Here is a 63,827-nt window from a genome sequence, read left to right as displayed (position 1 = left end):
CAGTCGTCTGGGCAGGACCCGGAGACTGAGGGTGGGGTGGAGGGGGGCACCCCAGCGCCTGTGGGGTCTGAGCAGGTGGGCCCACCCCAGCCTGGCTCGCAGGAGCAGGCACAGCGGCTCAGGTCAAACACGCCGTGGAGACTGCAGAGGCTGCGGACATCTGTCTGGCCTGGAGTAAGAGGGAGAAGCAGGACTCAGTCTCTCTGGGGAGGGGGAAGAAGCCCATGCGGTACTCCCCTGTGTGAGCCCCTCCAGCAAGGCTGGGCTCATTTCATAAGGTCATCTTTGTTTCTAGGTACTTCTAGTCAATATGTGTGGCCTCCCAAGGCCCTAGCATATGCTTGGGGACAGGGGAGGGAAGTGCTGACACAGAGCCTAGTGACTTCTCTCTCTGAGTTTGGGGGCTGCACTCTCCACCCCCAAAGGGAAAGAAGAGATGCTTTTTCTAATTCATACCAAGGTCCTTTATGGACTAGTGATGCCCACCTAAACCTGAACCACTTCTCCACCTTCCTCTTTTTTGGTGCCCTCTCCCCTCATCTACCCACCTGTGCCAGCCTGGGCTGCAGCGGGACAACATCCCCCAGCGCACTGTTCCTTGAGCCCCTTCACCAGCTCCTCCAGGATCTCTAGCCGGACCTTCAAGGCCTGTACCTCTGAAGCAGGAACAGGGGGCTCCGTGCCCGGGGGACAACCACAGCCGGCTGAAGGTGGCAGGTTGATTCGGTGGGTAAAAACCACCTGCTTCTCCCCTCCTTCCACGGTGTGTTCATAAAGCCGAGAAGAGGGGCTTCCGCCAACGGGCTCCACTGTGCGGCCCCCTGGCTGGGGAGGAGGCCGAGGGGCTGGGAGTGTCACATTGGACCGTGGAGAGAAAGGGCCTGCTCTGACTGTGCCCAGCAGTACCAACAGGGCCAGTCTGGAGATTAGGAACCATTGGGCTGGCATCACTCAGGAGGCTGCAGGGAGAGAGGGCACATGTGAGCAGCTTCATGGAGAAGGAGACAAGATAGCTCCCCACGTCCCCTAATATACATACCCACAGTTCCACCATACATAACTAATCTACCAACTCCAATGCATGGGAAACTCCACATTCAGCCCAAACTTAAGGGATAGCCTCCTTGGGCCAATTTGGTCTCTCCTTGCTTTCTGATGTCATTTGATTACCCAGCTCCCTGCCCCCTCCCACTTTTTTGTCTCTATTTTTCCATCCACACTGGTCTTTTGTTTGTTCTACAGATATTACAAGCTTACATTAGTCTAAGGGCCTTTTAGCTGTATGTTCTGTCTGGGATGCTCTTCATGACTGGCTCCGTCTTGGTTTAAATGCGACCTCACATGTCTTACATCCCAAGACCTTCCCTGGTGCCCACTGGGAATGGGCTTCCATTACTCTGTGGCAGTATCCTGCCCATGTTCTTCATGGCATTTACTGTTGCGTGAATCACCTGTTCCTGTGGGTCCTTGTCTATTCTCTTTCTCCCGCTACCAATGTGAGAACAGGGACCTCGTTTGTCCTGGCACTGCTGTATGCCCGTGTCTGACACACAGGGGCTGCCCAACACCTTCTTGTTGAACGGATTAGCAGATGAGTGTACAAGGCCAATCCTTCCGCAAGCACCTGCCATCTAGCTCCTACTGGCTTCTTAGGTGAAGACTATCCTCTCTCTCTCTTTTATTCAATCCCTTACTCTCCACTAAATCCTTCTGTCAGCTTTTATAGGAGCTCAAGTGTCTCCTGTTGTTTGGGAAAATCCTTCTTCCTCAGTGCTTACATTACCAAATATCGAAACTGATAAAGGTGCAAGGATAGATAAATAGAATAGAATAGTGTCCAGATATAGACCCACACATGTGTGGTCACCTGATAAAATGACAAAGGTGGCACTGCAACTAAAAAGAGAATGGATGCTTGCAACAACGTGGATGGAATAGAGGGTATTATGCTAAGCGAAATAAGTCAATCAGAGAAAGACAATTATCATATGATCTCTCTGATATGAAAAATTTGAGAGGCAGGACAGGGTGTTGTGGGGGGTAGGGAGGGAAAAAATGAAACAAGATGGGACCAGGGAGGGAGACAAACCATGAGAGACTCTTAATCTCAGGAAACAAACTGAGGGTTGCTGGAGGGGTGGGGGATGGGAGGGGTAGGGTGGCTGGGTTATGGACATTGGGGAGGGTATGTGCTATGGTGAGTGATGTGAATTATGTAAGACTGATGATTCGCAGACCTGTACCCCTGAAGCAAATAATACATTATCTGTTAATGAAATTACAAAAAAAACAACTTACTATAAAACTAAAAAAAAAAAAAGAAAGAAAAGAAAACGGATGCTCTTTTTGATAAATGAGGAAAGATCCAAATGAAAAAAAAAATTATTCCTGCCTTATGTCCACATATAGAAATTGATTTGAAGTGAATCTAATGGACCTAGTTATGAAAGGCCAAGCAATACCTTTCAGAAAAATATCATATAGAAGAAAAATAGGAGATATTTTTACAACCTTAGAGTAAGCAAATATTTCTTAAAACATAACCACATAAAATTTAACCATGAAAGATTTTACACAAAACTTAACCATAAAAAAGAGATGGATACATTAGGATTCATTAAATTGATCACTTCTGGTCATCTAGAGACACCACTTAGAGAATAAGAATACAAGTCATACCTGGGATAAGATGTATGAGAAATGCCGGGAGGTAGGGAGAGAGAGATAGAGATAGATATTGACTGAGAGTGAGAGAGAGGATCAAAATCTAAAATAAGTAACCCCTGCAAAACAAAACAACAAACAAAAACAAGACAGGCAAGAGGAGAAGGGAGTTGGGAGAAATTGGAGGGGGAGACGAACCATGAGAGACCATGGACTCTGAAAAACAATCTGAGGGTTTTGGGGGATGGGGGTGGGAGGTTGGGTAAGCCTGGTGGTGGGTATTATGGAGGGCACGTATTGCAAGGAGCTCTGGGTGTGGTGCATAAACAATGAACTCTGGAACACTGAAAAGAAATTTTAAAAATAAATAAAATTAAAAAACAACAACAACAACAAAAACAAGACAGGCAGCTCAGGGGTGCCTGGGTGGCTCAGTCATTAAGCATCTGACCTGAGCTCAGGTCATGATCCCAGCGTTCTGCCATCTAGCCCTGGCGCCCTGCTCCATGCTCAGCCGGAAGCCTTCTTCTCCCTCTCCTTGTGCCCCTACTTGTGTTCCCTCTTTCACTGTCTCTCTCTCTGTCAAATAAATAAAATCTTAAAAAAAAAAAAAAAAGACAGGCAACCCAGTGTTTTAAATTGACAAAAGTCTTAAACAGTTACTCTAGGAAAGAATATATTCAAAGGACCAATAAACATACGGAAAACAAACATATATAGGTGTATGACAAAACTAGTAACCAGGGAAATGCAAATTAAAACCATAACAAGATGCCATTATATCGTCATTAGAATGGCTAAAATTAAAGATGGTATTGCTTGATATTGGCAAGAATGTGAAGCAACTGGAACTCTCCTAAATTGCAAGCAGGAACATAAATTAGTGTAACCTCTTTGGAAAACTGTTAGGCAGTATCTACAAAGCAATTCCATAACCCAGCAATTCCACTTCTTGGTAATTATCCAACAGAAATGACTGCATATATTCTCCAAAGATATGTACAAGAATGTTCATGAGATTTTTTTTTTCATATTAGCCAAGTGAAACAAGTTTTATGAATAGTAGAACAGATAAATTGTGGCATGATCACACAATGAAACACAGTAATGAAAACAACCTCTTGCTACATGTAATAACAGACGATTTCATATACGCAATGCTAGCAAACGAAACCAGATGCAAAAAGAGAACTTTGTGAATGATGGTATTTACATGAAGTGCAAAAACAGGCAGTTAATCTTTACTATTCGAAGACAGGATCACTAGAAATATTTTGCACTTTGATCTGGGTGGTGGTTAAACAGATGTATACATATTTAAAGATTAATTGAGCTATATACTTTAGATTTGTGTATTTCATAATATGAAAGTATTATCTTAAAAAAACAACAACAGGGCACCTGGCGGCTCAGTCAGTTAGGCACCCAACTCCTGATTTCAGTTCAGGTCATGATCTCAGGGTTATGAGATCGAAACCCGCTTCGGGTCTGCTGGAGATTCTCTCTCTCCCTCTGCCCCTCCCCCCTCCCTCATGCACACACATGTGCTCATGCTCTCTCTCTTGCTTTCTCCCTGAACAGCAACAACCAAAACCTTCCCCAATCTCATACTCCCTCCAGCCAGCACATATTTCCCTCCTCTACTTCATGGCTTCAGTTGTCAAAGATTTATCTGTACTCACTGTTTCAATTCCCCATATCCCATCCCATGCATACCTCAGTGCTCTCTCATCTGGCTTCCCCAACTCCTTTCAACCTATCAGACAGCTCTCCCTAAGCTTGCCCAAAGATTTCAGTGTCAGAAAATCTGAGAGACATTTGTCTTCATCTTCCTTAACCTGACTCAAAAATCGCTGGATACCGCTGACTACATCTTCCATTTCACAGCCTTTTCTATTCGGCTGTCAGTGCAGTAGCCAGGAGGAGGGCTATGTGGATCTCAAACACCTGAAATGTGCCTAGAGTAACGGAAGCACTGAATTGTACCCAGTATTTTTTAAAAGCACCCCAGGAGATTGTAAAGTGCAGCTAAAGTCGAGACCTACTTTTCTAGTCACTCACCTAGGTGCTTTCACCCAGACCCAGGATTTTAATTTCCAAACTATATCCCAATTTATAAACTAGCCTGGTCATCTCCTCTTAACTCCAAGTGATGTATACAACTACCTACTTGGCAACTCTTCTTGGGCACCTCAAATTCAACATGCCTGAAAATGAACTCATGGTCACCCTTCCTGTACCCCTTCCCTCCTCCACTGTGTTCTCCACTGCAGCTCACGGCCCCACCATTCATCCAGCATTACAACCTAGGAACCTAACCCCCATCAATGCCACCATATTTTGTGATATTTCCCTTACTTTCTCATAAACATCTCTTTAATTTCCCTATTTCTCTTTCTCTCTTTGAGTTAGAATTCAAGCCATCACCTAGCTTTTGCTTCACAACTGCATTTGCCTCCTAGCTTGTCCCTCTGCTTCTACTCTTGCCCCTGACATTCTCATAAAGGCAACTAGGATGTCCCACTCCCCCTAAAAACTCTCCAGTGTCTCCCTTCTAAATCCCCTTCAAACACTGACAAACAGTCCTACATCATCTGGCCCCTGCTGACCTCTCCCACCTCATCTCCCACAATACTTCCTTCCCTCTCTCCACTCCAGTCCCATGGACCTTACATCTCTCACGCCCTTCCCAATCCTAGGCTTTTGTATATAGTGCTCCCTCTGTGTGAAACGCTCTTCCCTTTCCTCATGGCCTCCTCTTCTCTTCTATCTCAGCCTCACATTGCTTCTTCAGGGAATCTTTCCTGCCCAGGTCCCCCAACATGTTATATCAAAGAGCCCTGTAACAGGACTGATTTTTTAAAAAGAGTCATGTAACTCCCACTTGTAGCATTATAACAATTTATACTTATATATTTATTGGTGGGATTATTTTAATGCTTTCTTGCCCATACTCAATCTTATGCACTAGACTGTAAGGTCCATGAGGGCAGGCATGGCACTCGATTTTTTTCTTGGCTGTCATATCCTTGCATCTAGCATGCATTAGGTGCTTGATAAATACTGACCATATAAGTGAATGAAAAGTTTAATTTAAGCTGAGGACTAGCAACAGGGCCGGAAATAAGAACAGGACCAAGGTCAGGGCTAGGACCACGGACAGTGTCTGGGACAGGAAGCTAGACAGAAAGAGCAGCTCAGGCAGCAGCAGCTCAGGCAGAAGCCAGGCTAGTGAGAAAGCTGGGTGTGGATTCTGGCAGGGCCAGATAGAACAAGCACTTTGGGAAAGTGTTGAGCATGATCCCCCCAAATCTACCAGAGCTATATGCTAACACTCGGATCCACCAATCCCACCCTCAGCAATACACCCACCATAGCAGTACTACTCTTAATAGCCCCAGTCTGGGAACCACCCAAATATCTCACATCAGTGTAATAGATGAAATGAAGTGTGGCTTATTCATACAGCAAAATAAAATAAGGCAATGGGAACAAACCCAACAAACTAAGCAGGGGGGTCTGGTTCTTCCTCTCCCCCTCCCCCACTCATGCTTGCTCTCTCTCTCTCCCTCCCTGAAATAAACAAATACAATCTTTTAAAAAATTCTATGCATATGAAATCTGAGGAGAAATGACGTTAATCTGTACTGTCACAGGTCAGAAGTGTGGTGCTCTTGGAGGAGTAGTGACAGCAGGGGCAGAGCGGGGCAGGGAAATTCTGAGGTACTAAATATCCTATTTCTTGATCTGGGGGCTGGTGCCCAGCTGTGTTTGTTCGTGGGACCCCTTGGGGCAAGGATTGGAGAGCATAGGGAGACGAGGGTTAGAAACATGTTCAGGGTGAGCCAGGACAGGGGGCTGTGGTGAGCAGTGGAATGTGGAGGGTTCAGTTGGGGTGAAGGGCTAAGCAGAGGTGTGGGTGGTTGCCCAGTTCTTTGGGACCAGAGAGGCAGAGAGAGGAAGGCAGGGCAAGTGTGGAAACACTGACTGGTGAGGAGGGAAGGGACGATACCCAACACACACACACACACACACACACACACACACACACACACTTCCTGGCTTGCTACTCTGAAACTTCTCCTCTGAGTCTGAGAAAAAAGAGTTTCAGGGCGACCAGCCATCCATCACACAGCCACCAGCCCAGGAGAGACGGAAGGAAAGCTGGATGCCAGGGAAAGAGCATTTCCGCACTAAGAGGCCGGAGAAGCCCAGGGAGAAAGGTCTGGCAGGCAGGCAGTACTCTATCCCTGGGCCCCTCAGCCCGTCAGCTTGGAGTGTAGCCTTGGGTACAAGGTGAGCTCTGAGGTACCCTCAAAAACTTTCACGCTGTGTCTAAGGCCATGCAAACCAAGGGGTGTGTGCACACACAAATACATGGACATATACAAGTACACCCAAGTGTGCGCTCATCCACAAATACAAATATGAACACACTGGTACACAGATACACACATCCATCCAAATTAGCCTGCAATTTGCAGGCACACGTGTGTGTGGAGGTGCGCACTCATGCACACACACACACACACACACACACACAATCTCCTCTTCGTGTTTCCTCCACATGCATTCATAGGGTGATGCCTAAGAAAGTCAATTTCTCATGGTTCTCAGAGGGCAGTGTGTGAGTCAGAGAACATAGGTGGAGTGAGGAGAACCAAACAGGAAGCCCTTCCCCCGGGGGAAGCAGAAGATTCCTGGAGCCCCACAGCCCCGGGGGTCTTTGCGAGTTGTCTGGAACCCACCCTGGCCATTGGATCCTGCATCTTACCCGAGGTTGGGGCAGAGGGGAAGAGAGTCTTTGTAACAGGACGGAGAGAATTGCAAAAGTAGTGAGGCAGTTCTGAGAGGAGAGGAGTAGCCTCCATAGTTCATGACCCAGAGTCTCCCTCCCCATCCCCCCTCCTGCCCTGTCACAGCCACCCCTCCAGCTTCGCACTTCCAACTCTTGGAAGAATTCCCCTCTTCTCTCAGCACTAGGAAAGGAAAGAACTTGGATGTCTCTTGTATCTCCCCCTTATCACCTCCCTACAGCTGTCTGGGGCTCCTTTCTGCGGTGGGGAGGGGGGATGTGGCCTCACACCCTTGGCATTGTCCCCACACTTGGAGGGCTGGCAGAGGTGGGGGCATCATCCCAGCTGTGACTCAGCTTGCCTGGTATTCATGTGGTGGCCAACTTTGACACTTCGCTCATCAGGGACTGTTGGTCCCAAGAGGTGTGGAGAAGGGCTGGCTTCCATGAGGGATGTTCCAGAGCTGGGGGATTTGGGCCCCACCCCTCTGCCTCCCTCTGCCCCTCCTGCCACATAAGGTTTGAAATTAGAAGGATTCCAGGACCATGAGAGGAAGGAGGGAGATGAGGGAGGGTTCCACATATTGGGCTGGAACCAGGAGGTAAGGAGGTGCCAAGGAGAGATTTGGGGGATCCAGATGTCCCTTATTCTGGGGAGCTAATGGGCCAGAGGAATGGAAAAAGTAAAAGGATTTCTGGGCCCCCAGTGGAAGAGTTAAGGGGGCAATGAGGGACAGCAAGGCAGGTTCTGGTGCTGCACTGGGTGATCAGGACTCAAAGGAAAGGGAGTTTGAGGAACTGAGGTGCCAGGTCCCCAAGGGAGCGGAGGCAGGGAGAGAGAGAGAGGAGGGGGGAGGAGGGAGCCAGGGATGTGGGGAAGCGGGCGGGGTCTGGAAGCGGACAGCGGACAGCCGGCAGCTGCGGTGTTTCCGATTTGCTTCCCAGTAGTTCCTCTCAGTTCCATTTCCAGTTCTTTCCAAGTCATTAAATTCTTTCCAGGCGAGATAAGGGGCCCGCCCACCCCACCCAGGGCGTGTCACGTGTAGTGGCGGGGGGTGGGTTTAGACGGACAGAAGCAGGGAGAGCCTGGAACGGGGACGGGGACGGAAGGAAGACGGAGCCCCTGTGCCCCTGGAGGCATCTCTCAGTCAGCCCAACCTCGCTGAACCGTGAGTCATGGGTGCAGAGCTCTCAGCCAAGAACAAGTTTTAGGATCTTCCCCGCAGGCTCTGTGCCCTTCCCAGACCTGGGAATCCTGACTCTGCTCCATTTCAACATTTCCTAAAGGCTTAAGACCCCCAGTCCTCCCTCCCAGACCTTGCAACCCACATGCTGAGAGGCTCCCTCTGGCACCTTCCTGGAGCTCTAGCTCAGCCGCTCCAACCAGAGCACTTGGGGTTCCACCAGCACTTTCCTCCTGAGCTTCAGCTGTCCCCTAGCTCAGCCTCTAGCCCGGGGTTTTCCCCCCATCTGACCACGGCTGAGTCCTACCTCCTGATAACAACCTCCACCCTGCTGCCACCCACTGATCCTGTCCAAACCCTGGCACCCACAGCCCCCACTCCATGTGCGCACACCCGTCTCCCCCACACACACCACATGCTGACCCATCCCTCCAGACACACCCTCCGGAGAGAGTCTAGTCCCCAGTGCAAGGTCCCATTTCCTCTGTCCTAACAGAAAGTCTGCTCTGTGAGGCTCTCCTGCGAGCTCGCCCGCTACACCTCTGCTGGGGTAGGGATAGGATAGAGCCCCCGTTGCTCCCAGATCTTTCCTTGTTCTTCCCAGAGCTCTGTTCCTTACCTGGGCAACAGGCGACTGCAGTGCCTCTGCACCTGCTCTGTTCCTGAACTTGGGAAGGGAGTTTTCAAGATAGAGCAGGGCTATCGTGCCTCGGCAGCCTGAGCTCCCTGGAGGTCCCCTTGCTTGTTTCCTGCAGCAGGGGCTCACTGAGCTGCGACCCAACCGTCGATCTCAGCAGCGACAGCAAGAAGGAGGGAGCCTGCAGCGAGCAGGGGGAGGAGAAGGGGAGGACCAGCATGAGGTCAGGGAGGGGAGCGGAGATAGGGCAGGTCCTCCCACCCCTCTAGTCCCTGCCAGGCCCTCCCAACGTCATCGCATGCCACCCCTCCTCTCCTCCCTGTCTGGGATCACTGAGTCCCACAATACCTTCGTCTTGCCCCCCAATCCCTGGTCCTACCTCCCACATCCTTTCCCTGTCCCATTTGTACTCTTCCTCCCATCCCAATGTTTGCCCAACTTGACATCCCCCATCCTTATGCCATTTCTCCTTTCCCCTCACCGTTTCCCTACCTGATGCTCCTGCTCTCTCACCAAATTCTCCTCTCGAACAACACCCTTGCCCATGGCCAGCCCCTCTCCCTCCTCCTTCCCTGGCACCTCCTCTCCCACCACTTCGCTCCAGCTTGGATCTTGCCCCACCTGCCTGTTGCCCAGCACCCGCTCTTTCTCTTCCTGCCATTCTCTCCTAGCAATGCGGAGCAGAGAGTGGGGGATGGGGTGGGGAAGGAAACCTCCTTCCCAAGCCCAAATCCCTCCCCAACGTCGGCCTTCTCTGGAACTCCTTGTCCCCACCTATCCCTGCCTGGTCCCATTGTTCCCACCTGAGCCTTCTCTCTTCTATTTCTATTTGCCCTGTCCCCATTGAGAGGCATTGCCTCTCCCCATCTGTTCTGCTCAGTCCACTGCCGGTTCTCAGCTTGGGATCACTGCCCCCTTTTCATTCTCACACCTCAGCAAATTCCAGAGAAATGGCAGATGAGGCTTGGGTACTGGCTAGGCAAGGGCTTTGCTGAATACCAGGATATACAAGACTTGGGAAGGAAGTTGGGGTTCAGGGGAGACAGGGAAGGGAAGCCGGAAAGTTAGGAAGGAGGTTTAGGAGAGAGGCTTAGGGATGGAGAGAGCTAGAAGTGAGAGGCAGATATGGGGATGGGGATATGAATGGCAGGGTGAAGTCAGAGGAATGGGGTCAATGTCTGGGTCCTGCAGGGGAGCAGCAGTGGGAAGGAGAATTAGGGGCTGGAGGAAGAAAGCACTTTGACCTCAGGCAGAGATAAGAAGACTGACACCAGAGGACAGGGCAGCAGGCACACCAACATGTAAGGACGCTGGCTGTTTCTCTGGCCCCATTTCCCTTGGTTGCTCACTACCCTGACCAGGGGCTGAAGAGACTTTTGCCACAGAAGGGAAATACCCAGGTTGAGGAATCCCCACCCAAGGTTTCACGAGGAGAGTCCTTGCTACCCCGCTACAAACCTTACCATTGGGGAAGGGCTTGGCCCTGTCATAGGTGATGGGGAAAGGGACGTGAAGGAAACTGTGTCTGAGTCTGCCACGAGAGTTGGATACAGGTGTCTGTGCCCTAGACTGGATCCCCCTGGTTGCGGGGCCATGTTGTTCCAGGGTCAGGGCACACTGGCACAGCGTGTGGCGGCCATGCGCTCAGTTAGCAACCTGAGGCGGAGGGCAAAGGCTTACATACACCCTCGCATGGGTGTCCCCGTGTGTCTGGGTGTGTGTGTGGCTGTTTTTTTCCTGGCTTTGATGGGGAGGATGAAGTCAGCATCTTGGACGGAACTGGGCTCAGCTTCCTTCCTCTGCCTTGGCCCAAAGCCCCCAGGGCCTGGAGTAGGTAACAACTTCCCTCTGATCCTGGGGGTGGGGTGGGGTGGGGAGGGGAAAGCACATGAAAGGGTGACAGAGGGTCTGAAACAGCATCTCTTAGGGAGAGCAGACTGCACATAGGATGTATTTCATCTTAAATCCCTAGATTTCAGTAATTATGTCCCACAGTCCTATCTGTTGTTTGCCCCATGCCTTAATCTTGGTTTTATTATTTACTAAGTATGGCCACCATAAATACACTTGGCCCGCAGAGTGGCCAGGGGACCCTGGAGATGTGAGAGCTCTAAGGATGGCCATGGGGTGTTTTGGAAGTCCACGGCAAGGGACAGAAGGGATAACAGACTCTCAGAGAAGAGAGTGGGATTGCAAACATTTACAAGGTTACAAGGCACTTGAGGAAGCCACTGGAAGCTTAACAGACATAATTTGAGGTTCCGAGGTCATCATTGTCTAAAATTTGATTCAGACCCTTGATTTAGGCTCTTGGAGAAGCTCCCATCTTACATATGTTTGCATCTTGTCAGGAAATCACCAGATCTAGCACAGATGCCTAATAAACGCTTATCACTATCGAACTGTGAGAGGACTGGGTGAGGAGGATGCAGAAAGGGAGTCTGGAAGGAGCCCCAGGCGTGGAGGCAGGGAGGCCTAGTGGGCAGAGCCGGTGGCCTTCACTCAGGTGTTTCAGGTGATGGGTAGATAGGTCAGGGTTGCTGACAGCTGTCCACGTGCTCTGGCTGGTCTCAGAATCCTCAGTCCAGCTGTCTTCGGTTCTGGGCTTCCATCCTCGAATGAACCTCCTTGTTCCTTTCCTCACCTCAGGAGGATCCAGGATAAAAGGTATAGATGGGAAGGAAAGGGAAAGACAAGGAGAAGGGAAGGAACAGAAAGAAGAATGAGGGCAATTAAGGGCAAGGACCTGAAGGAAAAGAGAAGGAACAAGGAGAGGCCAGGGGCTGTGATCCAAGGGAGCAGTCCCAGAGCGGAGAAGAGAGAAAACAGTTGTACTGGGCTTCCGTTGACAAAACACTTTCCAACAGAGAGCAGGCATGTGATTAATCCCACTTTGTGGCTGAGGAAATGGGGGATCACAGGCATCAGGTGACCTGTCCAAGGGACTTTTCTAGTGGTGGTGAGAAGGTGGGCCTCTACTCAGGCTTTCTGATTCCAAAGCCTATACTCTCTCCTCCCCCAGGAACAGCCTTGGAAAGATGGAAGACTTAGGGCAGAAACGAATGAAAGGGCTCCTTGGAGAACTTGTTTGAGAAGGAAGGGTAGAAGATCTGGCTCTTTCAAACATTTTTCTGTATCCAGTTATTATGCAGATTAAGTAAGAAGAAATCACCAAGTCTAAGCTGGGGGACTCAACATTCCACTACCAAGGAGATGGTGGGGAGGGGGGACTCGGAGAGAAGAGACAGCCTGAGATGAGAGATGGAAGAGAACCAAGAGGCTAGGACTGGAAAGGGGGCAACAGAGCCACATAAGGAAGGGTTTGGACCCCTCAGACTTCCATTGCCTGGAGACACGGGTGTGGGGAGAAGGGAGGAGGGAGGACATTGCTATCTCGTGACAAAGAAAGTCACACAATTGTTTTGTTCTCTGTTCTGGGGCGGGTGGGCGCCTATATTTACCAGAGGGACGGAGGTCGCTGTGGCAACCACACATCTGGGCCCCGGAATCCAGATGTGCTGTATCCAGAAGCCATAGCAGAACGATGAGGCAAACATTAGGCTCTCCAGTCCTGGCCCCCACAGCTGGGAAGAGGACAGGCGATTGGAGTGGGGAAGAGGGAGGGAGAGGGAGAGGGCCAAAGCGGGGGAGAAGAGAGGAAGTCCTGGACCAGGAATGTGGACAAAGGAGTGCAAAGGGAACTGGGGAGGGGGTGGCATGAAGTGGGAGGAGTTGAGCACAGGGTCAACAGCAGGAGATGAGAAGAACAAGAAAAAATAAACGGAAAAGAGAGTGAAGCAGTGGGGAGGAAGGGCAAAACACAAAAGGAGCGAGGAACAGACTAGAGTCCAAAAGACAAGGTGAGGACTCCTGGCCAGAAGGAGGGCAAAGAGAAGTGGGAGAGGAATCTAGAGCAAAGTGGGAGAGGTGATAGGTCTATGGGTTAGGAGTGATAAGAGGAACAAAAGGCCAGATCCTGAGGCAGGAAAGCAGCTCAACAGAAAGAGTGGGCCTGGGACAGGAGGGGACAACAGGAGGTGCAGGAGTGACCATGGCCACAAACTGATGAGGGCTGGTGGCCTTGGATAGGGCTGTGGCCTGGGATCTGCGTGGGCTGAATGCAGCGGCCAGACACTGACCTGCTTTCACCCTCCCACCTCGCACCCCCTGGCTCCATGCCCCTCCCACGCCTTTCCCCATTCCACTAACTCAGCCAACAGTCGACTGCCAGTTCACATCAGTGCCAGTGGTCCCTTGTCATTTGGTGTGGGGGTACAGCAGGCCCCACCCCAGGGCCCCCAGCCAGAGACAGCCCTCAGGCACTTCCCTGCACTGCCATCGAGACAGGGGGAGTGATGGCAAGGCGGGGCAGTGATGAAGCCAGCTGGGTAAGAGTGGAGTAAGAGGAGAAAAGGGCAATGTAGACAGGTGGAAGGGACAAGGGACAGGTGTGCCTTTCATGAACCAGGCACTGTGGACCTCTTTCACCCCCACACACACCCTGAGAAGAATGCAGGAGTATTTGATGCTACTGGTGAGGAATCTCAGACCCAGAGTGTATGAGTTACACATCAAGGACATCCACTAATGAAAGGTAAAGCAGAGAATCCAGCTCAGGTGATTTGCCTCCCCAGTCCTCGGCCTTGCGCTCACTGCCTCGGTGAGGCTCGAGGGACGTGGAGACAGGAAGGCCCAGAAGCCAGGGCTGAGCTCCGGAGGGAGGAGAGGCCTAGTTCCTGGGAGCCCTAGTTCCAGGTTGCCATAGTTACTCAGTCTGTTTTCACCCCAAACAGAGTAATGGGGAGTGGGGGAGCCTGGCTGGACACGTGAGGTTCTCCCCTCCTCCTTCAGGCCTGGGCTTGTGGCCCGGGCGGCCCCTGTCCAGTCATCTGGGCACTGAGCCCAGGCCCAGCCCACACCCTCTAGCTGACCCAGGACACTCCTGCAGAGCCAGGCCTGAGGCACTGCTGGACAGGAGCCACTGACGGGATCCCCCCAAGGTAGAGTAAGGTTTGGCCCCTCACCCTCTGTCCTGTCCCCCTTCCTCCTAATCAGAAACACAGCCTTTCCTGCCGGATCTGTTCTCATCCTTTTCTTTCAACGGGACTCTCAAGTCTCAGTGTCCTCCAGTTTAGGGCCGAGAAGATGCTCTTCAACATGCCCGCTTCCCTCCAAACACCACCCCCTTCTCCACTGTGGCCCCTCCTTTCTGGCTTATAGCCCTCTGGCCCCAGCTCTGCTGTTTGTTCAAGCTGCTTGTCCTGGAAATCAAGGGGAGGGAGGGAGAACCTGCTAGAATGCAGGGGACCCAGGGAGGCTGCTCACCCCAAAGGGCGTAGGGCCCTCTGTCCTTCCTGTTTACTCAGACACATTCCAGGGATCTGTATCCTCGGGGCTGTCATGCCATGAGACATCCCACCCTCATCCCCCCATTAGACACAGACATACCCCAGAGTTGTAGGGGCGGGGACAAGGGGATGACATGAGGTCTGGGATCCCATCCCCGCCCCCACCCCAGAGCCAGCTATGTCTTCAGTGCTTGGTTCTCTGATACACTGGCCCTACGGAAGCCAATTTCCCCAAATTCTCTGTCATGAGCCAGAAAGGCAGCCACCAATCCTTCAACTCCCTCCAAGTTGTTTATTTAATAATAAAAAGAAGATAGTACATATTCATAAACTTGATCTCCCACCACCACCCCTCCTTTACTCCCAGTGACTAGCTCCAAAATGTAAAAATGTCCCTCGTCCCTCCTGGGGACTTAATTCCCACCTCTACCACCCTCCCCAAAATAGAGAAACAAAAGAATAAAGAGTGTGTAGGCGGCCACCCACCCCCAAACTTCACCTTACTCAATACCCTCAAACAGAGAAGCAGGAATTAGGGGTTCTGAGAAATGAGAGGAGCCCTATATTCCTAAAAGGGGGTAAGAGGAGAGGTGAACCCACTCATCTCCAAATAAGTGCTTAACCCCACACCCTGTCTTTCCTTTACCAATTGCCCCAAGCCCAGATCAGAGAACTTGGAAAACCCCACTTGGTTGCCCCCACCTCCCACCACCCCCCAGCTCTAAGTCAGTGTGAGTTGCAGAGGTCAGGGGTGATTGAGGTAGAGAGGCTGGTGGGAGGCCTGACGGGCCTGGCCGGCTGCAGAAGCTGGCAAGGGGCCACCTGTGGAATTGCCCGGGGTGGAGGCTGGCTGTTTTCGGAGTGAGGGGGGCACCGTGGAGGTCTTGATGTGAATCACCCTGGTGTCCATGACCTCACACTCGATCTGCATCATCTCCTCATAGTCCCCTGGGGACCCCCGGCCTGAGAGGGTCTCTGTGAGAAGGAGGGAGGGTAGGCAAACAGAGGAGAAAAGTAGAGGGGGACAGGGAGGGAGGGGCAATGGTGAGGAGGCAGATCCACAGCAGGAGGTCAATGAGAGGTAGGGATAGAGTTGGCACAGGGAGAGGAGAGGGGCAGGAAAAGAAAACGACATTGACAGAGAGTGACAGAGAACACATATGATGGAGGTCATAGGGGAGAGGACATCAAGAGAAAACAGGAGGTGAGAATCTGGCAGTTCCCAGCCTATCCCCTCTGCCCACACCTACTCGAGGGCCCTCACCAGGGGACAGCCAGCACCCTTGTCTTCCTCCCATGTCTCCCGAGCTCTGTTTTTCTCTCCACCCATTTCCTGCTTCTTCTCATCCAGGAGTCTAGCCTCTTTAAGGAACAGCCCACTCCCTCCATTTCCCCCTTAACTCCTCATTGTTGGGTCTATGAGAACCTCCCCCTTCTTCAGTTTTAGGGCCCCTCTCCAGACCCAGCAGGGAGAGAATTACCATTGGGAGCCATGGCAGGCATCACCAGGGACATCTTGGGCCGAGAGGTCTTGTTATGGCTGATGGCAGGGAGCAGCAAGTGGTCCTGGGAAACAAAGGGGTCAGGCTGGGAGGCTGGAGGAAGAGAGGTGGACAGGCTCCCCAGCCCTACTCTAGAGCCTCCGCCTGAAGACAGACTGCTAGAGAAGGGAGGGGGCAAGGAGTCACTCACTCTTCGGAAGGACACAACATAAAATGTGTCTTCTCGTCGGTCAATGGCGTCCAGGAACTCTGGCTGCGAACGGTCTGGGTGGCGATACAGCTGCAGCTGGCCCACAGAATCCCTAGCCAGGTGGGGAACAAGCATTTGGGAGGAGCCCAGCCCAATGCCCAGGTCCCGCTGGGGAAGGCGGGAGAGGAAGAGAAAAAAAGACAGGAGACCCCAGGGGATGAGGAAGGCATAACGCCACTGGTGGCAATGATGATGCACACAGGACAGATTCTGGGAGTTTAGATCTCTCGAGTGAAACCTCCCTTAGTGACAGACAAGCACCCCCAGTGACTCACCTCTCTGGGGGCCCGGGAGGTTGGGTGGGGACTGCCTTAACTGGAGGTGACTTCCGCAGCTGAGACTTCTGGAAGGAGAAGTATCTAAGGATGTGAAGAGGGTGAAGGCAAAAGGGAAAGAGAGACGGCCCCTGGAAGCTGATGCCACCTTGCACCCACCCCTCGACTTACCCAGATGATCCCTCAAACCTCCACAAAAATCCCTAGGATATTTAGTCTTCCAGTAGGCCTTCCTTGAGCCAGCCCTAGTCCATCCTACCTGTCTCTCCTGGGCTCTCTGGGGAATCTTTCGCCGGCCTCTCTGGTGGCGCTGGACCCAGCCGCTCAGCTCATCAGCAAGCCTAGGGAAGCAGAGGAGGGACAAGGCTCCCACTGTCCCTGCCTGCACACAGCAGAGGGAAGAGAGGGCAGGGAGGGCTGGTGCTTCAGCACACAAACCAGTCAGGCCACCCGCAGAGGGGTCCCTGCCAGGAATCCCCCGCACCTCAGGGACTCAGTCCGGTTGAAATGCCGGCAATCAGAGGAGAGGAAGAGCTGGTCCAGGTCTCTCAGCAGTAGCTCCTCGGCACCCCCGGGGAAGGCTGTCAGGTTTCTGGAGTGAGGGAGGAAGGGGGCGATGACTGGAGGATGCACCCTTCCACCAGCAGAATCGGCCATGATGGTAAGAGAACTCTGGCTCCCCTCAAAAAGAAAGTGACTTTTGGGGAAAAGATACCCTCAGCACTGCCCAAAGACAGGGCCCTCTCGTCACCTGAAACTTGGCCGGCCTGGAGCGCTGGGCTGGGGCTCCTCAGGACCCAGGGAGGAACCCTGGAGGGGTTCAACTCCCTGAACTGACTCTTGCATTGAGAACTCCAGCAAGTGTCTCCGGGGCTGAGGCTCCTCTCTGCTCATCCGAGGAGAGACAGGAGCCGGAGGCGGCTCACTGATGCTGGGGATAAGGAAGGACAGACATGGTGTGAGGAGTTCCGGCTTGATGGAGGGGCTGCTTAAGATCCTGGGCTCTGCAGACAGCCTGTCTGGGCTCTGGTCTATTCTACAAGAGTGAATCCCCTCATGCGTGAGATGGGAATGAGAACCATCACTACCTCAGAAAGCCAGGAAGCCTGAGGAACTCGGTAAGCACTTAAAAGGGACAATTTTTGTCAATCTTATTAGCACCATTGGCTCCAGGTGAGGACACATGATTTGAGAGAAATGATGGGAGTGAGAAGGGACTGGCCTGACGCACCTGAAGCTTCTTGGGGGCAAGGAAGGTCTCACCTGACAGGTCCAAAGTTGAAGGCAATGAAGAGAAGGAAGACCATGATGCAGACCACCTTCCTGTTTCCAGACCCCAACTTGAGCTCGCTGTTCTAAGGTGCAGAGAAAGGGCCGAGAGAGAGAGAGAGAGAGAGAGAGAGAGAGAAGGTCTTCCCAGAGGAGCGGGTATTCCCATTGGCCTCCTGGGACAGAGCAGCTCACCTCAGCCAGCAGGGCCTCCAGCCGCCGCCGGAGGGCAGCGTTCTCCCGGCGTAGCTGCTGGTTGTCAGCCAGCACCGCCTGCAGCCGAGCCTCCAACCCCTGCAGATACTCTTTCTTCTTCCTCCTGGACTGGCAGGCCGACTCCCGGTTCTTGATCATTCGCTGCTGCCGCTTCAGCAGCTTTGCCTAGGGTACCCAGAGGGCCAGATGGGCGGGAGAGGGGAACTATGCTTCCCGACTCCAGCGACTGATCACCCCACTGCTCACGCTGGCCACTCTCCTGCTTCCGGTCCTCTACCTACACAGCCAGACAGGGGTTGTTCCTCTCTGCTAAAACATTTCCATAAAGAGCCCTTTTCTCAACCGCTCCATGCTCCTGGTCCTCAAGAGCTGAGAGAAGTCAGACTGCAGGAAGAACTTCCTCCATCCTGGTTCCTGGTGGAAATTCAGTTCCTTTCCTTGGATGGGGAGAATCTTCCTTTCTCTTAGTTCTCCTTTTTAAAGGCCCACAGCTTAACTTTGCTATAATTAAAGAACACTTTACCTGGTTTTTCCCTAGGAAACAGCCTCCCTCTACCAACTACTGCCATAATCATAACACAGTATGACTCCCCTGCCTTAGATTTACAGACACCGTTCCCATTTCTCCATCTACAGTGACAGCAAAACTAAGGATCCTAAAACGACATAGAGTTGATGCTGACACTCATGTATAAACCGGGATCCACTTGACCTTCAGGATCATTTTATGAGTTTGCTTCCTCGCTCTTTCTGTTCCCTCCTCATTCCACAATTTTCTCGCCCACAATAGACTTCCCTCCTCCCTTCCCATTAGCTAGCCTTACCCGTCTCCTCCCCAGTACTTACATCCACTTCTGGTGGGCAGGAGTTCCCAGGCATAGGAGCTGGAACAATGCTCTTCCTCTCAGGCCTTGGAGCAGGGGGGGCCGGCCCCTCAGGCTGGACCCGAAGAGCACCTTGGATGAGGACAACTGGGGAGACTGGGGCAAGTGAACAGGAGGAGGTGAGAGCTGTAAGCGAGGTGGAGTTCTTGTGCTCACACCCACACCTGAGCACCCACGGGTTGGGAGACTCAGTGGCTGCAAGCTCCCCAAGAAATTCAGCCCAGCTCCTCCTTGCCTTCTTTAGTACCTGGGGGCGGCTGGACAAGGGGCTGCAAAAGGATGGTGGTGCTGGGAGGCACAGCTCTGGGTGGCATCGGGACGGTGGTTATCACCACAGGTTTGGGCTGCAGGGGTGGCTTCCGGGTGGGCAGGGCTTTGCCTGAAGGAAGGGGAAGGAAAGAAGGAATGTCAGGACGTGAAGCCTCTTGCCAGGGATCCCAAGGTGTCAGGAGGCCCCATTACCTAAGGAGCCATCGGAGGGTGGGCCCATGCTGATCTGGACTCCTCCAAGTGGGGGGCCCAGGACATCCTGCAGGAGACAGCCTTGAGGGGACGGTGACTCTGTCTTCACTTCCAGTACCTCTTCTCCTATAAAAGCCTGTGTTGGGCATTCCAGAAGATATGTGAGTCAGGAGGAGTGTCAAGGAGAAGGAGCTGAAAAAGAGAATGCTTTCATACTTCTGAGAGTCGGAAGGAACTCACTGAAGTGTGTGGAAGGAGAAAGAAAAGCTGATGCTCACCTGGTTGGGGGACTCTGCTGAGAGCAGGGAAGCCTCAGAGTTGATGGAGGAGGATGGAGAGACAGGTTCTACCTTGGTCTGGACATCTGTGGGGGGTCGGGATGAGACAAAATTTTGGATATCAGATAAACGCTGAAGGAGAAGAGGATTAAGAGATGGGAAAGAAGACATGATCCTTTCTCCTTGTACCAGAAAATAAAGCTGCCCTAGGCATGCAATCCCTAAGGAGGAAGAATCATGGGCTGCTGATCTGCTGGCTCCCTTCCTATCTCTACCCAGAACCCTGCCTTCTCCTTCCTGGGCTCCAGAAACCATCACGTGTCCCTGTGCTGACAACAGCCAAGTCCGCATTTCTACCCCACAAATACTATGCAGGAAGTCACTGCAATTCATCCATTCTACCTCATTCTTTCTGCCTCCTTTTGGCGTCCAAATTGCCTCAAATAACTGCATCGGGTCCTGCCTCTCCGCAATCCACTCTCTCTACTCTGCCACCAGAGTCATCCTAATCACATCGCTCTCTGGATTGACTCTTCAGAGGTTCCCACATGCCCACAGGATAAAAGCTAAGAGTCCCTTAGCAGGGTGCCCCCCTCTGCAACTTCTTGCCATTTCCCATTCCGTCCTCACATCCGGTCTGAAGAGATGTAAGTTCCCTAGACACACCCACACCCACCTCCACATTCATCCATTCATCTTCTGGCAAATCTCTATATGTCCTTCAAAACTTGGCTCAGGAAACCCTTCCTCCAGGAGCACATCCCTGATCCAGCCTCCATCAGGTGAGCTGCCCCTCTTCTGAGCTTTTGTGGCACCCCATGATGTCTATCCTGGAATTCCCACACCTTCAGTAACTGGTGCCCATCTTTCCCCTCCCATCAGACTCCAGGATTCTCGGGTCATCGTGGCGCTCACATCTTTTTCATCTTTGCATCCCTGGCACCCTGTCTAGTATGCGGTATGGAGTAGGTGCTCAGTAAAGGCTTACTGTGTAAATATGTAAGAGGAAATAAACTTGGCACCACTTAAAAATAGCACAAAGATTATTAATTATAGAATCTAGGAGTCGGGTATATGGTATTTCAGTTCTTCTATATGTTTGAAAATTTTTCTAATAAAACATTGGGGGAAAAATAATAAATATGCCCTAAACTCCATTACTTTCGTTGTTGTTGTTTTTAAATGCAAGGCAATAGGAAGTTAAGCCATACAACAGGATACTAGGGATGAGAAAAAGAAAGAAAAAACATCCCCATCTCTTCAGGGTTGCCTTTCCTGTGGTTTCCTAAAATTCTCCCTCCCCTTCCTGGCCTCTTTCCTGGTCATCTGCCATTTCCCCTCCCTACCTTTTCTTCCCTGTCTTATTGTCTGCATTCCTTCCCCCATCTGTACACACACATACTCTGCCTTAGTAAAGCCTGAGGGTGGTGGCAGACTCTTATTACCTGAGGGGTCATCAGAGGTGGGACCCACATTGATTTGGACGGTTTCAAATGGGGATGTTGGATCATCTCCTAGGAGGCAGAGTGGGGGCGCCAAGGACTCTGTCTTCACAACCAGCACCTCCCCTACACCAGAGGCCTAGGTGAGAGTGGGAGGTGAATGGGGGGAGGGCGGGGGCGGCAGCACAAAAAAGAAAAAAAAAACAAGGGAAGGTGTTGAGAGCAAGAGTAAGAACAAAAGCTTTAGAGCTTACTAATTATTTGACATTCGGGTTTGAATGGTACTAAGTATCTCCCAAAGCTGTCTCAGGCCCCTCGTTTTCTCTTTCTACTTTATTCCTGGGAGGGTTGATGAAGTCCCATGATTTTAAATATTGCCTTTAGATGGACAACTTGGGCAAGAACAATTCTAGAATTCTCAGCAGTCAACAGCTCTCTTCTTCCCAGCCCTACCATGGCTGCCACCTATCTCTGTATATTAAAAGACTCCTTGTTTTTTTAGACAACCACAGCAGAGACACGTAAAAGGAGGATACTAAAGAAATTCAAAGGCACCACAACTACTCCATGACCTATAGCACACAAAAAATTTCTCAGCATCTATGTGTGAAGGGAATGGAACACAGTCCCTGTCACAAACAGTAGAAGGAAGGAGATGGCTCTCACCTGGCTGGAGGGCTCTGTGGAAAGATGGGATGATTCGGAACTGAGGGAGGAAGAGGAGCAGGGGGAAGATGGCTCAGACTTCACCTGAAGATCTGGAAGAAAAGGGTTAGGGAATCATCAGGAAGCAGAGCCTGAGTAGTCCAAAAAGTATCCAAAGACACAGAGGTGGGGATCCCCTCACCTGTGGCAAAGGGGAAAGAACACATAAAGGACTGAAGGAGAGACGAGTGCACAGGCACTTATGAAGAGAAGGTATGAGGATACAGGGAGTTCTGTAGTTCCTGCGGAACAGTGGAAAGAGAAGGTTTTGGAAGGATGAGGGCATCACAAAGGAGATAGATATAGATATAGATATAGATACAGATATAGATATAGATTCCACTTGTTTATTTGAGAGAGAGAATGGGGGTGGGGCAGAGGAAGACGTGGTTTCCCCGCTGAGCAGGGAGCCTGATGCAGGCTGGATCCCAGGACCCGAACGATCACGACCTGAGCCGAAGGCAGACATTCAACCAATTGAGCCACCCAGGCGCCCCTCAGAAAGGATATCTTACCTGGGAAGATAGGCAGGGGGTCCCAAGGTGGCTCAGGGGGGCTGACATCCATCCCCACATCCAGGGAGCTGCTGCCAAACTGAATAAAGGAGGGCATTAGACAGCAAGAATGTGAAGAATTTAACAGCTCCATAAGCTCTGGTCTGGGGCTGAGTTCTGGCTCCAGGGCAACTACCACCCGCCAAAGGTTTAAGACAAGACTGGGATAGCAATACCGGGACATCCTGCTCTGGGCAGCGGAAGAGCTGCGTCTGCTCCTCGGCCAGATCATCCAAGCCAGTGTACAAGGTGCTGTCTGCAATGCAAAGCATCAAGGGGGTCGTCTGTCGGCCCAGCCTACAGATCCACACACAGCCCTGGGCCCATCCCTCATTGGCTCGGCTCAGCCAGACCTACCGCCCGCCCACTTGAAACATGATACAGTCAGAGAACTTCAGCCCCACCTTCCCCCACCCCGGAACAACTCGACGTTTCCGCTGGGAGTAGAGGTCTTTCCCAACTCCCGCATCCCCCGAAAGCACAACGAGCCCCCCTGCTCCGCCCTCCTTCGGGTGATGGATTCCGTATTTCCCCAGTCTTCTTCCGTGGACCTCCTCTTCCTCCCTGCGTGCCTCAGGAGCACAGCATGCCACAGCCCTCCTCCCTCCCCGAGGCCTCACTCCGCAGACCCCAGTCCTCGGGGCTCAGCAAGTTGTCCGTGAAAAAACGTGTTGGGTCCGCAATCTCGCTGAGGAGCATCAGTTCCGCCATCTTTCCCGCCCGCCCCCCACCATGAGACCGTTCCCAAGGCCCGCCTCTCCCCATCATCAACTAATCAGTTGATCTTAAAAAAAAGGGGGGACGTCCCGGAAGCTCTATCGACCAGTAAGAGGCCTGCGTGCTGAGTACATGAGGAGGCTGGACAGGCCCGGCCAATGGGAGCGCGGCAGGAGGGGCGCTGTCACACTCAACCGGGCCGTAGAGTTTGCGCATGCGCCGAACGGAAGCCAGTCAAAAAGCCTGGGAGGTGTAGTTCCCAGGATTTAAAGGCCCGCCATCTCCCTAGTCAGTCCTAAATTTAGTCGTTTATGTATCTTGCATTCATCTTCGGATATGGATAAGGCCCCCCCGCCAAAGTAGCACACGTGATCATATGGTTTTTTTATTGGTGAAGAAGTGAAAGAGGTGCACTGAAACCACTGCTACCTGCTTAGGAAGGCAAAAGCTGGGAATGGGACATGGGCTGAAACCCTCCATCTGGGTCTCCTCAAAATCTCACAGCATAAACCACAATTCACAGGTTCCTGTCTCTTTTAAAATTTAACTTTTAATCAGCCAAACATCTTGCGCAGACCCTGAGCCAGACCTGCATCTTGTTTTTTCCCCTGAATGATCACCTTTCCCAGCTCTTCCTGGGCTGCCCGGTTTTTTGGGTCTACCTCCAGCACCTTCCTGAAGTCAGCAGTTGCTTTTTCAAGGTTCCCAAGGGCAGCCTGGGCAACCCCTCTTCGGTACAAGGCCTTTAAATGGTCAGGCTCCCGCTCCAGTGCTCGGTCACAGCTCTGGGCTGCCAGCTGGGGCTGCCCTAGCAACAACTGACAGGCGGCTAGGTTGGCATGAAGAACAGTTCGTTCTGGAGGGCCAGGTGGAGGTAAAGTCAGCAGCAGCCGAAGAGCCCGTCCGTAGCATCTGGCAGCCCCTTCAGGATTTCCAGCTCGAAATAATTCTGTGCCCCTTGCACGTTCTTCCCTGGCCAGGGCTTCCTTCTCACTGGCATCCAGCTCCCAGGAGTCCCTGCCCTGAGTGAAGGAGGCCAGTGTGAGCCTGAAAAGAGATTCAGAGTGCTCAGAGAGCTGAAGCTCTGCCTCCTCACCTTGACACATGGACTCCAAGCATTTCTCTATGAGCTCCCCCCAAGTCCCCTCCCTCCACAGGCCCAACCCCATAGTTATTTCTGTCCAGCCCTCTGGCAGGCCTGACCCAAAAGGAAACCCAAAAGCCAGTACCCGGCAGCAGGAGCCTAGCTTGGGTTTGTCCAAGCCATGGCCACGGATTATGATCTTCTTAACAAAGCTCCCATCGGGGCAGTACCAGAGATCGGAAGCTTGAAGGGGCTCTGGTATCTCACTGGTTGATCCATAAGTCTTAGCAGAGTCTCCTTCAAGTCCAGCTGCCAGTTTTTCAGTCCCTTGAGGTTTCTTTAGAATTTGGCTAGCTGGATTTGGGCTCACTCTCAGCTCAAGAATTTCAGTAGGAGGGTCTTGGGGCTGCTGGCTAATCTGAGTAGTTGAATCAAGGTTCTCCTGGGGTTTCTTTTCCCATTGTTGTTGGGGTTGCGAGGTGTCCTTCTCTCCCATTGGATTGACGGGTGGCGTCTCCATTTGGCTGCCTGGTCCCTTCCAACCGGGGGTGAACAGTTTTGGACTAATGGGATGATCAGTTTCAGATCAGCACCTGAAAAGAAAACCAAAACAATGCTAATGGCCGCATTCTTATTTAGATTCCCTCTTCTTCCTCTCCTGTCCTTCTGGGACCCATGCCCCCCAGTCCTCAGTCTTTTTTTTTTTTTTTTTTTTTTTTTTTTTGTCTTTTTTTTCCTCCAAAGATCTCTGTCGGGCTCGAGCCTTCTCCGGTCCACCCACGAACTAATCCAGACCTAATCCAGAACTATAAATTCCACAAATCCCTGCGGCTCAGGTAGCCGCCCCAACTACGGGCACCCGATCGAGTCAAAAAATACCTGGGCAGCCAAAACGCCTAGCCTGGTGGCAATAGACGGACCATTCGAATCACCTCTCCTTCCGAAGCTAAGTGCTTCCTGAGTACAGTCCTCAGAGTCTTGCTCCAGGGAGAGAGGATGGCCGAGGGCCAGGGGCATCTGGGGACAATGACAGCTAACGCTGGAGCCCGCCAGGCTGCGAATCTAATCACATTCCTGTCAGCCAATCCGGAGGAGGGAGAGGGCTGGTTGGCCCGCCTTCTGGACTTGACATCACTTCCCCCCCCCCCCCCCCCGCAACCGGGAAGCTCTAGGCCTTAGCAACCGATCCTGGCCGAATCAAACCGAGCTAGGCGGGGTCCGACAGGCCCTGTTACTGAGACTAAAAGTCTGGAGAAGTCCTGGAATGGGATTGCGGTTCATGAGGGCGAGTGAGGGGATGGCGGAGCTGGTGGCGAATGACAGCGGTAGCAGTCTTTATTTCTGAAGACCCACAGGCCCACCTGTGCTATGCTCCTTATCCCTGTGTTCCGGTCTCCCTGCCAGAGCCATCCAGCCTGCTCCTTCGCCGGTTCAGTCCCGGGTGCTGCAAGAGAAAACCTCAAGCCTCTTTCTCCCCAGCTGCCTCTGCTCCTGGGATCCCTGAAGCTTCTCCTTACCTGTTCCCTCATATTCATCACTGGCTCTCAAGTCTTTTTCCTCAGGAAGTCTTAGTGCTTTTCAAACTTTGATGTGCATGCATATCACCTGGGGAAATTTAAATCTCAGGTTCTGATTTAGGAAGTCTGGAGTGGGGTCTATAATTTTGCATTCCCTCCCTCCCTGCCTCCCTGCCTCCTTCCCTTCCTTCCTCCCTCCCTTCTTTCTCTAAAGTCTACTTTATTCAGATTTTTTACTTTGTGCCTAATGACCTTTTTATGTCCCAGGATCCCACCCAGGATACCACATGCCATTTAATCATGTTTCCTTAGCTCTTCTTGACTTTGAGTTTTGTCTGCCCTATTTTTCCAACCTGTTTTGTACTTCTTCTCAAGAGATGCTCTTTTACTCAAAACCTTTTTAAATTCTTTATTTAAATTCAATTTAGCCAACATTTATTGTATTATCAGTTTCAAGGGTAGAACTTAGTGATCCATCAGTTGCATATAACACCCAGTGCTCATTACATCACCTGTCCTCCTTAATGCCCATCACCCAATTACCCCCTCCTCCCACTCCCTCTCCTCCAGCTCTCCTCCTCAGTTTGTTTCCTACAGTTAAGAGTCTCTCATGATTGCCTCCCTCTCTGTTTTCATCTTATTTTATTTTTCATTCCCTTTCCCTATATTAGTCTGTTCTGTTTTTTAAGTTCCACATGAGTGAATTCATATGATAATTGTCTTTTTCTAACTGACTTATTTGGCTTAACACAATAACCTCTAGTTTGACCCACATTGTTGCAAATGACAAGATTTCGTTCCTTTTGATGTCTGAGTAGTATTCCATTGTGTGTGTGTGTATAAAATTTCTTTATACATTCATTTGTCAATACACATCTGGGATCTTTCCATAGTTTGGCCATTGTGGACATTGCTGATATAAACATTGGGGTGCGAGTGCCCCTTTGAATCACTATGTTTGTGTCCTTTAGATAAATACTTAGTAGTGCAATTGCTGGTTGTAGGGTAGATCTGTTTTCAACTTTTTAAGGAATCTCCATACTGTTTTCCAGAGTGGGTGCACTAGTTTGCATTCCTACCAACAGTGTAAGAGGGTTTCCCTTTCTCCACAACCTTGCCAACCTGAGTTATTAACTTTAGCCATTCTGACTGGTGTGATATGGCATGTCATTTGAGTTGTACTTCCCTGATGCCAAGAGATGTTGAGCATTTTTTTCATGTGTCTGTGAGCCATTTGTTTGTTTCCTTTAGAGAAATGTCTGGTCATGTCCTCTGCCCATTTCTTGACTGATTGTTTTCTGGTTGTAGAGTTTGGTAAGTTCTTTATGGATTTTGGATATGAGCCCTTTATCCAATAGGACATTTGCAAATATCTTCTCCCATTCTGTAGGTTGCCTCTTAGTTTTGTTGACTGTTTCCTTTGCTGTGCACAACCTTTTTACCTTGATGAAGTCCCAATAGTTCATTTGTGCTGATTCTGCATTTCTAACAAGCTCTTGGATGGTGGTGCTGCTGATCCACGGACGACACTTTGAATAGTATGATTCTAGAATAACTCATCCCATTCTTGTCACCTTTGCTCTGTGCCCCTTCAGTTTGTACTATATTTTGCATATAAAACTGGTAAAACCTGCCCCATTAGGTGTGTCAGTGGAAAACTGGTCCTTCTACTCCTCTAAAAGATGTAGGTCCCTTTTGTGATTCAGCCTTGCTTGACCAGCTTCCCAGCACAGGCTGAGCTCTTCAGGGAATGAGAATACTGTTCTTAGTACATCACTTTGGCTCCTTCTTCAGTTGGCTCTCTAATAACCTGCCATTGTGCCCCAGACTACAAGGACCATGTCAGGACAGCTGGAAGGGGAGGTAGTTTCATCAGTACAAACAGGATTATGTCAAAATAGCCCTCTTCCTGTTTTGTACTGAGACTCAAGTCACTAACCTAGACTTTTTCTCAAGTTTTATTTCTAGTTTCTGTGTCAGAATAACCTTAGTCCACACTGCTACCTCTTCCCTTATGGCTAAATACTGTGATTCTTATAATCCCTGGTCTCCTACGGAAAATTAACCTACCTTTTCTCTCTCCCCTTTCCCCTTTCCATTTCAAGGATTTTTTGAAAAGGTAGGATGTGTAGAATGAGTCACAAAATGTTGGATTGGGCCCTAATCCCTGGACAAAGTTTGCTAATTTGTATTGTGTGCCTTAACTGAGAGGGCCACTCTGATGACCCTTCAAAGATCAGCTTCTCTCAATGAGAAGAATCTGTACTCTGTTAACTCTGTTACTGTACTCTGTGCTTTGTAATGTTCTCTTATTTTTTGTGTGTAGGCTTCAGTTCCAACAGACTCTGCAGGGCAGAGGCCTTTTCTCAGTTTCATTTGTGTCATCTCATTCATTCTTTCATTCATTCATTCATTCATTCATTCAACAAATACTTATTGAGGAACTGCTATGTTCCAGGCAGCATGCTAGGAAGTGGGAATACATAGAGGAATGAGACTGACACAGTCCCTGTTCTCAGGAAACTTCAAGTCTGGTCAAGGAAATACTAATTACGGTGGCATGAAGAAGCCTGAGATGCTATGAGAGGGGATGAAGGATTAAAGGATATTCCTTGGGGGTGATACATTTTTGCTACGATTCAAAGAATGAGTTAGAATTGAATCTCAGTTCTATATAGACCCCGTACTGAAAACCACTGAAATAAGTGGTTGACTGTGTCTCTTCAGGTGATCCCTTGTCACCTGACTATAAAAACACACAAACTCCTAAAAAAAGTAATCCAAACCATCCAAAATGAAAATGTTTTTATCTTTTAAATAAATAAAATTTGAATTTTGTCACAATGAAAACACAGAATTTAGGTTTTAGGTTTTATGAAAGAGGACTCAGACTCATCAGAGGAGAAATCCATGGATCTTTAGATTCCCCCAGGTTTCAAATTGAGGAACAGGAAGGGACCAAGATATGGAGACTCAGAAATAGGGCAGGGAATTGGTTCTTCCACAAAGTGTTGCTGCATACAATGTCCACAATAGCCAAACTATGGAAAGAACCTAGATGTCCATCAACAGATGAATGGATAAAGAAGATGTGGTATATATATACAATGGAATACTATGCAGCCATCAAAAGAAATGGAATCCTGCCATTTGTGACGACGTGGATGGAACTAGAGGGTATTATGCTTAGCGAAATAAATCAATCGGAGAAAGACAACTATCGTATGATCTCCCTGATATGAGGAAGTGGAGATGCAACATGGGGGGGTTGGGGGTTAGGAAAAGAATAAATGAAACAAGATGGGATCGGGAGGGAGACAAAACATAAGAGACTCTTAATCTCACAAAACAAACTGAGGATTGCTGGGAGGAGGGGGGTCGGGAGAGGGGGTTGGGGTTATGGACATTGGGGAGGGTATGTGCTATGGTGAGTGCTGTGAAGTGTGTAAACCTGGCGATTCACAGACCTGTACCCCTGGGGCTAATAATACATTGTATGTTTATAAAAAATTTAAAAAACAAAACAAACAAAACAAAACAAAAGTGTTGCTGCATAAATATTAACTGACTCACTGCCTGCTCTCTTCTGGTTCTCTGCCCCTTGAGCCTCATTCTGCTGGGGCTCAGCTCTTTAGGGATAGTCACCGAGGAATCAGGAAGAAGCATGGAAATAAGCTAGGAGGATTATATCCCCAGGCCTGAGTAGGAAACATGGGATCTGAGGAGGACATAAAAAGAGGATGACAAGTGAAAATTTGCTTACCTGTTGGGGTAGAACCTTGGATGGGGGAGTGAGGAAGGAGCAATATTTCCTTTCTCTTTCCCCTAAAGATTTGAGAATGAAGTGGAAGAAGAGCAGCCTTGAGGAAAGGAGATTAGGGTTAGGGTTAGGGTTAGGGTTAGGGTTAGGGTTAGAGTTAGGGAACCTTCTTATCCAAGTGACTAGATTCAATCCCAACCTCCTAATACTAGTGACCTCTGTTCTCTCTCTTCTTTTGGTGTTGCAAGGACAAAGCCTCACCAACACCTAATTCTATGGATGCTTTGGGACATGACTTAACCCTGTGCCTGTCTAAGACATTTCCCCTGCCTCAGGTGAGAGGGATGAGGGGTGGGGAGCAACACACAGGAACCTCTGGAAGGGGAATGTGATTAAGGAAGATGCTGTGTTAAGAAAGTCAAAGTCAAAGGGACATTTGGGATAATGCAAGGACTTGGGGGTGGGGTGTCACTGACTCTGCTATGTGATTATGGACAATAAACCCTATGTGAAAATGGACAGTAAACCCTATGCAGGAACAATTCTCCCTTCATCCAAGTCATTGTAGGGGGCATTTAATGCTGTTGAAGATCATTCTGAGGGAAATCCCCATATTTGACAAGTTTCTAAGGATTTACCTATAAATGTTTTTAAATCTCACCTGGAGTCATTTCCATCGATCAGTCCTTCTTTCTGAGTCACCTCCTTCCAAGATGGCTCAGAGGATCTAGCCATATTCTGCTACTCTCCTTGCCCTATCCAATAAGGGCATTTTGTGTGTGGGTTTTTTAATTGAAATATAGTTGACACACAATGTTACATTAGTTTCAGGTGTATGATGTAATGGTTGGACAGGTCTACATGCTATGCCATGCTCACCACAAGTGTAGAGACCATCTGTCTCGCATACAACTATTAAAATAAGACTGACCATATCCCCTACAGTGTACCTTTTATCCCTGTGACTTATTCATTCCATAACCGGATGCCTGTATCCCCCGCTGTCCTTCATGCTTTGCCGATCTCCTGGCCACCTCCCCTCTAGCAACCATCAGTTTGTTATGGGTCTGTTTCTGCTCTATGGGGGCATTGTTTTGTCTTTATCAAAGATCTAACCTGATGGCAGGAGTTGAGAAGAGGTTTAGGAGCTGGTGCAAGATAATTTGTGAGCTGGTGGTTGTTATTGTTGTCTCTACACACACAAAGCATGTGACACCTGTCCTTTAAATGGGTAAAGTAAGATTCTTATTCATTCACTAATCTTTACTGAGTACTCAGAATTTATCAGTGAAACATGGAGACACAAAAAAATTGAAAATAGAGCTACCCAATGACCCAGCAATTGCACTACTGGATATTTACAAGACACAAATGAAGGGGCGCCTGGCTGGCTCAGTCAATTAAGTGACTGCCTTCAGTTCAGGTCATGGTCCTGGGGTTCTGGGATTGAGCCCCATATCTGGCTCCCCATTCAGCGGGGAGTCTCCATCTCCCTCTTCTCCCTGCTCAGGCTCTGTCAGTATCCTGCCTCTCTCTCTCAAATAAAATCTTTAAAAAAAATTTTTTTTAAACACACAAATGTAATGATCCGAAGGGGCACCTGCACCCCAGTGTTCATAGCAGCAATGCCCACAATAGCCAAACTACAGAAAGAGCCCAGATGTCCATCAACAGATGAATGGATAAGGATGATGTGGTACACACACACACACACACACACACACACACACACAGGAATATTATGTAGCCATCAAAAATTGAAATCTTGCCATTTGCAAATGATGTGGATGGAACTAGAGGGTATTATGTTAAACAAAATAGGTCAATCAGAGAGAGACAATTATATGATCTCACCGATATGTGGAATTTAAGAAAGAAAATAGAGGATCAACCAGAGAGAGAGGAAAAAAATAAAACAAGATGAAACCAGAGAAGGAAATAAACCATAAAAGACTCTTAATCATGGGAAACCAACTGAGAGTTGCTGAAGAGGAGGGGGTAGAGGGATGGGGTAACAGGGTGATGGAAGTTAAGGAGGGCATGCGTTGTAACGACCACTTGGTATTATATAAGGCTGATGAATCACAGACCTGTACCTTTGAAACCAATTATAAATTATATGTTAATTAAAATAATAATAAATAAATAAGGAAAATGGAGATAAATACAGAGATCCCCGCCAGCAGTCTAATAAAGAGTAAGGTGTCATAGTTAACAAAAGCTCCAGATGCAAGGGTGAAAGTGATAAGTGTCGGGGAAGTTATTCCCAACTGGGGTGTGATCTGAAAAGGAGTCCAGAGGGTTGAGCTTTGGAGGATGGCCATAGTTTTGATCTGCAGAGATTGAAAGGATTTATTGCAGGTGAGGGAAGCAATACAAAGCAGGAGGGATACGGAAGTGAAAGCCACTTTGCATTCAGTAATATTCATCTCTGGCTTGTCAATCTCAGCTTTCCCAGACTATTTCAATACTCCATGCAGGCTGTCCTGTCACCAGGCATCAAGCTGGTTGGAATTTTTTATACCCACACATTCCCCTGCATTCCATACTCACCACATGGAGCCATATGCTGCACTTACTCTCTGCCTTTTATCATCAGCATGAGAGACAAAAACTCTAGCTTTCCAAAGGCTAAATAAATTTCCCCTTCTGTATAGCTTTGGTGGTTTCTGTGGTTTTAGTTCTTCTGGGATTGATATCAAAATTGTTCCTCCCTCCTCTTTGCTCCCAAAGCATTTTGTTTGCATATCCCTTATGGGCAGGGTTTTGATGCAGGATGAAGCTGTGAAAGGCAGGCTTTTCCACAGTGAAACATTTAATGATGAGAGCTGCTCTTTACTGAGTCGTTACCATACATTATGACCACAATATTGGGCACTGTGCTGTTTTTAATCAAGTGATGAGGGGAAAGCCTCCTTGTGGTGGTGATATTTGTGCAAAGACACAAATGATGTAAAGGAACAGGCATGCAGACAACTGGAGGAAGAGTGTCCAGGAAGAGAAAAACAGGAGAGCAAAGGCCCTGAGGTAGGAGGGAATAGGATTTTTATGTTAAATTCATAGCATCTAAGAAAACAGCAAGGAGGCCAGAGTGGATGGAGCAAGGGAAAAGGTGGGAGGAGATGAAGTCAAAGAGGTAGGGAAGAACATGGTCAGGTAGGCTTCATAGGTCAATGTAAGTATTTTTAAATTTTGTTCTAAGTGTATATATGGTAGCCATCAGAAGGTTTGAGAAAGATGAGTGATATCATCTGGTAATTTAAAAGATCATTCTGATTTCTGCATGGAGGAAGGACTGTATCAGTCAAAAATGGAAGGAGAAAATCCAATTAAGGGGCTAGTCAAGGGACAATGGTAGCATAGGAGCTTGGGTTAGGGAGAAGATCAAGGGAAGAGTCCCTAGGCCATCTAATATGTGGGAGTCTGGAAGAGAAGTAGGAGCTGTCAATGAAGACAGAAGGAGTAGCAAATAAGGAACTAGGGAATATAATACTTTCTTTAGTTGGATCCAGAAAGAGTAGTGAAGCATTTCAAGGAATGAAGAAAGCATTTCAAGGAGGAAGGAGCATTCAACTGTGTCAAAAGTTGTGGATGGTCTAGCCCAAGTTTCTCAATCTTGGTGCATATATATTACAAAGTAATTTAAGGAACACCATGCAGCTTAAGAAATAAAGTCTTCCTGGGGTGCCTGAGTGGCTGACTCAGTTAAGCACCTGACTCTTGATTTCTGCTCAGGTCATGATTTCAGGGTCCTAGGAGCAACCCTTGTGTCATGCTCTTTGCTCAGCAGGAAGTCTGCTGGAGATTCTCTCTGTAGAATAAATAAATAAATCTTAAAAAAAAAAAAAGAAAAGAAAGAAAAGAAAAGAGGGGTGCCTGGGTGGCTTAGTGGGTTAAAGCCTCTGCCTTTGGTTCGGGTCATGGTCTCAGGGTCCTGGGATCAAGCCCCACATCGGGCTCTCTGCTCAGCAGGGAGCCTCCTTCCCTCCTCTCTCTCTGCCTGCTTCTCTGCTTACTTGTATTCTCTGCCTGTCAAATAAATAAAATCTTAACAGAAAAGAAAAGAAATAAAATTTTCCTGTTATTGCTAAAGTTTCCTGTGTATATTCCCCTTTGATTGGAATTCCTCTCCTGCCAAGGGGTATCCACTCTTTTTTTTTTTTTTAAGATTTTATTTATTTATTTGACAGAGAGAGACACAGTGAGAGAGGGAACACAAGCAGGGGAACAGCAGAGGGAGAGGGAGAAGCATGCCTCTTGTCGAGCAGGGAGCCCAATGTGGGGCTGGATCTCAGCTCCCTGGAATCATGACCTGAGCTGAAGGCAGATGCTTAACAACTGAGCCACCCAGGCGCCCCAGTATCCACTCTTCTGAATGTTGTGCTTTCACTGCACAGGTGAATAGAAAATAAGGTTTTTTTTTTTTTCTTCTCAAAGAGGAACTATATTTTCATACCTCTTTGTATGATGGTGGAGATGTTTCATTAAAGGCGAAAACTGTGCAGGAGAGATAGGAGTTAATTTCAAAAGTTCTGTTTCTGAGAGGTAAGAAGGGACAGGATCCCATTACACAGATGAGATGGGGTCTGGGGGCAGGTCAGCTTCTCTTGCAGTAACAAGGAGAAGGCAATAAATACAGCTGAGACGCAGGTGGTCTAGTAGATTTGGGAGTGAAACCAGGAGGAAGTTCTCTTCTGAAAATCTCTATTTTCTCACTGAATAAGAAGAAAGGTCATCATTTTGTGAAACTGTGGCCTCAGATTTAGGGAATGTGAACTGCCTAGGGTAACGTGAGCAGGCCATACTGAGGGCTGAAAGGAAGTGAGACCAGACAATATGACTGTGTTTTTCCTCAGACACATTTAGTTGTTGGGTGCAGGTGTGGAACAGACAGAGTTGGGTTGAAACAGGACTCAAATGTGTCTGAAGGAGAGAGGCCAAGAATATAAGGACAAGGGCTGAGACGTAATGATAGTTTTGAACCTTGGGATTTACACTGGGTACTGAGGGGAATGAAGAATTGAGGGGATCAAATATCAATGAGGAATGAGAGAGTTGATGGATGGAAGATCTGGGTGGGATTGAGGAATTTTTGGAATAGGGTGTTGAATGGAGGAGATTCGGATGGGCTAGCCCGGAAAGGTGACATGCAAAGACTGAACAGATTTGGGAGAGGTGGCAGTTATTGGTGGTAACCAAGTTGAAGGTATGACAGTGGGGAGTGGGGAAAACCCAGTGGAAGTGAGGAAGGCCAGGAACTGACCAGTATGCTAGATGGTGATCTACAGGGATATCAAAGCCACCAAAAATAATGAATAGAGAGGAAGGCAGTAACCTAGGCACAAAATTTTCAATGAATGAGGGGGAATGATGACCCAGAATCAAATCATAGGGGAATTAAATCTCCTGAGTAGATGTTAGAAGGGGTCAGAGCCTCTCCCAGAGGATGGAATCTCTGTCCATTGTGGTGCAAGAGCCAAGGGCACCATGCAGGGAGGGAATTGAGGTAAAGTGAGTGGAGAATCAAATTAGAATATGCCTTCACTTCACTCCAGAATCAAAGGAATATACCTTCACTTCACTCCAGGAGGCTGGGAGAAATGATCTGGAAGAAGCCATTGTGATTCATTTCTTTCTCTGCCTAATTCTTTTCCATTCAATTGAGTTCAAAGATGGGTACAAGATGTTTTACCTGAGGAGGAACTAAAAACCAGAGATAAGCCAAATTTGGCTCCTGCCTTCAAGCAGCTCTCAAAGTAAAACATGTACATCAAGATCTCAGGTGGGAAGAGATGGGAAAATGCAGATAAAGTGAACAATGTACGGGTGTTAGACCTGCATACCTTTCTATTAAAGAAAGTTGCTCTAGTTGAAGCCATACCTTTTGGGCTTCCCCCTTCTCCCTTTGTGGTCCCTCAACTGTCTCTACGCCTGTAATTCCCAACCTTAGCTGTCTTTTAGAATTACCTGGGGATGGCTAAAAAAATACTAATGCCTGAGAGATTGTGATTTAATTGATTCGGGATGTGTCCTGGGCTTTGGGATTTTTAAATGCTCCCAGATGACTCTAATGTAGAACCAGGGGGTGAGAATCAGTGCTCCAAGGAATGCCTGGAGCTCTGTTTAGAAACCACTGCTTTAGTCCAACCCATAGGAGAGAAATCCCTTCTGGCTTGAATCAGGGGGTGAATTAATCTGAGCCCTGAAGGATAGGTAAAATTTGGCCAAGTGGAGATGCAGATGTGAAGGAGGAGAACATCATGAGCACAAGCTCAGATATGGTCTGAAACACATGACAAGCAGCAAACAATTTGGTTTTTAAGAGAGAGAGTTTAGAGAAAGAGGTCTAAGATTTGAGAACAGCTGGGCAAGGACCTGGGGGTGGGAATGATGAGTAACTCAGTTTGGTTAGAGATTAGGTTGAAGGGAGAAAGCTGGATGTTTTTAAATTATGGAAGTGGTTGAAGGCCAGATTACAGTTTTATAAATAATTGAGTAAGCAATAGGGAATCTTGAAGGGCTTTTGAGCAGCAGAGTTATAAAAGAAATGTGTTTAGGGATAGCAGTGTTTAAGGAGACTGGGAGCTGCGAGAGGTAAGAAATAGGGAGATTTTTTTAGAGGCGCTGTTGCAGCAATCCTAGATGAGGTCATTTTTTCCGACAAGGGCTGGGGAAAAGTTACAGATTCAAAAGATATTACGATGATGGAATTGATTTGGCTTGACAGTGCACCGAAAGTAAAGGCAGGAGGGAGACGGAGAAAGCATCAAGTTTTCAGATAAGGGGATAGGCAAATGGTGCCGTTAAAAGGAACAGGAAAATGGGTTTTCCGTGGCGTTTCATCATTTTGTTTGAAGCAATTTGAATTTAGAGGATCAGCAAGCAGCATGGTCCCTGTGGCCGTATTCCCCTGGCACTGAAAGAGTGCCTGCATGAATATAAATTGGAGAATGTCTCAGTCAACACAGACGACTGTAACAAATACCATAAACTGCGTGACTTATAAATAGAAATTTCTCACAGTTCTGGAGAATGGGAAGTCCAAGATCCAGGTGCTGGCAGATTTGGTATAAGATGAGAGCCCCTTCTGGTACACAGAAGGTTGTCTTCTCACTGTGTCTTTATGTGGTGGAAGGGGGAAGAGAACTCTCTGGGGTCTCTTTTATAAGGACACTAATCCCATTTGTGAGGGTTTGTCCTCATGACCTAATCACCTCTCAAAGTCCCCACCATCACACAAGGATTGGATTTCAACATATGAATTTGGGGGGAGAATACAACTGTACTGTCTATAGCAGAGAAACATTTAGTTAGAAATGATATCTGAATTTGGAGCAGATGGGATTTTCAGGGGAAGGTTTCAGAAAAAGAAAAAATCTGGAGATGGACATTTAGGGGAAGGGAAGAGAAAAAAAGAGAGGAGAGGTGAAGGGATGATTAGAAATATATGTGGAAGTTGGGGTGGGGGGATTACATGTCCCTAAATCAGGAGAGTGGAGAATCTAGGGTCAAGTGACAGACATAGGTGGGTTCAGAGAGGCAGTGTGCATATACTAGGCAAATACTGCTGATTTGGGTTCCTGATAACTTCTGGTTTGAGTAGAGTAGGGAATGGGAGCATATTTTAAAGCTTTAAAATTTTTTTTAAAAAGGGTTAAGAAATAGTGGGTATGAAAGAGAGACAGAGACACATCCCTGACAATACTTATTTAAGGGGGGGTAGTGAGTAGGTGATGAGGAAGTGGAAACAATGTGCAAATGAGAATTCTTTTTTCAAGCTGTTTGGTGAGCAAAACACATAAAATCTAACAAGTCCAAAGGAGAGCCCACGACTTCCATACTCCATCCCATCCTCCTCCCATGTCTCCTGTCTCAACACATGGCTTTCCTTCTAGATCATAAACCCGGTGAGGTCAGTGTTCACATCCGTTGTTTTAGCAGATGTCTTGTGGCATCCTGCAAACGCACGTTGTATGAATGCACGAATTCAGCATAGAACTCTGGCCTGCAGGTGTACAGCTGAAGATATCATGTCCACTGTTTATGTACTGCCCCACCTCCACCAGAGGCCTCCTGGTCGACCTCAGGGTGGGAGAGGGCAACTAGGTCCAGCTGGACTTTGAGAGCCTAGTGACCTCCTCCCTGGGGCTCTGCTCTGATCTGAATGTTTATGGTCCCTCCAAAACTTGCATGTTGAAATCATACTGCACAAGTTGATGGTACTAGGAGGTGGAGTCTTTGGGAGGTGCTTGGATCAAGAGGGTGGCGCTTTCATGAATGCCGTTATAAGAACGGATTAGTGTTCTTATAAAAGAAACCCTATAGCGCTCCCTTGCCCCTTCCAACAAGTAAGGATACAATAAGTCTCTGCTCAGACTTGCAGCCTCCAGAACTGTGAGAAATAAATTTCTGTTGCTTTTAAGCCACCCAGTCAATAATATTGGATAACCTCCCATAGCACTCTTCTCCCTTCGCCTATACAGGTACAACAAACCATGCAGGGTTCCAATCCAGGCTGTTTGCCACCCTCTGGCCTGAAGGCAGGAACAGCTGTAGGCAGTTGGCATGTTTTCCCTGTCAACCGATCCCTGACCAACTTCTTCAGAATAGTCTGTCCTGTTCTTCTGATTTCTTGGAGTTGTGGGGATAGATAGTTGGGTCTACTTGTAAATCCTCTCTCTTCAAAGCCCTAAGCCCAGTCTAGTAGGAAGTGGAAAATATATGCTAGGGAAAGAAATCCCCACCAAGAATGGACCTCATACCAGATCACCCTGGTGGGATTCCTAAGGAGACGTCCCCCTGCCCCCAGCCCCCACATTTATGCCTTTCCGGTGTCTTGGAGACCCGTTCCACTTTTGTCTCTGTCAGTTTTCTTTTATCTTTCTTTCCCTTGGAAGGGAAGCTAAGGAGAGGTAAAAGGGGCAAACAAAAGAGGAGGGCCTTTGCAAGTCTGCAGTCTTCGGAAGTACGGTGATAAATCCACTTAGTCTCTTTAATATTCTTTCAGAAATTCACACACACACTCACACACAAATCAGAACAACGTGGGGACTGCCAAGGGGAGCGGGGAGCAGACTGGCTCCTCCGGACGTTGGGAAGTACGTACCCTGGGTTACCTTCTGCCCAGCTGCCCACTGGTTGGGATAGGTGGAAGGGAATATTTACAGAGAACGGGGACTTTCGTCATCCCGAGGTGAAAGGTCCTACTAAACTGGGAACCTCCCAAATCTCATTCCCAAAATACTAAAAGTAGAGGTGCTGGGATTAGCAAGAAAATAGCAAGATACCGGGGTGGAGGAGACAAAACTGTACTACGAGAAGATGAGAGAGCGTGGGGGCGTGGCTACCCCGGGCTAGGCCCCTGCGCTTGGAGAAGGGGAAGAGTCTGTCAGTCTGTGGGGGAGACCTAGCGCCACAACCCAATCACTGGATTGAATCACACCGCGGGGACGGAAAAGAAGGCGGAGCCTGCCGACCTGGAGGCGGGGTTTTGTCAGAGCCGGGGCGGAGCCTATAGAGGAGGCGGGGCTTCGGGGACCTGTCTCCGGCTGGGGATCGGAGACCGAGGGAGCTCGGCTGGGGGCGCTGCATTTAGAGGCGGGGGACTGGAGTGACTGAGGGCCGGGCATCTGGCGGGGATCCCGGGAAGTGGCATTTCTGGGGGTGGGTTTTTTTCCGGGGTTCCTGAGGAACTGGATTCGGAGCGTGCCCTCAAGGCGAGAAGTTCCGTGGAGGCCGAGTTTAGGTTGTATCGAAATTTGGTGGCCCCAGAGGCAGGTGTGCGGGGCACCCACTGGATCCGCGTCGTGGCTGCAGAACGCGCTTGGGAAGTTGAGGGGCGCGGGGTGGGGCCGGGCCGGGTGGGCCCTTACGGATCCCAGTAGTTCTCGTGGTGCTGCGCGGCGATGATGATGACTACAGTGAGGATAGTACAGAGCACCATGGCTGCAATGCCCACCGCCAGGGAGATGAAGGAGAAGTTCCGGGCCTCGCGTGAAGCGATCTCGGCAGACACCATGTCTCCGCGAGCCAAGGCTGTGCGTACCTGCGGGGGAAGGGCAGAAGGAAGAGGATCAGAGCCGCTGTTCCTTCTGAGATGCTCCCCTGAACATCCCGCACTCCGTTAGAATAGGAAAACCCGAGTGAGGCCGCCTTTCCCAGACGCCGCCCTCGACTCCCCTTCCACCTGCACTGCCTTGAAGATGGCGATGATGCCCGTAGGCCAGAAGCAGCAGATGGTGGTCAGCACCGCGATGGGCATGTAGTCGTGCGGCGGGCGCCTCGGCTCCAGCAGGGCCAACCCTGGGCCCTGGGGCGGCGGGGGGAGCGTGGAGGTTACTCCTGTTCCCCCCGGGGTCCCGCCTGCATAGGGCTGTGGAAGGAAGGATGCAGGGAGAGGACAGGACGTCATTCTCATCCTCTCCCAGCCTACCAACATTCTGCGTCTGGCAGAGTGGTTTTTAAAGCACCATTCTTGGACGTTGATTCTCAAAAGAACTTATCATCCATTACCCTTCCATGACACCCATAAATTCCCTGTAGGTTCCTCTCTTTTCGTCATTGCTGTGATTGCCCTATGTTCTTAGTGATCTCCACATTCCCTCCCCGTAAGGTATGGCCATACCAGCGCTGTCTTGGCTCACTCCAGGCCTTGTTTCTTCTCCCCAAATATCTGCCTGGCCTTCCCTAATCAGTCAGTTCCAGGTTTCTTTTCCTTTCTCCTCCTTGGTCCCGGGATTCCATTTCTTCTCCCCCTCTCTCCTTTCCCTCTTTCGAAACTCCTCTGGACTTCTGTGCTCCGTTCCCCTTCCCAGACCCTGATCTCTGACCCCAACAGACTGCCAGACACCCCCCCCCCCGCCCCCAGCTGCAACCCACATACACCACACACACACACACACACACACACACACACACACACATTCCCAAGGCTTTCCTCAGTCCCTCCTCTCTCTAGGCCTTGTCTTAGGAACCTGCCCCGTCCCCTGGCCCTGTTTCTCTATCCCACCAGCCCCACCCTCACCCCCGCAATGTGTCCTCACCCCTTCCTCCCGGGCCCCTGTCCACCCTGTACTCACCGTGCCCACCGGGTAGACCGGCACATAGGCAGTGCAAGGCTGCAGCTGTAAGGGGTAGCCAGGGGCTACGTAGCCCCCCAGTGGCAGCGTGCCTACCGCCCCCGTGTGCGTGGGCACCACGAAGCCGGGAGCCTGGGCAGTATGAGAGGGCGCCGGCGGGGGCGGAGCGGCGGCGGCTGGCGGCGGCGGGGGCAGTGGGCCCTCGAAGCGAGTCTCCTGCAGGTAAGGGTCGGGTGGCATGCGGGGCAAGGTAGCGCAGCCGGGTGGGGGCGCCCCGGCGGCCGGGCCGGGCGGGGCGTGGTGTGGTGGCCGCGGCAGAGTGGCGGAAGATGAGGGACCGCGCTGACCAGTGGCCGCGGAAGAAGCCAGGCCGCCTGCCCCTAAGCGCGGGAGGGTGGCAGTCCCGGACTGGTGGTAGTGGTGGTGGTGGTGGTGGTGAGAGGAGGGGGCTGCCTGTGGGGGTGGGGCGGGGGGTTCGGCTGGGGGCTGGGGGGCATTATAGGGTGGCGGAGAGGTGTGAGGGACTGAGTCTGAGAGGCCTGGGGGTGGTGAGCGGAGGAGAGGGTATGGGACAGAGGCAAGACAGGCAAAGAAGAGATAAGGAAGGAGATAAGGGGGAGACACAGAGGGCCAGGGATGGGGAAAGATAATGGGAGAGACAGAGGAGATGGATGAGAAGGCATCTCTTGGTCTTGGGGCAGGAAAGGGATTGGATCTAGGCCATCTGCCCCCACCCCCCACTTTTTTTTCAATCTGATTTTGAGGTCGCAACTCTCCTCCACTCTTCTCTGTCTTCAGTAATGTGCCCAGAGCTTTCACCTGCCACCAAAGCTATGGCTGCCTGGGACTTGCCCATCTGAGCTAGTCCTGAGTGTGCACATGTGTAGACATGCAACACAGTGTTAACATGTGCTTAATTCAACAGTTGTATAAACACATGGAGGACGACATATTCCACTCTGCCTTCTTGCCCTGGGGAGGGGTGCCCTAGCCTCTCTGAGAATTCCAGTACCTCTTTTAGGGCAGATAAAGAAGGGTTTTACTCCCCTAACAACCTCCATTTGATCATATCTTTATATGTCTCCACTGGATGTCCCCATGCAAGCCAATGTCATCGGTCCATCTGTCACTCCCAATGCTGCTGTCCCTGCAGTACCTGGCTGATGCTAGGCCACTCTTCTACTTCCCTCACCCTTTCAACCTGTCCCCTTTCCATGTTGTTGGCAAGGGGACAAGGCTGAGATTGGAGGGAGGAAAGGAAGAGAAGGGAGGGATATAGAAGGAGAAGGGGGATGGGGGGGTTGAGAGCTGGACAGAAGGGGAATGAAACAGAATCACCCCCACCCCCCCAGGGAGGGGTAAGGGAGGTAGAGGGTTGGGGCCAAGGATGGTGGAGGGGGGAAGAGTCTGAAGATGGTGGAAAGGGTAGGTTTTGTTGTTTTTTACCTGACTTTTCCGATGACATGCCTGTGGTTTCACTGGGACAGGGTCCCTGTAGCGGGAGTGGGGTCCCTGGCTGGCGTCGGAGTCTCGGTGAGCAGATTGCGCAGCCGGTAGCGGCACAGAGATGGAGAGATGAAGACAGCGGCGGGGGGCGGAGGGAGAGCAGGGAGGGGGGGGAGCTTAAAGGGACCGAAAAGAGGGAGGGGGACAGTTTCCGAGGTACCCTCACTCCGTCTCTCCTCCTCTCACCCTGGCATTCAAGCCCTCAGTTTGGGCTCCCTTGGAGTTGTCATGGAAACAGGGAGGCAAGCAAGACCGGGCGAGGCGGGTGGGACTAAGGGAAGGAAGGAGGGAGGGAGAACTCTCTAGAGTCTTCCCCTTGAAGACTGGCTGTAGTGATTATATTGTGGGAGGAAGTGAGCAGGTGCTCAGTGGATTTAGTACCCCAGTCCCCACCGGATCTCATTCACCCTAGTCAGGGGCCCCCCTCCTCAGCTTCCCTCAGAGTCCCTACAAGTTCTCAGGATCTTCCTCCAAATCCTTAGCTCTACTTTCCCCCACTTTAGGAAGGGTAACTGTATATGAGAGACAACTGCAGAGTTGAGACCTGCGATGGCTTGAAGAGTTCCCAGGGTTATGGCCTGGGGTGAACTGCAGGTAAAGTGCCGGGGGCTTGGGTCTACAGTGGTTCAGCAGCCGCTGGGCCTGTGGCTGGGGGAGTGAGGGTTGGCAGACTGAGAGGAAGCTGGAGGGATGCAGAGACACCTTTTTCTCCGGAGTGAAGGAGCTCAGCACTTTGGGAGGAGGGGATGGATCAGTTCATTTCTGGCAACTCCATTTTGGGAGTATGTGCTTGGTCTCCCTTTCCCCCTTCGATAATTGGGCTTCTTAGAGTTTCTGGGCACATCAGTGTTCAGATCCCACCCACCCACCACCCCTGCCAAGACGCAAAGCCACCTCCTGAATCGACAGGAGAGTATGTGGTGGGGGGCGGGGGGAGGTTGGAGCACAGCTGTAATTGCGGGCTTTTATTTCTTCATTGTATCTTGTGAGCGCTTACAAGGGGAAGGAAGGTGAAGGTAGGCAGTCTACCGGGATTTACAAGACTTGGGCTTTTCGCAAAAGCACAGTCGGGGTATCATTAACCCTCTCCTGCCTCCACCTTCAGATTAGTATTCCCCATCCCCCCACTGAGGCAGTCGCCTTCTCCAGCTGTGTCCTTCCCCTTCGCGTCCAAGCCGAGGCTACAGAGCTGAAGCCCTCGCTTGGACCAGTCCCAGGCTCCTGACATTTAGGTCAGGGCCCCGAACTGGTCGTTCTGGTTTCGCGTTCGTGTTCCCGTGAGCTCCGGACCCCCTACCGCCACCCCGTCCTCACATCACACACCTCTCGGCACACGTCAGTTTTATTGAGAAACTTTAGACTTGCAAAGACCTTGTGACTAGAGGGAGGGACTCAGACAAGCTTCGAAATCCTTTTTCCTCAAGGGGAACGCTTTTAAATGCTAAGTAAAAGCCCACCTAGGTATCGGGAAAGGGGTCGCGGCCGGAGGTGCAGGACACCTGGAGCGCGGAAGTCCGGATGCGGTGCGAGGGTCTGCGTCGCAAGCCGCCCACAAGAGCTCCCAGCCGAGGGCAGATTGTGGGGGGGTCCCTCAAGTTGAAAGACTGGTGGAAACCACGCGAGCGTGAGTCAGCGCTGCCCCAGGGGCCCTCCACCCCTTGGAGGTGGGTCGTATACCGGGAGCGGAGTAGAGTAGGCCGGGAGAAACTGGGCCAGGCAGCACTTTTAGCTCGAGGGGCCTCAAGGACTCTTCGCGTCCCTGGAGACAAGGGCACTACACGCACTTCATAATGAACAGTTGTAAGGCGCTGACCTGGGGCCGGCGGCTGGCCGGTAGGGGTGGGGAGGGGTCAGCCTGGGCTGGCTTCAGCCCGGATCCGGCGTAGGTCGAAATGCGGAGGACTGCCTTTCCCCAGTCTGTTCCCCAGCGCCCTCTCCCTCACCCCCACCCTGGGGGAGGGAGAACTTCATGTTCCGCAGCCGAGCAGGACGCCTGAATTGGGAAGTGGGGCGAATCAAGGCCAGGAAATCGGATCCTCGGCTCGCTGGTGCAGCAGGGCCTGGACCGGCCTTCTCCAGATTCCCAGGATATGTTTGCCACTTCTTCCTCTCCCCACCGGCCTAAATGGATCGGTCTGCCTACTTCCTCCCCCGCTCCCGGAATGCAGTGGAATGTTCCATTGCCCCTCCGGTCCCGGCTGCGTTTCAGGGGACGCCGGCACGGTTGCCAGGGAAAGCCCCGGATGTGACGGCGAAGCGCGACCCCTAGCAGCCTCCCCTCTCCCGTCCGTCATTCCCCTGCGCGCGCTGTCCTTACACCCTTCCCCTCCCCCCCACCCGCGGGTTCGAGTCTAGGGAGAAGTAAACAGCGGGCGGAGCCAGGCTCACGGACCTAGGCCAGGTGGGAGCTTGCATTCTCCAGGAGCCTGCGCTGCTGCTCAGGGGTCTTTCTTGCAAAAGCCAGGGTCGTGCATGGCTGGCATGATGCATTAGGAAGATCCTGGGCCTAGGGACTGAGTCCCGGCTGAGTTGGGGGCGGGGTTTCGGGTGTGCGTCGGTGCGTGTAGGGGGGTGTGTTTCCCTACAGTCCTGAAGTAAGTTCAAAGTAGTCTATTTTGTGACCTGGACCTAGTTTGAGCACGGTCGGGGGCGGATCTTGATTGCCGGGCGTCTGCTCCGAGGGGAGAGCGTGTTGTCATCTCTCTCACAGGCCCTCATCGCCCCCTTCTCAGGCGGGAGCATGCTGGTCCTCAGAGAGCTGCGGCTCCCCCCGGCGGGGATTCTGCTCCTGTTGCCGTTCCTGCCGCCGCTGCTGCTGCCAGCAGCCCCTGCGCCCCATCGCGCTTCCTACAAACCGGTCATCGTGGTGCACGGGCTCTTTGACAGCTCATACAGCTTCCGCCACCTGCTGGAATACATCAACGAGGTCTGGCAGGGGACACTCGGTTGTGGGGCGCGCGACTGTAGTGACGGGGGAAGGAGAATGGGGAACTGAAAACTGCGCTTCCGGGTCTGCCCAGTTCCTAGAGGAGCTGGTGCTGGCGTTGGGAGAGTCGGAGGATGAGATCCCTGGTTCTCATTGCAGGGCGCCATAGGCATGAGGACGCTGGCCAGGGGGCGGTGTGGAGGGGCTTCATAGTCCATCCCCTGTTGCAGCATTGCCCCCTTCCCACAGACACACCCTGGGACTGTGGTGACAGTGCTCGATCTCTTCGATGGAAGAGAGAGCTTGCGACCCTTGTGGGAACAGGTGCAAGGGTTCGGAGAGGCTGTGGCCCCCATCATGGCAGAGGCCCCTGAAGGGGTGCATCTCATCTGCTACTCGCAGGGTAGGCGCCCTCCCCCTCCCAACTTCTAAGCCCTATCTGAGGCTTGATCCTTACCTGAGGGACACTTCCTGGTGTCCCCTTTTCTGAACCTGGTTGTTCCTAGCCAGAGCCCTAGTACCTGAGCCCTACTTTTCTGACTTCCCTCAGCACCTGGGTCTTATCTCTGTGTCCTCAGTGGGAGGGAGGCTCCCCATGCTGCTGCCCCCTTTTGCCATTACCCATGGTTCTTGGACATAAGGGATAATGGGAGAGTAAAAAGCACCCTACAGGTAGAGTGGGGAGACCCAGAATCTAATTCTGGCTCTGTTACTTTCACGACATATAACTTTTTGCCACAAGGTGTGCCTGCTTTCTCTGGGCTTCAGTCCTCTTACGGGGACACGCTGGGGGTGGGGAGCATGTTGGGAGGCTGTTGGCCTGGCTGTCCCTAAGTCCCAGCCTCATGTGGCATTCTGCCTCCAGGGGGCCTGGTGTGCCGGGCACTGCTGTCCGTCATGGAGGAGCACAACGTGGATTCTTTCATCTCTCTCTCCTCTCCACAAATGGGACAGTATGGAGGTGAGTGGGGATGGTGGGCTCCAGAGAGGGCCCTGAGTTTTGGGGACACAGAAGTTTGGGGCCACTGGACTCTGCTGTTCTCTTGCCAGATACAGACTATTTGAAGTGGCTCTTCCCTACCTCCATGAGGTCTAACCTCTACCGGATCTGCTACAGCCCCTGGGGCCAAGAATTCTCCATCTGCAACTACTGGCACGGTGAATAGGGGATACCAAACTGGGGTCTGCATGGAGGGGGCACCCTGGGGGGGTAGGGTCTGCTGCTCCCCCTTGTACCATAACCAGCAGTGATGCTGAAGATAACTTCAGCGATGCTGAAGATAACTGTGTGACTAGGCACTATTGAGAACACTTTCTGTGTATTACCTTACTGCTTCAGAGTTAGTCTGGGGCAGGGGTCAGTAAACTTTTTCTCTAAAGGGGCAGATAGTAAATATTTGGTTGTGATTGTTTTCTGTATCTGTAAAATAATAATATAGTATCTACCCTATAGAGCGTTGTAAAGATTAAAGAAATTAACATGTAATATACGTAATATACTTTGAACAGTACCTGGCATCCTAGGTGCTGGATAAAGGTGTTTGCTCTCTTGTTCACAATTCCTGTTATTGCTTCTCTTAGTAGTCACCTTGTCTATCACTGTAGTCCCTGATTGGCCTTTCAGCCTCTGGTCTTACCTCTTTTCCCTGCTTCTCTGACTGTCTTTCTAACTGCTCTTTGTACCTAGACCCTCACCATGATGACTTGTACCTCAATGCCAGCAGCTTCCTGGCCCTGATTAATGGGGAAAGAGATCATCCCAATGCCACCGGTGAGACCCTAGGCTCCTACCTGGGTCCCGTTTTCTGCCTCTCTGACCCCCTATGTTTGCCTCTCCAACAGGGCCTGACCCCTGTGACTGACGCAAGGTCTTTTCTTCCCACTCTTCAGCATGGAGGAAGAACTTTCTTCGTGTGGGCCGCCTGGTGCTGATTGGGGGCCCTGATGATGGTGTTATTACCCCCTGGCAGTCTAGGTAATAAGGGACTGTGTGGCCTGAAGATTGGCTAAGGACTTCCCCCAACTCCCAGTAATATTTATCTCAGGCCTGCATGCCCCACCCTCCACATATCCTGTCACTGGAGACCAAAACGTGGGAATCATCATCCCTCAACTCCTTGTATCCAGCCAGTCGCTACGTCCTCCAGACTCTGCTTCCTCTCCATCCCTAAACCCCTGCCTTGTAAAAACTTTTAGCTTTCAGATAATTGCAGATTCATAGAAAGCTGCAAAGATAGTGTAGAGAGGTCCTGGGTATGTATTCTTCGCCCGGTTCCCCCCACAATTGCATCCTATGTAACTCTAGCGCAGTATCAAAACCAGGAAGTTGTCATTGGTAGGATGTGTATAGTTCCATGCCATTTTATGTTTCCTCCCACCTGTTTTACATACCTAGACTTCCGTAATGACCTCCAGCCCCGTCCCCTCCATCCTGTACCTCAGGAAAATCTGTGGCTCCATTATGCTATGTATGGGCCTCTGTTGCAGACCATCATGAGTGATCTAAAATGTCACCTAAGCTACTTTAGTCCTTAATGAATATTTATGGAGCACTGTATGTATGCCCAGGCACTGTTCTGGGCCACTGGGATGCAGGGGTAAATGAGAGAGAAGTCCCTGCTATTACGTAGCTTACGATCTGGTAGTGTAGGAGACATAATAAATGTAAATACATATATCAGGTGGTAATAAGACAAGGCAGGGGAAGGGATTAGAAGATAACTGGAGCCTATGTCAGATGATGGCCAGACAGGTCCTGGAAGAGTTGCCATTTGAGTAGAAACTTGAAGTGAAGGAAGGAGCTGTGGAACAATCTAGTGGGGCGGGGGGATGACTCCGGGAAAGGAGTAGCATCTACAGATGTCCTGGGGCAGGTGTGAGGAATAAGGAGGCCAGTGGTTAGAGTGCAGGGAGCTGGGAAGGGCGGGAGAGGAGATGAAAGGGGTAGTAGGGATCCAGTGATGTTTAGCCTTTGTAGGGCAGTCAGGCCTTGATTTTTTTTCCCCCCTAAAATATAACATAAAAGTTACCGTTTTAAGTGTACACTTCAGTGGCATTAAGCACATTGACATTCTTGTGTAACCATCACCACCATCCATCTCTTAAAACTTTTTTTTTCCCCAAACTGTAACTCCATAGCCATTAAACATGAACTCCCCATCCCTGCTTTCCCCCACTCCCTTCCCCAGCTCTTGGCAACCATGGCCCTTGACTTTTTATTTTGAGATGGGAAGGCCTTGGAGGATTTTAAGTGAAGGAGTCACGGGACTCCCATGGGATGGGATTTGTTTTTTCTCATTTTACCTCCACAACCCTGTGAAGATAGTAATAGCTCACAATTACATGGCATGTTTTACATGTCAAGGCATGATTCCAAGTACTTCTCAAATAAACCTTATTCAATCCTCATAGAGTCAGTAACTTGTGAAGTCAGGCTATCTGACTTAACCATGCGGTTTCACTTCCTCTCTGCAAAGGAGGTATTCTTATATGGGACAAAGAGAATAATACGCTCAGCCACACATGTTTGGGAGTGTGCAGCAGAGCCGGAGTTCAAACCCAGGTCTGTGTGCCCCTGCTACTCTCCTACACCTGGTGAAACGTATGGCCTCCCGGCCTCCAGCCCAACTCAGCATGGCCTCTGGGCCTTCAGCCCAGCTCCCCCCCAGCACCCAGCTGGGCCTCACTTCTGTACCTTGGCTCCTGCTCTTCATTTGCCTGGGGAACAGCCTTCCCTAGGGGAGAGTCCTCACTGGGAAGCCTTTGTTGGTGCTTTAGAACCAGGCGAGTGGCCTCTCTTTGTTCCCGTAGCCTATTGGACTTAATACTATTAGCCTTTGTTTGTCATGGACAGTGCCCTCTCACGGCCCATGCCAGTTAAATACTGCTTTTGAGAATCTTAAGACCTGTTTATCCTTTATATTTGGGAATAATTTCATACTTAATAAGTTACCAAAGTATTACAAAAGCAGTCTTAATGTATTCTTCATTTAGATTTTCTAAATGTTAACATTTTACCATGTTTCTGCCCTCCTCTGTTCTCTATTCAGATACAGGGTATAGGTGTGTTTGTGAACTGTTTGAGAATAGGTTGTAGACATGAGGTCTCTTTATCCCTAACACTGCAGTATGTCTGTCTGTCTGCTGTGCACAGGACATTCCTTATGTAGCCCCAATACCATGATCAAAGTCAGGAACTTAACATGGCTAGGCTACTCTATAGACCTGATTCAGGTATTTTCCAGTTGTCCTTAATGAAGGACATCTTAATGAAGGGGGGAAAAAAATTCATTGCAAGATCCATCCTGGGATCATGAGTCGCATTTACTTGCTCTTTAGTCTCTCTTTTTTTTCTGGACTACTTGTCTCTGACATCGAAATTTTTGAGGAGTGTGGTCCAGACATTTTGTAGAATGTCCCTCAGGGTTTGTCAGCTGTTTCCTCAGGAGTAGGTTCAGGTCACGCATTTTTGATGGGACTCTGCAGAAGCCTTGCTATAGTTTCAGTGAGGCACATGATACCTAATTAAGTATTTTGAGTGTCTTGCGGCCATGAGTTCCCAAAGTCCCCTAGCCTACCTTGATTTTCTCCAGCTCTCCTGATAACCTCCTCTGCCCACCCTCAATCTCTTTGTAGCTTCTTTGGTTTCTATGACGCCAATGAGACGGTCTTGGAGATGGAGGAGCAACCGGTGAGCCCCCTGGGATTGTGTCCCCTTTCTTCATGCTCTGTCCCACCTCAGTCTGTAGCCCTCCCTGCCACCGACCCCTGAGCGCGGAAGGGTTCACCCTGTGGGGAGAGGGGACTCAGGACACCAGCAGGAACTCATTTTGTTTCTTCATCTGTCTGTCTGCTGTGACCCTTTGCCCACCTTGAAGGTTTATCTGCGGGATTCTTTTGGGTTGAAGACACTCTTGGCCCGGGGAGCCATAGTGAGGTGTCCGATGGCTGGGATCGCCCACACGGCCTGGCACTCCAACCGTACCCTTTATGAGACCTGCATTGAACCCTGGCTCTCCTGAGGATGTCCTCAGAGATCCCCCGGGAACTCCCCAGCCCAGAAACCAAGCGGTGGCCTTGGAAGGCAAATGTCAGGCTCTGATGTGCCTGGGACCACCCCATTGTTCCCACACTGCCCGCACCAACTAGGGCTCCCACGACCCCTTCCTCCTCTTCTCTGTACATGACAAATCCTGGTGTTCCCCCAGCTCATGTCTGGGGTTTGCTCCGTGCTCTCTCAGCCTCCCAAGCCCAAGGTTGGGAAGAGAGAAACCAGGTTTTTAACTTGTGGCTGCTCCTGCTGTTGCTGCTGCTGCCGCCGACCCTCCGTCTCTGGCTGTTACGGAAGGAGAACCCAGCCCCTGCCCGCTACAGGGGTCTCCTTCTAGGCCACTCAGGTCATTTTTAGCTTCTCTTCTCCCCATGTTCCCTTTTCCTCAGCTTTCCCAACTCCCAGGAAGGACTACCCATGAGAGTGGGGTTCTGAGGCTCCCCTATGGGGACAGTTCTGTTCTTGAAATGTCAGTGTTGGGGAATATCTATGGCCTGTGAGGCCCATCTCAGGTTTGGGGATCCCCCAGTCCCTACGTTCAGTGTTGGGGTACCCCCTGGGAGCCTAGTTTCTTTGAGGCCCCAGCCCCTCTTTTAGCTATCATTGAATGGGTGTTAACCCTGTATTAATGGAAATAAAGTTCCATTTCCTCAGTGTGGCTTGGCTCATTTCCAGGTAAGGGGGACCTGGCTCCCCAAGGAAGGTGGGGATGGAGAGCCTGAGGTCTGGGTGCCCGGATGCCTGGTCTGGGGTGGGACCCCCTTGGTGTTTCCGCTCTCTAAATGCCCATTCTGTGTGGGTTCCTGATTCTCTGTGGGTTCTTTCCTGCAGAGGACAATTCTCTTCCTGTCCCAGCCTAAGCTTGGGGGGCTGAGCCCAGAGCTCCAGTGGTTTGTGCCCCAGCCTCATGGGTGGAATGCGCCTGCCACCCCCAGGCTAGACAAGGGGGCTAAGGGTCAGGGTGGGCATTTGTTGCGCCCCTTTTCGACCTTTGTAGGCCACAGTTGGGTGAGAGGCTGGACAATGAGCCTCCTCTTCCTTGAAAGAAGGAATTTTGGTGGAGACAATAGGGCCCTGTCTAGTCTTGCATGGGGGGTGGTGGCTGACTCAACTCTGCCCCCCTCAAGGCCCTAACAAATGTCATCAAGAAATGGGGGGCAATTTCCCCTTAGTGCCCTGGGCTGTCCACCCCCCCTTGGCCTTTTGTAATGACTTGCCCTCCTTTCTTTCTTCAGCTGTTCTTGCCTCTTCTCCCATGACCTGACCGTGCTTTTCTCTGCCAGTTCTCTCTCTCTGCCCCCCCCCCCAGTTGTCCCCAAGTCTGTGTTGGGTTGAAGGATGTGGCAAGGACCAGAGGTACTGGTGGTGGTACAGAGCCAGTACCCTCTGCTGATTTGGGAAGTCCAGAAATAACGTCTCAGAGGGTTGGAAATTTACTTCTAGGGGGCCCTTTGCTGGGGTGGTGGTGAGGGTAGTGGGACTTGGACACCACCGAGCAGATGAAGCAGGAACTGTGAAGGCTTGTGGGATGGGGCAAGAATGGGAGGATTCTGTCTGGCCTGGCCCCTCCTCTCCTTCCCAGCCTGCCTAACCCGCCCACCAGTCTGAGCTGCTGCTGCTGAGGCTGGTCTGCTTCAAGTCTCCGGGAGAGTGGGAAAGACAGGTGGGGAGACTGTAATGGGGAATAGCCTTAGAATGAGTGTGAGTTGGGGAGTGTTGTATGAGGGGTGTTGGTGTGGGAGGGAGTAGGGATGTATTTAAGGTGCAATTTCTAGGTGCATGGTTTTGGGTACAGTGTGAGAGTATGTAATGTTGCCTCTCTGAGGCTTCAAAGATAGAAAAGTGTACAAGAGGGCCTGTTACAGATAGGAGGGTCCTGGGGAGAGTTAACTGTAGTGTAGAGGGGGGTGGAGGGAGTGTGTCGGGGTGTGCCCTTGCATGATGCTGCGGGGACCAGGTGTACTGAACAAAGGGGTCATGTTAAAAGTGACAATCCTGATGGCTAGTGCAAGTACGTACAGATGACCGTGCTGACTCCCTTAGAGGGCACCCGCAGTCTGCAGTCTGCAGTCTGCTCTCGGAGGGGCCGGAGCTGGAGTGCTTTATAGGAGAGGGAAAGTGCCTCCATTAACCTCTTCTTGCCTGCAGCCTGCAGAGTTTGGAGTCAAGGAGAACCATGGGGTCCAGGAATGAGCTGTATGCGGTCTTCGGCGGACTGTCATTCCTCCTGCTACTGATGTCAGCCCAGGGGGCCAAGGGAGGATCCCTCAAAGAGAGGTGATGATAGAGGGCACAGGGCAGGTGTGAGGTCTTCAGGAAACCTGCTGCGAGTGGCACTTCAACGGGGGGTGGGGGGTGGGGTGGCACTTCAACAGGGGGCAAAACAATTAAGTTTAGAACGGGGGGGGGGGGCTGTCCTCTAGAGGGAGGGCGGGGCCTCAGTGGAGCCTTGAGGGGAGTGGGCTTCCTGGCCTCTAGGGCCTGGCCCACTCAGTATTTCTCGCCTTCCCTGGCCTGGGTGCAGTCAGGGGGTCTGCTCCAAGCAGATGCTGGTGGTCCCCCTCCACTACAACGAGTCCTACAGCCAGCCAGTGTATAAGCCCTACCTGACTGTGTGCAATGGACGGCGCATCTGCAGCACCTACAGGTGAGGGCTGGGGAGCCTGGACCCTGCTGGTCTTTCAGGAACTTCAGGAACCCAAACCAAAGCCCATAAACCAATGTTCAGAGCCAGGCCTGTGTTCTAGGACCATATACCAAGTGGCATGGAGGGAGGTGAGGAGAGAGGTGCAGCAGACCCATGTTGTGTGCTGCCAGGGCTGGAAGAAGCGACATCCAGGGGCGCTCACCTGTGACGAAGGTGAGACTGGGTATTCCCAGGCCTGGGGACGGAGCGAGCTGGGGGGCTGGAGAGGTGGGCTGTCCTGTTTTGAACCGCCCTTCTGCACCCACAGCCATCTGCGCCAAGCCCTGTCTGAACCGAGGCATCTGTGTCAGGCCAGAGCAGTGCGAGTGCGCCCCAGGCTGGGGTGGGAAGCACTGTCATGTGGGTGAGTGGTCCCTCCCTGCCCCCCCCCCCCCCCAGTGGTGTCAGGACCTCACCACCCTCAAGGCGCCAGCTTGCCCCCATCCTTTAGCCCTCTCTTTCCCTTAACTAGACGTGGATGAATGTAGGACTGGCGTCACCCTCTGCTCGCACCACTGTGTCAACACAGCAGGCAGCTTCACCTGCGGCTGTCCCCAAGGTCTGGTGCTGGGCCAGGACCGGCGCACCTGCGCACAGAGTGTCCTGGAGCCGCCAACCGGTGCCAGCATCCTCAGCGTGGCAGGTGAGTGGGAGTACAGGTGGCAGCAAGGGCCCAGGCTGAACTGGGCTGTAGGTGACACTGTTTATTTTCAGTTCGGGAAGCTGAACATGACAAGCGTGACTTGAGGCAGGAGATTTGGGAGCTGCGAGGGCGCCTGGAGCATCTGGAGCAGGTGAGTGGTGGTGTGGGCCAGGCCCTCCCAGCAGGGAGCGCCCCACCCCGCCCCAACACTTGAGGTGTCCCTTCCTTTGTAGTGGGCTGGTCAGGCCGGGGCCTGGGTCCGGGCTGTGCTGCCCATGCCCCCTGAAGAGCTACAGCCGGAAAAGGTGGCAGAGCTGTGGGGCCGCAGCGACAGGATAGAGTCTCTGAGTGACCAGGTGCTGCTGCTGGAGGAGAGGCTGGGCGCCTGTGAGTCCTCCTGCCCCTCTCTGCTTGAACCCCCATTACCCAGTAGATGCCCCCAGCTGTCCCAGATACCTTTCTGTAGTTCAACTTTCTCTTTTTCCCAAGCCCTTCCCCAACACTTAAGTCTCCCCACACTGTCTCTAGATAGCCATACTTTACCCTTTCTGGTACCCTGTCCCCAAACGACTTATTTGGGTGAGAGTCTCTCCAGTGCCCTGGCAGCCCCAGAAGTCTGCAGCCAATATGTCTGCTTGCTTCCTTGTCATTCACCAGGCTCCTGTGAGGACAACAGCCTGGGTCCAGGCCTCAGACGGCCGAAAAGGAACCTCTCCAGAGCCCGGGTCCCCTAATTTATACAGAAACTGGCCCCACTAATCATCTGGGATGGCCAAGTGGGGAAGTGCAGATAAGGTTATCTGCCACTAAGGAGCAGTGAGTGATGGAAACTTCCAGAGCTGAGGAAGTGGGGGATGATGGATGCCCTGGGCCCACCCGAGTCTTCTGGCTGGGGTAAGGTTGCTTGGGTGAGAACCACTTTAATGCCTTCACAAATGCAGCCAGAAAGTGCCCAGATCTCTCTCTCTCTCTCTCAGTCTTTATTCTCCGTTTCTTGCTGTTATCCAGATAATAAAAACCAACCACGCAAAACTGGGTCCCGCCCTCTCCTTTTGCTCCCAGCCCACCTCTCCAGTTTGTGGGCACAGGTCTGGGGTGGGAGGCAGGAGTAGTTAATGCCACGGGAGGAAATGAAAACTGGCTCAGAGAGGGGAAGCCTCAAAAGAAAAAGAGAAATAAATTAAAAGCCCTCCCAGCCCCTCTAGCCAGGGTTCAGTTCCTTTCCCCAACTCCCCAGGGAGCAGAAGTGAATGCAGCACCTGATGTCTGCCTCTTCCCTTGTGTGTGGTTAGAATGGTACAGCAGGGCTGCAGGGGACTGGATTGGGGCCAGGACCACTGAAGAACCGTACCACAGGGACAGGGGGAAGCAGAAATGTGGAGACCAAATTGGCATCTAGGAGTAGGCTCACCCCTGGGCACCTGGGTATGGGCAGGATGAGGCCTCTGTGTGAGAAAAATCCAGCCTCCACTGACAGGAGGCTCAATGGGAGGGAGTGTGAGGGTGCTAAAGAGTGTTCCCAGGATAAGCCAGGAATGTACCAGGCATTGCTTCCAGCCACAGTGTGAGGAGTCCACACAAATGGAGAAGTCCACTGAATCCGTGGACTTGTGGGAGGCTATTGTTCCACGGAATGGATGAGTCCACTGGCCAATGTGGGGTGGAGAGGGAGAGAAGATCACAAAGGAAAAATGTCCACTGGGGAAAGGATGGTGTGTTCCCACCCTCGTGTAGGTGAGCCACTGGAGATGAAGGGGAGGCAACCGTCCCACAGACAAAATGGCACAGGAGGTGGGTGGGGGGTCAGAGTGGAGAATGCACCAAGGCAAGAGAGTCTATGGGAGGGGGTAGCTGGGAAGGGGCAAGGAGTGGTGCTGTATCCACATTCACTTCAGAAGCTGAAGATTCCAAAGAGGGGAACAGTGGGGAGAGGAGAAACAAGGAAGAGGGCTTGGCCCTGCTTCAGGGCACACTGGGCTGGTAGGTGTGGGAGGAAGGTGGGGGTAGATGGGAGGGGAGTTCAGAGCCGGGCCTCGCCCACCCCTCCAGACTTCTTCAGATAGTCACCACCGCCCCGGCCATCAGTGGAGATTTCCCGGAAAACGGTGAGCATGGAGTGTCGGACTCTGTCAGCCAGAGCTGGGACGTCATCTGGTGTCAGCCCTTCTGTGGGCACTGGGGGCAGCACCCGTACCTGACATCGCCCTGGGAGGGGGTGAGCACCATCATGGCCTGTCTACCTAGGCCTTTGCCCACAGGTGGGGCACAGTTTCTGAGCTCTTCTGCTACTCCCTCCCCAACTTTTCAGTTCAGTTCTCCCTACCCTGGACAATTGCCCCTTCTGCCTGCCAGCTACTTCGTGCTCTGAGACCCTCCTGCACAAAGCCTTTTCCACCCCCTGGGGTCCAGACACCTCAACAGCACCCTTTCAGCCCCCATTGTCTCAGTTTAGCCTTTACTGCCAAGTGTTATTACAGCCTTGCACACACAGGCCTATTTCTCCCACTGGACAGTAACAGCCCCTCTTGGAGGGACCAAGCGTTACCCACGTAGCAGGGTATGGTGGGTGCTTAATAAATATTTATTGGTTGATGTGTGGTCACACTGGATGATCCTTTGGACATCTCAGTTCTGACACCAACCCATCTTCCTCCCTGGTGGGGACACCCTTCTAGCCTCTCTCATCCATGGCCTTTCTGGCCACCCCCAGCCCCACGTCTACTCAGGGCCCTCACCCGAAGTGAAGCGGCGCTCCTTCTTGCAATAGAAGTCTTGATAGGAGGACATGACTATGGGGACAATGGGAACCTGGGGAAAGGGAAAAGCAGAGAGCCCACAGTTCAAGGCCCCATGACAAGCCTCTGCCAAGAAAGAAAGGGATGGTGGAATCTGGGGGCTCCATTAGCAGAAGGGGAAGTAGTAATTACCTGGGCTTGTACTGCAAGGTGGAAGGCGCCACGTTTGAAGGGCAGCATGGAGCCATTGTGGTTTCTTGTGCCCTCAGGAAAAACCCAGACCCGCACCTGGCAAGATAGAGGGTCAAGAAGACATACACAGAGGGGTCAGAATATGGTTGTGATGCTGTTATGGGACCTCTGAGGCCCCCTGGCCCTGTGTCTCAGCTTATTTACAACTGCTCTGCTCCACAATGCCCCCGGCCCTCCTTTTCCACAGGGGGACTCACATCCTGGGTGAGCAGGGTCTGAGCGACTTCAGACATGACACTGATGGCATCCCCCGTGCGCTTCCGGTCAATGAAGATGACTCCTGCCAGCCAGCATGCCAGCCCAGCAGAGCCAGCCCACAGCAGCTCACGCTTGGCAATGGGCACACAGCGGCCTGGCAGTACCTCCATCATCCCTAGAGCAAAAGGTGAAGGGTGAAGGCCAAAGGAGGCAAAGTGTCGTGGAAAGCAGGTCTCAGCGACTAAGGACTGGAGATAAAGGGAAAAGGAGACTGAGGGGAGGGGCCGGGAAGACCTGAGTGGAGGAAGAGGTGATTAAACATATATTAGCTTGTTTGTGCGGGGGAAGGGGAGAAGGGAGCCAGGGGGCAAAGTTCAGATGCAGGGGAGGTGACGACCCCTAGAGGAGGAGATTCTGGGGAAGGAGGAAGGGCATGGCTGGGGGAGGTGTGCCATGAGAAGGATCTCACCAAGCAGGTCGAGTGAGCTCTGGTGGTTGGAGACCACGACGTAGGGCTGTGAGGGAGGGAAGTGGTGAGCCCCACGCACCTCCACTCGGATCCCATACAGGTATTTGATGTGGAGCAGCATCAGGCGCAAGATCCTGTGGGGTCATGGCAAGGGGTTCTAGCAGGAACTACTGATACTTGTCTGCATGCCTCAGTTTCCCCATCCCACCGTCTTTCAGGGCATCTTTGCAGTCTTCTCCCCTTCCCTGTCCCTGGGCGCTCTCTGCTTTCTCTACACACCCAACATCCTCCCCATCCACTGCTCACTTCTGACTCTTAGGTTCTCTCATCACCCAAAATCCCCTGGCCCTCACTTCATGTTCTCAACGTTGCGTCCTCGCACAGCACACACAGGGATGGCGAGCACAGCCAGGAAGAGGATCCAGCCATTGTAGAAGGCCATCTTGAAGAAGTATTTGGCACTGGGGCTGCAGAACCACAGGGTGGGCAGCAGGAAGAGCAGCAGCAGGAGCAGCAGCAGCAGCACAGTCCATACCCCTGGCCACAGCTCCATTCTGGTCACCTGTAGGGGACAGGGCAAGGGACAGTGGACCTGGTCCTGGAGGGGAGTGGGGCGTGTAGGGCACAGAAGGCAGGGTTTGGGGAGCTATGAGGACAAAGGCCAGAGACATAGGATGGGGTCAGGGCTCCAATCAAAACCTGCCTAGGGAAGCCGCTCTACGATGGGGGTGGGGAGGACAGGAGCTCAAGACTGCTCTCCCACCCCTCTCCTGGAAGTCTCCAGAAATATTCACAAGGACAAGAGACATGAGACACGGACATCCACAACTCAGATATATGATAAGAGGACATTAATAACAGCAATAACTAACACCTGTAGTTGGTAAGGTCTTCCGACTAACGGATAGGGTAGCCACCAGCCACATATGGCTGCTGAGTGCTTGAAATGGCCTCGTTTGAACTGAGATGTGCTGAAGTGTAAAATATACATTAGATTTCAAAGACTTTGAATAAAAATCAGAATGTAAAATATCCCATAATAATCTTTTATAGTGATTACACTTTGAAATTTTAACCTTTCAGAATACTGGGTTCAATAGAACATGCTATTAAAATTAAATTCACCTTGTTACTTTTTCCCTTTCTTCATGTATCTACCAGAAAATTAAAAATGACATGTGGCTTGCATTGTATTTCTCTGTGGGATTAGCGCTGAACTACAGACTATGTTAGACCCTTAAATATGAACCACACAATTTACATTTTATAGGAGTGGTTAAATAACTTACCTGAGATGATATGGCTCCTAAGAAGCACTTCCTAGTTTACACCCAAGCAGCTTGTATTCCCAACACAGTTACGCTGCTGCTCGTATGTACACAAAGAGGTGTACATACAGCAGATACGGTTAAGGGACAAAACACCCACAGACATTCTCAAGAGCGCACTGGCAAGCATAAAGGCTCTGTCACTAATGCAAACACAAAGACTGACCCGCTCACACCAGAAGGCTAACTTCAAGTCACGCCCAGTAACAGATGAAGGAATGTAGTAAATGCATAACTAGAAAATCCCCTCTCCGCTAAGGCAGCCACCCCCATCCCCCCTTCCCATTCCCAGATAAACCCATGGACATACCAGGAGTAGCTACCATCTATCAATCCTCCCTCCACAGTCAGGCAAACAAATCCTTCTGCCCCCTTCCCCCCTCTTCCTGGGACACTGCAGGCAACCTGGTCAGGCAGATATAATATTTAAGGCCTGGCCAAGTGGGGGGAAAAAAAGGAGGGCAGAGAGTAAAAGACACATCATATCACCTTCTCAGGGAGAGGACAGAGTTCAGGAGGAAGAGGTATAGGCAGGCACACAGAACCTGCCTTCTAGGTTCTTCCTCCTTCCTCCACTCTGCCCCACTGTTGGGGGCAGGGTCAGAAATCACGAAATGGTGTTACCTGTCACTCCCAGCAAGACTACAGGCACTCCCTTCCAATGACAAGAAGGTCTATGTTCAAAGGTAAGTCCATTGCCAATCAGTGAAGGCTAATAGGCCCTAGAAAAACAGGAAAATCTGCGAACTCTACAGCTGTAGGCTCTGAGCTGTTCTATCCCACTACCCTGTTAAGTCTGGACCAGCATTTCTCCCGTGGAGTATTTGCAACGGGATCCTAACTCTGCTTTTCCAATTCGTCATCCACATGGCAATCAGGGATCCTTCGGTGACACAAATCTGAGCATTTCCCTGTCTTGTTTACAGGCCCTTTAGGCAAGTTGACTTCTCTTTCCATCTTCGGCCACACCCCCACAAAAGCCTTTTTCACTCCAACACCAGTTCCTCAGACACACCACAATCCTTCATGCTTCTGTGCTGTGAACAGGCTGTTCCCTTGGTTGGAATGCCCTTCTGCCTCTTCACTTGCCTTACACAGCTCAGCATCACACTTTGGAAGCCTTCTTGAACCCCACCTGGCCTAAGTTTTCATTACACTTTTATCTTGATCACTGGATCTCAAAGTGTAGAGACATGGATTTTTGGACCTCATCCCAGATCTCCCGAATCAGAAATTCTGGGCCTTGGGCCCAACAATCTGTATTTTAACAAGCCCTCCAAGTGAGTCTGGTGTGCACACACGTCTGAGAGCCACTGATTTTGACACCACTGTGTATGTGACTGCTCACTGGCATTTCTGTTCCTTTCCCAGTCTGTAGGCAGCTTGAGGGTAGGCACTCCCAACACCCCGGACAGAAGGAGGCAGAGAGGTGGCTCAATAAACATCTGTGGAACAGATTATAATGCTGAGTGCACACCCACACAGCCATAATTAATGACAGAGATGATCAGGAATCAGATAGCTACACTCTCGAGAACTATTAACTGTGAAAAGATAAGTCACCAAGAAACAATTAACGTAAGAAACCTAACCGTAACCTACTCTGAAATACGCACATACAATGTACCATCACATTGAAGGTAAAGTACCAACAATTAAGATGGAGCATCCCACCTCATACAGAAGAGAAACACAGCATGAGGATTAACATGCCACAGGGGAGAGATGCTGCTGTCATCAAAAAGATGCCAACTGTGCAAAAAGAGTGGGGAACAGATAATGTGCACAGCAGGGCTGACCCCGTGGGATGCACTGAGCTCCATGAAGACAGGCTGTCCATAGCCACTGGAGAGAGAATGTATGTGAAGAAACACAGGCCAGGAAGGTCAGCAAGGTAAGGCATCTGGGGATGGTTTTCTGGAGACATGTAGACTTGTCGCCTTTTTCTCTAATACATGACATTAAGTGACCCTCTCCGGAGCAGAAATGTCCAAGGATTAATAAGCACCACGGAGTGCCAAATGGGTTAATGTGCATATATATGACTCACAAAAATATACTGCCAATAAAATTATGAAATTTATGTAGTATGTATAACCAAAAGCACAGATGCTGTGGACATGTCACATCAGCGTAAATATGATAAATAAGCAAAGAATCACGCATAGATGTCGTGTGTACTCTGACTAGGAAAACACATGCAGCAAACAGGTCAACCCGATCACAACAGGAGTGTACACTAGTCAACTAAACCACAGGATCCCACACATGAGGACTATCGCATACGACAGCATCATGGACATAATATACAAGATATGAACCAAAACAAGGCTTGATCTTTACATGCAGAAGTAAACATGCAAAAGCATAAAATGTGCAAGAAACATGAAACCACATAATGGATGCAATATACAAAACTCACACACCTGAACAATGTCAAGACTGGACATGAGACATGGACATAAGAGAAGAGAATGGGCAATTCTGATGGAAAATAACACATTGTTTCTCCACAAACCATGGATAGCACAGGGAAAAGCTAGCCGCACATAAGCCATTAAACATGTCAAAGGCAGACTCAATGTAGAAAACATGGCCCCCCACAAAGCATCTGTGTGTCAGTAAGGATCTAGCCCAGTGTGGATGGCCACTGAGAAAGTCCTGTGCCTAGATGGAAACAGAGGTGTCTGAGGGCATTCCTAGGAAGCAAATTCTGCTGGGGGAAGGAGAGCAATAAACCTCCTTCTCCCGGCCACAGCCCCCTAAGAGTCACGTGGGGCCAAAGGGCAGGAAAAGGAATTGGGGAAGGTGTCAGGAATTCCCTCTTCAGGACTCTCTATCCACACCCCCATTCCAGATTCACAGGGTTACCGGGTCGCCTCCCTCTCAGGGTCCCTCTCCTTTCCCCAGCAACCCTCTCCCCAATCCGCCTCCCAGACCCAATCTCTCCCCCATCCCCTCCTCCAAGTCCCTCTCAGCACCCTCCTCCCGCTTCCTCCCATCCCTTTCCCGCCCCCACCTCAGTGGGGTGGGGGGCCCGGGGGACTGGCCCCCTCCCCAGCCAGGCTGCGGCAGCGGTGGTGGCGGGTGGCTGTGTCTCTGCCTCGGTCGGGGTGTCGGTGCCAAGGGGGCCACAGGATTTGGGGGTGTCCTAGCCCCGGCCGATGGAGGGGAGGTGAGAGTGGGAGGCTGGGCCCATTGCGGTAGGAATGGTGGGGGGGTTGTCCCCCCAGCTCCCTCCCTCCCTCCCTGCTGTCTCTCTGAGGGCTGGGGCTGCTGTTGCCGCTATCCCCCGCCACCCCTCCCCAACGCCTGCTGGTTTCCGGGGCTGGCCAGGAAGTAGGGGGCGGTGACGGGCGGCCCGTTCTGCCAATCGCCTCCCAGGGACTCAGGCATCTCCTCCCCGCATCGACCAGTCTCCTCTTGGTAGCTCCGCCCCGCGAGAGCTCGGCTGGGCTCGGCCTCCGTTTCTGGCCTTCTCTCTGGCTCCAGCTGCATTTTTTTTTTCCTCCAACTCCCTTTCAGCACATATGGCTTGTGTGTCCCTTGGTGCTGTATTCCTTCTTTGGCCCATTCCTTCTTAATCAGCTCTCCTCTTCCTGGAAATTTCACTTGGTTTCTTTCATTCTCCTTAACTCCCTTATCCGCTGTTTATTCCCTCTAACTCCAACTGTTCTCCAAAAACCTCTTTCTTGTCCCCCCATTCAACTCCAGGTATTTTCAAGCACCTACTATATGCCAGTCACTGAGTTCTCCACCCGTCGTCTTCTCTCCACGGCCCCATCTCCCTGGCCCTCCTCTGGCTGGTCTCTTTGACTTTTGCTCTCTTGCCCCCGTCCCCATCTCCCCTCAGTCCAGCTCCCTCCTTCAACCCTCTCTCGGGTCTTTAAAGAGAAGGGATACTCTCAGGCCCTCTCCCTGCCCCTGTCCTCCCACGCTCTTTATTTAGCCTCAGTACTTTTGCTTTTCTAGTTCCTTCCTATCGGTCTCCTTAGTCACTGAAGCTGAGACAGCCCTTCTCCCCAACATAGAATCTAGGCGCATCTTTTCCAATAGAAACTGGGCATTAGGTTTCTTAAAAAAAAAAAAAAAATGAGAAAGAACGCTAGATTACTCTGAGAGGAGCATGCCTCCTTAATTGTGTAGTCCTGTATCTTTTCCCTCTTCAGCCCCTGATCTCTTCCCCATACTTCCATTATCCCTTTACCAGGATCATTCATTCCATCGCTCCTCTCCTTGGTTTCCACCTCTTTCTCAGTAACTCTTCTCCTAAATCCATACAGGCATCCTGTACCTTCATCTCCCGCCCCTCCTCTAGGCAACTCCCAGCCTCTCACCTTGCCTCACTTGAGTCACGTGGGACCTTGTATCTGGGTGTGGAACTGCCCTCTGCCTCTGTCCCCGCTGCCAGACACAGCTTCGCCCTGCTTGAGTGTACACACCCTGAGGTAGAGGATGTAAAAAACACTGGTAGTGGGAGGACTGTTATCTAGTTCCGCTCCTTGGGCCACAGTGAGGGTTACTGACTGTAGAAAAGGCCCAAACTCGTACAAAAAGCCCAAGCTCTGGCTTGCCCAAGTTCCGGGGGTCCAACCCAGGAGGAAGACCCCAGTTCTGCGGGACACATTACAGGACGGAAGGGGCAGGCCTAACCCCACTCGGCCGCGGGTCGCCCAAAAAGGGGCGGTCCTCGCCCCTTCGGCCCCTACTCGCAAAGGGGTGGAGCTAGATCTTTATCTGCTTTTAAGATTTAAAAAGGAGTCGAGATCAACTCTGTCATACTGTGTCACATTAGAAAGGTGTGGGCCTTTAGTTCTGTTCTGCAAATCACCTAAGGAGGAGCGGGCTGAGTCCTCCAGCCGAGGGAAATGGGTTAACACCAGCGCCCCAGATCGATGCTCGCACCATCCAAACGAGCTGATCCCAGTTCTGCTCCCTTCTTCACTAAAAGGGAGGGCTGAACCCAAATTCTGCTCTCTACGTCACCGAAGGAGGCCGGAGCCATTTTGAACCCTGCGACCCGAGCATTTGGTCTCCGGCCGAGCTTTTCGCCGTCTTTCCCGATCTCGGCCAATCAGGGGTGAAAGAAACTGACCAATCAGCCTAGAGAGACCACAGGCGGAGGACCCGGATGAGGCCGAGCCAAGGCCTTCGAACCCCAAACCCCGCCAATCGTAGAGCAGTCACCATGGCGACAAGACAGAGGAGAAGGGGGTGGGACCAGAGAAGGCTTAACCCTCACGGGATTGGCCCACCCCTTCCCGCCGGCTGCTACGCACGCGCATTTTACCTAACCACCATTTTCCGTTGAGTTCCAGCCAATCAAGTGCTCTGGAGCACTACATTCCAAAGTCCAATAGGAATACAGACATTCTCTGAAAGGGGACGTGAAGGAAAGAAAGGCAACTTAGAG

At 51.0% G+C, this 63,827-nt stretch overlaps 6 protein-coding genes and 1 long non-coding RNA gene across 16 annotated transcripts; 2 read left to right on the top strand and 5 right to left on the bottom strand.

Annotated features, from left to right (window-relative positions):
* Positions 1-6: 6 nt before the first annotated feature.
* Positions 7-10,743, bottom strand: LOC116862981. Its single transcript, XR_004381746.1, has 4 exons — positions 9,773-10,743; positions 9,263-9,461; positions 549-959; positions 7-169 (listed from the first exon to the last, which is right to left on the bottom strand). It is a non-coding gene; the product is annotated as an uncharacterized LOC116862981 (long non-coding RNA).
* Positions 10,744-14,885: 4,142 nt separating this feature from the next.
* On the bottom strand, positions 14,886-23,231 carry LOC116862980 (cyclic AMP-dependent transcription factor ATF-6 beta). Its single transcript, XM_032850434.1, has 18 exons — positions 23,095-23,231; positions 22,642-22,721; positions 22,427-22,505; positions 21,873-21,964; positions 21,210-21,345; positions 19,765-19,850; positions 19,487-19,622; positions 19,272-19,403; positions 18,987-19,120; positions 18,120-18,305; positions 17,919-18,010; positions 17,407-17,586; positions 17,140-17,247; positions 16,915-16,996; positions 16,656-16,723; positions 16,321-16,432; positions 16,110-16,194; positions 14,886-15,603 (listed from the first exon to the last, which is right to left on the bottom strand). The coding sequence occupies exons 1-18, from the start codon at positions 23,228-23,230 to the stop codon at positions 15,374-15,376; spliced, it is 2,154 nt and encodes a 717-aa protein (XP_032706325.1). The 5' UTR covers position 23,231; the 3' UTR covers positions 14,886-15,373.
* A 331-nt stretch (positions 23,232-23,562) lies between these two features.
* Positions 23,563-24,936, bottom strand: LOC116862987 (FK506-binding protein-like). Its single transcript, XM_032850444.1, has one exon. It carries the CDS (start codon positions 24,784-24,786, stop codon positions 23,737-23,739), a length of 1,050 nt encoding a protein of 349 aa, XP_032706335.1. The 5' UTR covers positions 24,787-24,936; the 3' UTR covers positions 23,563-23,736.
* A 13,576-nt stretch (positions 24,937-38,512) lies between these two features.
* LOC116862990 (proline-rich transmembrane protein 1) lies at positions 38,513-42,266 on the bottom strand. Its single transcript, XM_032850455.1, has 4 exons — positions 42,068-42,266; positions 40,622-41,160; positions 39,730-39,915; positions 38,513-39,588 (listed from the first exon to the last, which is right to left on the bottom strand). Exons 1-4 carry the CDS (start codon positions 42,084-42,086, stop codon positions 39,412-39,414), a joined length of 921 nt encoding a protein of 306 aa, XP_032706346.1. The 5' UTR covers positions 42,087-42,266; the 3' UTR covers positions 38,513-39,411.
* Positions 42,267-42,583: 317 nt separating this feature from the next.
* LOC116862989 (lysosomal thioesterase PPT2) lies at positions 42,584-50,756 on the top strand. Of its 4 annotated transcripts, XM_032850453.1 has the most exons (10): positions 43,726-43,927; positions 44,478-44,528; positions 44,860-45,053; positions 45,303-45,456; positions 45,919-46,014; positions 46,104-46,211; positions 46,741-46,824; positions 46,944-47,028; positions 49,689-49,743; positions 49,931-50,756. In XM_032850453.1, exons 3-10 carry the CDS (start codon positions 44,868-44,870, stop codon positions 50,072-50,074), a joined length of 912 nt encoding a protein of 303 aa, XP_032706344.1. In that variant the 5' UTR covers positions 43,726-43,927; positions 44,478-44,528; positions 44,860-44,867; the 3' UTR covers positions 50,075-50,756. The 4 variants fall into 4 exon arrangements, with proteins under 4 accessions (XP_032706341.1, XP_032706345.1, XP_032706342.1 ...); XM_032850450.1 differs by lacking the exons at positions 43,726-43,927; positions 44,478-44,528 and adding an exon at positions 42,584-42,721 and having other exon boundaries at positions 44,838-45,053; XM_032850454.1 differs by lacking the exons at positions 43,726-43,927; positions 44,478-44,528 and adding an exon at positions 42,629-42,721.
* A 641-nt stretch (positions 50,757-51,397) lies between these two features.
* Positions 51,398-54,296, top strand: LOC116862988 (epidermal growth factor-like protein 8). 5 transcript variants are annotated; one of them, XM_032850448.1, is made up of 9 exons: positions 51,398-51,766; positions 52,252-52,380; positions 52,628-52,750; positions 52,851-52,963; positions 53,058-53,153; positions 53,262-53,432; positions 53,504-53,583; positions 53,666-53,819; positions 54,090-54,296. In XM_032850448.1, exons 2-9 carry the CDS (start codon positions 52,280-52,282, stop codon positions 54,164-54,166), a joined length of 915 nt encoding a protein of 304 aa, XP_032706339.1. In that variant the 5' UTR covers positions 51,398-51,766; positions 52,252-52,279; the 3' UTR covers positions 54,167-54,296. The 5 variants fall into 5 exon arrangements, with proteins under 5 accessions (XP_032706339.1, XP_032706337.1, XP_032706340.1 ...); XM_032850446.1 differs by having other exon boundaries at positions 52,742-52,750; positions 53,666-54,296; XM_032850449.1 differs by lacking the exon at positions 53,666-53,819.
* Positions 54,297-54,391: 95 nt separating this feature from the next.
* On the bottom strand, positions 54,392-62,854 carry LOC116862991 (1-acyl-sn-glycerol-3-phosphate acyltransferase alpha). 3 transcript variants are annotated; one of them, XM_032850457.1, is made up of 7 exons: positions 62,752-62,854; positions 57,440-57,648; positions 57,087-57,220; positions 56,617-56,792; positions 56,360-56,455; positions 56,168-56,240; positions 54,392-55,637 (listed from the first exon to the last, which is right to left on the bottom strand). In XM_032850457.1, exons 2-7 carry the CDS (start codon positions 57,637-57,639, stop codon positions 55,453-55,455), a joined length of 864 nt encoding a protein of 287 aa, XP_032706348.1. In that variant the 5' UTR covers positions 57,640-57,648; positions 62,752-62,854; the 3' UTR covers positions 54,392-55,452. The 3 variants fall into 3 exon arrangements, with proteins under 3 accessions (XP_032706348.1, XP_032706347.1, XP_032706349.1); XM_032850456.1 differs by lacking the exon at positions 62,752-62,854 and adding an exon at positions 61,434-61,735; XM_032850458.1 differs by lacking the exon at positions 62,752-62,854 and adding an exon at positions 58,376-58,658.
* Positions 62,855-63,827: the final 973 nt, after the last annotated feature.

Source organism: Lontra canadensis, unplaced genomic scaffold (assembly GCF_010015895.1).
Source record: "Lontra canadensis isolate GAN:19392208 unplaced genomic scaffold, GSC_riverotter_1.0 scaffold424, whole genome shotgun sequence".
Taxonomy (NCBI): Eukaryota; Metazoa; Chordata; class Mammalia; order Carnivora; family Mustelidae; genus Lontra; species Lontra canadensis.
This window is presented reverse-complemented; position numbering and strand designations above follow the sequence as displayed.

Bases quoted from the DNA above. Each gene is read 5' to 3' on its own strand.
- LOC116862980 (XM_032850434.1), bottom strand. From the start codon at position 23,230: ATGGGGAGAGGCGGGCCTTGGGAACGGTCTCATGGTGGGGGGCGGGCG. The intron at 22,506-22,641 runs GTATTGCTATCC...TCCTTTATTCAG, and splicing joins GCCCAGAGCAGGATGTCCCG to TTTGGCAGCAGCTCCCTGGA. The intron at 16,195-16,320 runs GTGAGTGACTCC...TTTGTTTCCCAG, and splicing joins ATGTTGTGTCCTTCCGAAGA to GACCACTTGCTGCTCCCTGC.
- LOC116862987 (XM_032850444.1), bottom strand. From the start codon at position 24,786: ATGGAGACGCCACCCGTCAATCCAATGGGAGAGAAGGACACCTCGCAA.
- LOC116862990 (XM_032850455.1), bottom strand. The intron at 39,916-40,621 runs GTGAGTACAGGG...TTCCTTCCACAG, and splicing joins CGGTCTACCCGGTGGGCACG to CCCTATGCAGGCGGGACCCC. The intron at 39,589-39,729 runs GTGGAAGGGGAG...CTTCCCCCGCAG, and splicing joins CCATCTTCAAGGCAGTGCAG to GTACGCACAGCCTTGGCTCG.
- LOC116862989 (XM_032850450.1), top strand. From the start codon at position 42,701: ATGGCCTGGGGTGAACTGCAG. The intron at 46,015-46,103 runs GTGAGTGGGGAT...TTCTCTTGCCAG, and splicing joins ACAAATGGGACAGTATGGAG to ATACAGACTATTTGAAGTGG. The intron at 46,212-46,740 runs GTGAATAGGGGA...CTTTGTACCTAG, and splicing joins CATCTGCAACTACTGGCACG to ACCCTCACCATGATGACTTG.
- LOC116862988 (XM_032850445.1), top strand. From the start codon at position 52,280: ATGGGGTCCAGGAATGAGCTGTATGCGGTCTTCGGCGGACTGTCATTC. The intron at 52,964-53,057 runs GTGAGACTGGGT...CTGCACCCACAG, and splicing joins GGCGCTCACCTGTGACGAAG to CCATCTGCGCCAAGCCCTGT. The intron at 53,433-53,503 runs GTGAGTGGGAGT...GTTTATTTTCAG, and splicing joins CAGCATCCTCAGCGTGGCAG to TTCGGGAAGCTGAACATGAC.
- LOC116862991 (XM_032850457.1), bottom strand. From the start codon at position 57,639: ATGGAGCTGTGGCCAGGGGTATGGACTGTGCTGCTGCTGCTGCTCCTG. The intron at 57,221-57,439 runs GTGAGGGCCAGG...ATGACCCCACAG, and splicing joins CGCAACGTTGAGAACATGAA to GATCTTGCGCCTGATGCTGC. The intron at 56,241-56,359 runs GTAATTACTACT...CCCTTTCCCCAG, and splicing joins ACCTTGCAGTACAAGCCCAG to GTTCCCATTGTCCCCATAGT.